The sequence below is a fragment of the Hoplias malabaricus genome, chromosome 2 (genome assembly GCF_029633855.1).
Source record: "Hoplias malabaricus isolate fHopMal1 chromosome 2, fHopMal1.hap1, whole genome shotgun sequence".
In the NCBI taxonomy this organism is placed as follows: domain Eukaryota; kingdom Metazoa; phylum Chordata; class Actinopteri; order Characiformes; family Erythrinidae; genus Hoplias; species Hoplias malabaricus.
Window position 1 is genome coordinate 46,321,660 of NC_089801.1, and position 72,089 is coordinate 46,393,748.

Consider the following 72,089-nt stretch of genomic DNA (forward strand, 5'->3'; position numbering starts at 1 on the left):
TGTTTCATCACATGTTTCATGCAATAACACCACCACTTCCACCACAACCAATACCTCCAAAATAATCTTCACCACCACCTCCTACAACACTACCAGCATCACCTCCAACATTCATTCATAAGCAGGTGGTGGCGGTGTTGGAGGTGATGCTGGTGGTGTTATTGAGCAATTAAGCAGGCGTTATTGAGCAATTAAGCAGTAATAGATTTATTCATAAGCAGTCGATTGGTCAGCAAGAAATAATTCAGCAAATAAGTACCTCCTCCACCACAATGACCTCTTCCTCCTAAATCTTCCTCCTCCTACTCCAACACCACCTCCACCTCCAACAAAACCTCCTCAATCACCACCACATCCAACAACTCCAACTCCTTCACCACCACCACCAATACCTCCAAAACCATCTCCACCACCACCTCCTCCAACACCACCACCTGCTCAATCAATCACCACCAGTCAATCAATATATCTACAATCAAATCATCAGAAAAAAATAAATCCACGAGCAATTAGTGAGCAATCATTCACAAAGCAATTAAACCACCAGCAATCAATTAAGCAGCAATCATTTTACAATAAGGCAGCAATCAATCCAGCCATCAATAAATAATTAATCAGCAATCAATACATTAATATAAGCAATCGAATAAATCATCTGAAAAAATAACCAGCAATAAATTAATCAATCACAAATCAATTTCATCTGCAATTATTCAAACATTCAGCAAATTATTCATCAGTAAGTAGTCATTAGTTAATTAGTAAGCAATAAATCAGTCAGTTCAGTGATCAAGCAAACAATGAATCAGAAATCAATTGCTAGAAATGAATCTGTTCATTAGAAGTCAGTCAATATATGAACAATCACCACATCCTCCTCCTCCAACCCCAACGCCTTCTCTTCCACCTCCACCTCCACCTCTATTGATTACTGCTTAATTGCTCAATAATGCCTTCAGTAAGTAATTCATCAGTAAGTAATTATTAGTCAATTAAGCAGGCGTTATTTAGCAATTAAGCAGTAATGGATTTATTCATAAGCAGTCGATTGGTCAGCAAGAAATATATCAGCAAATAAGCACCTCCTCCACCCCAACCACCTCCTCCACCACAACCACCTCCTCCTCCACCTCCAACACCACAACCACCACCATCTCGTCCTCCTCCACCTCCACCTCCACCGCCACCTCCTCCTCATCCACCTCCACCTCCACCGCCACCTCCTCCTCATCCACCTCCACTGCCACCGCCACCTCCTCCTCCGACTCCTCCACCTCCACCTCCAACACCTCCTCCTCCACCTCCACCACCACCTCCTCTTCCACCACCTCCATCGATTACTGCTTAATCGCTTAATAGCGCCTGCTTAACTGCTCAAAAACACCACCACCTCCACCACCACCAATACCTCCAACACCATCTCCACCACCACCTCCTCCAACACTACCAGCATCTCCTCCACCACCACAACCACCATTGATTCATAAGCAGAAGGTGGTGGTGGTGGAGGTGGTAGTGTTATTGAGTAAATAAGCAGGCATAATTGAGCAATTAAACAGTAATCGATTTATACATAAGCAGTCCATTGGTCAGCAAGAAATAATTTAGCAAATAAGCACCTCCTCCACCACCACCGCCACCTCCTCCTCCTCCACCGCCAACTCCTCCTCCTCCACCATCACCAGCGCCACCTCCTCCTCCTCCTCCATCAGCACCTCCTCCTCGACCTTATCCACCTCCACCACCACCACCTCCTCCTCCAACACCACCACCTCCTCCTCCTCCTCCACTTCCACCACCACCACCTCCACCTACTCCTCCTCCTCCACCTCCACCACCACCTCCACCTCCTCCTCCTCCTCCACCTAGACTACCACCTCCTCCAACTTCACCACCTCCTCCACCACCTTTATCTCCACTACCTTCTCCTCCACCTCCACCACCACCACCTCCTCACCATCTCCTCCACCACAACCACCATTCAATCATAAGCAGGTGGTGGTGTTGGAAGTGGTGGTGGTGGAGTAGGTGATGTTATTGAGCAATTAAGCAGGTGTTATTGATCAATTAAACAGTAATCGATTCATTCAAAAGCAGTCAATTAGTCAGCAAGAAATAATTCAGCAAATAAGGAAACTATCAGCTATATAGTAATCAGAAAAGAATAATTCTTCAGTTTTTACCATAAGCAATTAATTAATATAACCAGCAATCAATCCAAAACCATCAAAAAACAATATAAAGTATCTGCAATCAATTCAATCCTCACCAATAAATCAATCATCAGCTCAAAATTAATCAGTGAATAATCATTAGTCAATCAATAAGCCATAAATTAGCTATTAATCTGTACGTCAGCAGTCAATCAATATATCACCAATCAATCCATAAGTGTAAGCCATCAAATTATCAGCCATAAATCAAACCATCAGCATTCAGTAAATCAATAAGCAAACAATTCATAAATATATCAGTAATCAATCCACTCATCAACAATAACACAGATGCACAGAAATAAATCACTCCATCAGGAATCAATCAATTAATTAGCAATCAGTGAGAAAACTAATGTCAGCTAAAAATTACATTAGCAAACAATAATTCATGTATTAAACAATAAGCAAGAAATTCATCTGTTCATTAGCAGTCAATCAATATATCTTCAATCAAATCATCAGAAAAAAATAAATCCATGAGCAATTAGTGAGCAATAATTCACAAAGCAATTAAACCACCAGCAATCAATTAAGCAGCAATCAATTTACAATAAGGCAGCAATCAATCCAGCCATCAATAAACAATTAATCAGCAATCAATACATTAATATAAGCAATCGAATAAATCATCTAAAAAATAACCAGCAATAAATTAATCAATCAGCAATCAATTCCATCTGCAATTATTCAAACATTCAGCAAATTGTTCATCAGTAAGTAGTCATTAGTTAATTAGTAAGCAATAAATCAGTCAGTTCAGTGATCAAGCAATCAATAAATCAGAAATCAATTGCTAGAAATTAATCTGTTCATTAGGAGTCAGTCAATATATCAACAATCACCACATCCTCCTCTTCCAACCACAACACCTCCTCTTCCACCTCCACCTCCATCGATTACTGCTTAATCTCTCAATAATGCCTGCTTAATTTCTCAATAACACCACCACCTCCACCACCACTAATACCTATAACATCATTTGCACCACCACCTCATCCCCATTCTCCTCCTACACCTCCACCACCACCACCACCACCTCCTCCTCCTCCTCCACCTCCACCTCCACCACCACCACCTCCATCGATTACTGCTTAGTCGCTGAATAACGCCTGCTTAATTGCTCAGTAACACCACCACCTCCACAAATACCTCCAACACCACCTCCACAAATACCTCCAACACCATCTCCACCACCACCTCCTCCTCCACCTCCACCACTAGCACCGCCACCTCTTCCTCCTGAACCACCACCTCCTCCACCCCCACCCCCACCTCCACCACCACCTCCTCCTCCACCTTTTCAAGGACACCATCTCCACCACCACCTCCTCCAACTCTACCAACATCTCCTCCACCACCATTCATTCATAAGCAGGTGCTGGTGGTGGTGGTGGTGGAGGTGGTGTTATTGAGCAATTAAGCAGTAATCGATTTATTCATAAGCAGTCAATTGGTCAGCAAGAAATAATTCAGCAAATAAGCACCTCCTTCACCACCACCACCTCCTCCTCCTCCACCTGCACTACCACCGTCACCACCTCCTCCTCCTGCACCTCCACCTCCACCTCCACCTCCACCACAACCACCATTCATTCATTAGCAGGTGGTGGTGTTGGAAGTGGTGGTGGTGTAGGTGGTAATGTTACTGAACAATTAAGCAGGCGTTATTGAGCAATTAAGCAGGTGTTACTGAACAATAAAACAGTTATCGATTCATTCATTAGCAGTCAATTAGTCAGCAAGAAATTACTCAGAAAATAAGGAATCTACCAGCGATATAGTAATCGGAAAAGAATAATTCTTTAGTTTTTACCATCAGCAATTAATTAATATAAAAAGAAATCAATCCAAAACCATCAAAAAAAACAATATAAAATATATGCAATCAATTCAATCCTCAGCAATAAATCATCAGCATTAATCAGTGAATAATCATTAGTCAATCAATAAGCCATGAATTAGCTATTAATCTGTACATCAGCAGTCAATCAATATATCACCAATCAATCCATAACTGTAAGCCATCAAATTATCAACAATAAAGCAATCCACCAGCAATCGATGAAACTATCATCTACAGTAATCAGTAAACAATAACTCAATCCACAGTCAATTAATATGAGTAATCAATCCGAAAAGAAAAGCAATTACACAGAAATAAATCACTCCATCAGCAATCAATCAATTAGCAATCAGTGAGAAAACTAATGTCAGCTAAAAATTACATTAGCAAACAATAATTCATGTATTAACCAATGAGCAAGTAATTCATCTGTTCATTAGCAGTCAATCAATATATCAACAATCAAATCATCAGAAAAAAATAAATCCACCAGCAATTAGTGAGCAATCATTCACAAAGCAATTAAACCACCAGCAATCAATTAAGCAGCAATCAATTTACAATAAGGCAGCAATCAATCCAGCCATCAATAAACAATTAATCAGCAATCAATACATTAATATAAGCAATCGAATAAATCATCTGAGAAAAAATTACCGGCAATGAATTAATGAATCAGCAATCAATTTCATCTGCAATTATTCAAACATTCAGCATATTATTCATCAGTAAGTAATCATTAGTCAATTAAGCAGGCGATATTTAGCAATTAAGCAGTAATGGATTTATTCATAAGCAGTCGATTGGTCAGCAAGAAATAATTCAGCAAATAAGCACCTCCTCCACCTCCAACACAACCACCACCGCCACCTCCTCCTCCTCCACCTCCACCTCCAACACCTCCTCCTCCACCTCCACCACCACCTCCATCGATTACTGCTTAATCGCTCAATAACGCCTGCTTAACTGCTCAAAAACACCACCACCTCCACCACCACCAATACCTCCAACACCATCTCCACCACCACCTCCTCCAACACTACCAGCATCTCCTCCACCATCACAACCACCATTGATTCATAAGCAGGAGGTGGCGTTGTTATTGAGCAAATAAGCAGGCATAATTGAGCAATTAAGCAGTAATCGATTTACACATAAGCAGTCGATTGGTCAGCAAGAAATAATTCAGCAAATAAGCACCTCCTCCACCACAACCACCTCCTCCTCCTCCACCACCACCGCCACCTCCTCCTCCTCCTCCACCACCACCGCCACCTCTTCCTCCTCCTCCTCCACCACCACCGCCACCTCTTCCTCCTCCTCCTCCTCCACCACCACCGCCACCTCTTCCTCCTCCTCCTCCTCCACCACCACCGCCACCTCTTCCTCCTCCTCCTCCACCTCCACCGCCAACTCCTCCTCCTCCACCATCACCAGCGCCACATCCTCCTCCTCCTCCTCCACTTCCACTACAACCACCACCACCTCCTCCTCCACCTCCTCAACAACACCATCTCAACGACCACCATTCATTCATAAGCTAGTGGTGGTGGTGGTGTTATTGAGCAATTAAGCAGTAATCGATTAATTCATAAGCAGTCGATTGGACAGCAAGAAATACTTCAGCAAACAAGCACCTCCTCCACCACCACCACCTCCTCCTCCTCCACCACCTCCTCCTCCACCTCCACCACCACCACCTCCTCCTCCTCCTCCTCCACCTAGACTACCAATCAATTAATTAGCAATCAGTGAGAAAACTATTGTCAGCTAAAAATTACATTAGCAAACAATAATTCATGTATTAACCAATAAGCAAGTAATTCATCTGTTAATTAGCAGTCAATCAATATATCAACAATCAAATCATCAGAAAAAAATAAATCCACCAGCAATTAGTGAGCAATCATTCACAAAGCAATTAAACCACCAGCAATCAATTAAGCAGCAATCAATTTACAATAAGGCAGCAATCAATCCAGCCATCAATAAACAATTAATCAGCAATCAATACATTAATATAAGCAATCGAATAAATCATCTGAAAAAATAACCAGCAATAAATTAATCAATCAGCAATCAATTCCATCTGCAATTATTCAAACATTCAGCAAATTATTCATCAGTAAGTAGTCATTAGTTAATCAGTATGCAATAAATCAATCAGTTCAGTGATCAAGCAAACAGTAAATCAGAAATCAATTGCTAGAAATTAATCTGTTCATTAGCAGTCAATAAAATATATAAACAATCAATCAAATCATCAGAAAAAAAAACAAAAAACTAATCCACCAGCAATTAGTGAGCAAATATTCAGAAGGCAATCAAACCACCAGCAATAATTCATTATCAGTAACAGCTTATCAGGTTCAGGGTCGCGGTGGGTCCAGAGCCTACCTGGAATCATTGGGTGCAAGGCGTGGATACACCCTGGAGGGGGCGCCAGTCCTTCACAGGGCAACACACACACTCACACATTCACACCTACGATCACTTTTGAGTCGCCAATCAACCTATCAACGTGTGTTTTTGGACTGACGGAGGAAACCGGAGCACCCAGAGGAAACCCACACCGACACAGGGAGAACACACCAACTCCTCACAGACAGTCACCCAGAGCGGGAATCGAACCCACAACCTCCAGGTCCCTGGAGCTGTGTGACTGTGACACTACCTGCTGCTCCACCGTGCCACCCTCACCAGCAATCAATTAATCAGCAATCAATTTACAATAAGGCAGCAATCAATTCATCCATCCATAATCAATTAATCAGCAACCAGCACATTAATATAAGCAATCAAATAAAACATCTGAAAAAAGTAATCGGCTCCCCTTATTCCGCGTCAGTGGCACTTTGTGTCTGTTACACCATTAATAACACAACCAACACAGTGCAGTGAGCAGAGACCCATTAGCACAACAAACAACCAGGCAACAGATAATGTTACAAAGCAGCAACATTTAAAAGACGTTTAAAATAATACACTAAAGATAAACACTTTACAAAACTGCAGCAGCACACTTTAAAAAGTCTAAGCGGTAAATATTAATTAACAGCAGCAGAAGGTTTAATAATTCTTGAAACTTACCTTAAAAGTTTCTCCTGCTTTTAAACTCCCTCTGACTCCAGCTTCCACACAGTTTAAACCCCGTTCCCCGTCTATCTTTTTCCTAAAGCGGTTATGAAAGTTCAGTCCTGGTTCTGACAAAGAACTGAACGACAGAGAAGTTACTCTACGATGGCACCTCTTCTCCGCTCACCTTTCCCATGGAATGTGTGATGTCACAATTGATTGGTTCCAACTATTGTGACTCAAGTGTGACGCTGATTGGCTGTGTGCATATAAGCCCCACCCCTCATTGCTTTCATTTATATATATTTATATATTGTCAGAGAACCTTCTGGAACACCACTCAATGTTTCTGCAGCAGGAAGCCAATAAGAACACAGTATTCATAAAGATTTTAATTGCATTATTTTCTATACTTCTTACACTGTTTGTAAGAAGTATTTTTTTTAGTATTTTTTAGTATTTTTGTGATTAAAGGATAAATATGAAAGTATTATTATTTATGAAATATATTTCATATTTGTTAAAAATGTCATTTTTCTTCTCTGTTTAGAATAAGAAGCATGTTTTGACTTCACTGTTGTTGCGGTGCCATGTAAAACTGGATCAAACATGGGCTAAAAGTTAATAATAATAATACTCAAAAGTTTTTTTTTTTATTTCATGTTACAATTTCTTTTATACGTTTTAATGTATTATATTTTAACATTATTTTACAACCTATACATGAAAAACAATCAGTCAAATCAGCAAAAAATAAACCCAACAGAAGTCAATTGAATGTTGAGCAATTAAGCAGTAATCAATTCATTCATAAGTAGTCAATTAGTCAGCAAGAAATAATTCAGCAAATAAGGAATCTATCAGCTAAATAGTAATCAGAAAAGAATAATTCAGTTTTTACCATCAACATTTAATTAATATAACCATCAATCAATCCAAAACTATCAAAACACAATATAAAATATCTGCAATCAATTCAATCCTCAGCAATAAATCAATCATCAGCTCAAAATTAATCAGAGAATACTCATTAGTCAATCAATAAGCCATTAACCACCTCCTCCTCCAACACCTCCATCGATTACTGTTTCATCGCTCAATAACACCACCACCACTTCCACCACAACCAAAACCTCCAAAACCATCTTCACCACCACCTCCTCCAACACTACCAGTATCTCCCCCAACATTCATTCATAAGCAGGTGGTGGTGGTGTTGGAGTTGGTGGTGTTATTGAGCAATTAAGCAGGCGTTATTGAGCAATTAAGCAGTAATCGATTTATTCATAAGCAGTCGATTGGTCAGCAAGAAATAATTCAGCAAATAAGCACCTCCTCCACCACAATCACCTCTTCCTCCTCCATCGATTGCTGCTTAATCACTCAATAATTCCTGTTTAATTGCTCAATAACACCACCATCTCCACCACCACCTCCTCCTCTACCACCAGCGCCACCACATCCGCCATTACCACCACTGCAACCTACTCTACCTCCACCACCACACCACCAGCTCGTCCTCCTCCACCACCTCCATCGATTACTCCTTAATCGCTCAATGACGCCTGCTTAATTGCTCAATAACACCACCACCTCCACCACCACCAATACCTCCAAAACCATCTCCACCACCACCTCCTCCAACACTAACAGCATCTCCTCCACCACCATTCATTCATAAGCAGATGGTGGAGGTGTTGGAGGTGGTGGTGGTGGAGGGGGAGGTGTAATTAATCAGTAATCGATTTATTCATAAGTAGTGGATTGGTCAGCAAAAAATAAATCAGCAAATAAGCACCTCCTCCTCCTCCTCCTCCTCCACCACCACCACCTCCACCTCCTGCACCACTTCCAGCTCAACCACCTCCACCTCCATGGATTACTGCTTAATCGCTCAACAACACCTGCTTAATTGCTCAATAACACCACCACCTCCACCACCACCAATAACTCCAACACCATCTTCACCACCACGTCCTCCAACACTACCAGCACCTCCTCCACCACCACCACCACCATTCATTCATAAGCAGGTGGTGGTGGTGTTGGAGGTGGTTGTGGTGGAGGCGGTGCTGTTATTGAGCAATTAAGCAGTAATTGATTCATTCTTAAGCAGTCGATTGGTCAGCAAGAAATAATTCAGCAAGTAAGCACCTCCTCCACTACAACCACCTACTCCTCCACCACCAACACCTCCTCCACCCCCACCACCTACATCGATTACTGCTTAATTGCTCAATAATGCCTGCTTAATTGCTCAATAACACCACCACCTCCACCACCACCAATACCTCCAACACCATCTCCAACACTACCAGCATCTCCTCCACCACCACAACCATTCATTCATAAGCAGGTGGTGGTGGTGGTGGAGGTGGTAGTGTTATTGAGCAATTAAGCAGGCGTTATCGAGCGATTAAGCAGTAATCGATATATTCATAAGCAGTCGATTGGTCAGCAAGAAACAATTCAGCAAATAAGCACCTCCTCCACCACAACCACCTCCTCATCCACCTCCAGCACTACCATCATCGCAACCTCCTCCTCCTCCACCAACTTAACCACCACCACCTCCTCCACCACCGCCACCTCCACCACAACCACCTCCTCATCCATCTCCATCACTAATACCAGCTCCACCTCCTCCTCCTCCACTAACTCCACCACCACCACCTCCTCCACCACCGCCACCACCTCTACCACCAGCGCCACCACATTCGCCATTACCACCACTGCAACCTCCTCTACCTCCACCACCACACCACCAGCTCCTCATCCTCCACCACCTCCATCGATTACTCCTTAATCGCTCAATGACGCCTGCTTAATTGCTCAATAACGCCTCGTCTTCCACCTCCATCTCCACCTCTATTGATTACTGCTTAATTGCTCAATAATGCCTTCAGTAAGTAATTCATCAGTAAGTAATTATTAGTCAATTAAGCAGGCGTTATTTAGCAATTAAGCAGTAATGGATTTATTCATAAGCAGTCGATTGGTCAGCAAGAAATAATTCAGCAAATAAGCACCTCCTCCACCACAACCACCTCCTCCTCCACCTCCAACACCACAACCACCACCATCTCGTCCTCCTCCACCTCCACCTCCACCGCCACCTCCTCCTCATCCACCTCCACTGCCACCGCCACCTCCTCCTCCGCCTCCTCCACCTCCACCTCCAACACCTCCTCCTCCACCTCCACCACCACCTCCTCTTCCACCACCTCCATCGATTACTGCTTAATCGCTTAATAGCGCCTGCTTAACTGCTCAAAAACACCACCACCTCCACCACCACCAATACCTCCAACACCATCTCCACCACCACCTCCTCCAACACTACCAGCATCTCCTCCACCACCACAACCACCATTGATTCACCATTGACTCCTCCTCCTCCTCCATCAGCACCTCCTCCTCGACCTTATCCACCTCCACCACCACCACCTCCTCCAACACCACCACCACCTCCTCCTCCTCCACTTCCACCACCACCACCTCCACCTCCTCCTCCTCCTCCACTTCCACCACCACCAACTCCACCTCCTCCTCCTCCACCTCCTCCTCCTCCACCTCCACCACTACCTCCACCTCCTCCTCCTCCTCCACCTAGACTACCACCTCCTCCACCTTCACCACCTCCTCCACCACCTTTATCTCCAATAACTTCTCCTCCACCTCCACCACCACCACCTCCTCACCATCTCCTCCACCACAACCACCATTCATTCATAAGCAGGTGGTGGTGTTGGAAGTGGTGGTGGTGGAGTAGGTGATGTTATTGAGCAATTAAGCAGGTGTTATTGATCAATTAAACAGTAATCGATTCATTCAAAAGCAGTCAATTATTCAGCAAGAAATAATTCAGCAAATAAGGAAACTATCAGCTATATAGTAATCAGAAAAGAATAATTCTTCAGTTTTTACCATAAGCAATTAATTAATATAACCCGCAATCAAACCAAAACCATCCAAAAACAATATAAAGTATCTGCAATCAATTCAATCCTCACCAATAAATCAATCATCAGCTCAAAATTAATAAGTGAATAATCATTAGTCAATCAATAAGCCATAAATTAGCTATTAATCTGTACATCAGCAGTCAATCAATGTATCACCAATCAATCCATAAGTGTAAGCCACCAAATTATCAGCCATGAAACAAACCATTAGCATTCAGTAAATCAATAAGCAAACAATTCATAAACATATCAGTAATCAATCCACTCATCAACAATAAATCAATCCACCAGCAATCAATGAAACTATCATCTACAGTAATCAGTAAACAATAACTCAATCCACAGTCAATTAATATGAGTAATTATTCCAAAAAGTAAAAAGCAATTACACAGAAATAAATCACTCCATCAGCAATCAATCAATTAATTAGCAATCAGTGAGAAAACTAATGTCAGCTAAAAATTAAATTAGCAAACAATAATTCATGTATTAACCAATAAGCAAGAAATTCATCTGTTCAATAGCAGTCAATCAATATATCAACAATCAAATCATCAGAAAAAAATAAATCCACCAGCAATTAGTGAGCAAACATTCACAAAGCAATTAATTGCTCAATAACGCCTGCTTAATTTCTCAATAACACCACCAACTCCACCACCACCAATACCTCCAATACCATCTCCACCACCACCTCCTCCAACACTACCAGCATCTCCTCCACCACCACCATTCATTCATAAGCAGGTGGTGGTGGCACCTCCACCACCACAACTGCCACCTCCTCCTCCTCCACCTGCACCACCACCTCCTCCACCTCCAACTCCACTGCCACGTCCTCCTCCACTACCACCACAGGCACCTCCTCCTCCTCCTCCTCAACCACGTCCTCCAAAGCACCATCTGCACCTCCACTTCCTCCAACACTACCAACATCTCCTCCACCACAACCACCATTCATTCATAAGCAGGTGGTGGTGTTGGAAGTGGTGGTGGTGGAGGTGGTGGTGTTATTGAGCAATTCAACAGGCATTATTGAGCAATTAAGCAGGCGTTATTAAACAATTAAACAGTAATCGATTCATTCAAAAGCAGTCGATTGGTCAGCAAGAAATTATTCAGCAAATAAGGTATCTATCAGCTATATAGTAGTCAGCAAGTAATAATTCTTCAATTTGTACGATCAGCAATTACTTAATATAACCAGCAATCTATCCAAAACCATCAAAACACAAAATAAAATATCTACAATCAATCCAATCCTCAGCAATAAATCAATCATCAGCTCAAAATTAATCAGTGAATAGTCAATCAATAAGCCATAAATTAGCTATTAATCTGTACGTCAGCAGTCAATCAATATATCACCAATCAATCCATAAGTGTAAGCCATCAAATTATCAGCCATAAATCAAACCATCAGCATTCAGTAAATCATTAAGCAAACAATTCATAAATATATCAGTAATCAATCCACTCATCAACAATAACACAGATGCACAGAAATAAATCACTCCATCAGGAATCAATCAATTAATTAGCAATCAGTGAGAAAACTATTGTCAGCTAAAAATTACATTAGCAAACAATAATTCATGTATTAACCAATAAGCAAGAAATTCATCTGTTCATTAGCAGTCAATCAATATATCTACAATCAAATCATCAGAAAAAATAAATCCATGAGCAATTAGTGAGCAATAATTCACAAAGCAATTAAACCACCAGCAATCAATTAAGCAGCAATCAATTTACAATAAGGCAGCAATCAATCCAGCCATCAATAAACAATTAATCAGCAATCAATACATTAATATAAGCAATCGAATAAATCATCTAAAAAATAACCAGCAATAAATTAATCAATTAGCAATCAATTCCATCTGCAATTATTCAAACATTCAGCAAATTATTCACCAGTAAGTAGTCATTAGTTAATTAGTAAGCAATAAATCAGTCAGTTCAGTGATCAAGCAATCAATAAATCAGAAATCAATTGCTAGAAATTAATCTGTTCATTAGGAGTCTGTCAATATATCAACAATCACCACATCCTCCTCTTCCAACCACAACACCTCCTCTTCCACCTCCACCTACTCCTGCACCTCCATCGATTACTGCTTAATCTCTCAATAATGCCTGCTTAATTTCTCAATAACACCACCACCTCCACCACCACTAATACCTATAACATCATTTGCACCACCACCTCATCCCCATCCTCCTCCTACACCTCCACCACCACCACCACCACCTCCTCCTCCTCCTCCACCTCCACCTACACCACCACCTCCATCGATTACTGCTTAGTCGCTGAATAACGCGTGCTTAATTGCTCAGTAACACCACCACCTCCACCAATACCTCCAACACCATCTCCACCACCACCTCCACCACTAGCACCGCCACCTCTTCCTCCTGAACCACCACCTCCTCCTCCACCACCCCCACCTCCACCACCACCTCCTCCTCCACCTTTTCAAGGACACCATCTCCACCACCACCTCCTCCAACTCTACCAACATCTCCTCCACCACCATTCATTCATAAGCAGGTGGTGGTGGAGGTGGTGTTATTGAGCAATTAAGCAGTAATCGATTTATTCATAAGCAGTCAATTGGTCAGCAAGAAATAATTCAGCAAATAAGCACCTCCTTCACCACCACCACCTCCTCCTCCTCCACCTCCACTACCACCGTCACCACCTCCTCCTCCTGCACCTCCACCTCCACCTCCACCACAACCACCATTCATTCATTAGCAGGTGGTGGTGTTGGAAGTGGTGGTGGTGTAGGTGGTAATGTTACTGAACAATTAAGCAGGCGTTATTGAGCAATTAAGCAGGTGTTACTGAACAATAAAACAGTTATCGATTCATTCATTAGCAGTCAATTAGTCAGCAATAAATTACTCAGAAAATAAGGAATCTACCAGCGATATAGTAATCGGAAAAGAATAATTCTTTAGTTTTTACCATCAGCAATTAATTAATATAAAAAGCAATCAATCCAAAACCATCAAAAAAACAATATAAAATATATGCAATCAATTCAATCCTCAGCAATAAATCATCAGCATTAATCAGTGAATAATCATTAGTCAATCAATAAGCCATGAATTAGCTATTAATCTGTACATCAGCAGTCAATCAATATATCACCAATCAATCCATAACTGTAAGCCATCAAATTATCAACAATAAATCAATCCACCAGCAATCAATGAAACTATCATCTACAGTAATCAGTAAACAATAACTCAATCCACAGTCAATTAATATGAGTAATCAATCCGAAAAGAAAAGCAATTACACAGAAATAAATCACTCCATCAGCAATCAATCAATTAATTAGCAATCAGTGAGAAGACTAATGTCAGCTAAAAATTACATTAGCAAACAATAATTCATGTATTAACCAATAAGCAAGTAAATCATCTGTTAATTAGCAGTCAATCAATATATCAACAATCAAATCATCAGAAAAAAATAAATCCACCAGCAATTAGTGAGCAATCATTCACAAAGCAGTTAAACCACCAGCAATCAATTAAGCAGCAATCAATTTACAATAAGGCAGCAATCAATCCGGCCATCAATAAACAATTAATCAGCAAGCAATACATAAATATAAGCAGTTGAATAAATCATCTGACAAAAATAACCAGCAATAAATTAATCAATCAGCAATCAATTTCATCTGCAATTATTCAAACATTCAGCAAATTATTCATCAGTAAGTAGTCATTAGTTAATCAGTAAGCAATACATCAGACAGTTCAGTTATCAAGAAAACAATAAATCAATTGCTAGAAATTAATCTGTTCATTACGAGTCAATCAAAATATCAACAACCACCACCTCCTCCTCCTCCAACCCCAACACCTCCTCTTCCACCTCCACCTCTATTGATTACTGCTTAGATGCTCAATAACGCCTGCTTAGATGCTCAATAACACCACCATCTCCACCATCACCAATACCTCCAACACCATCTCCACCAGCACCTCCTCCACCTCCTCCTCCTACACCTCCACCACCACAACCGCCACCTCCTCATCCTCCAACCCCATCACCTCCTCTTCCACCTCAACCTCCACCACCACCACCACCTCCTCCTCCACCTCCATTGATTACTGCTTAATTGCTCAATAATGCCTGCTTAGATGCTCAATAACACCACTACCTCCACCACCACCAATACCTCCAACACCATCTCCACTACCACCTCCTCCACCTCCTCCTCCTGCACCTCCACCATCACCACCGCCACCTCCTCCTCCTCCACCTCCAACACCTCCTGTTCCACCTACACCTCCACCACCAACTCCTCCTCCACCTCCATTGATTACTGCTTAATCGCTCGATAACGCCTGCTTAATTGCTCAATAACACCACCACCTCCACCAACACTTCCAACACCATCTACTCCTCCTCCACCTTGACCACTACCACCGCCACCTCCTCCTCCTCAACCACCACCTCCTCCTCCACCTCCACCACCACCACCTCCACCTCCTCCTCCTCCTCCACCTTCACCACCACCACCTCCTCCTCCTCCTCCTCCACCTCCACCACCACCACCTCCTCCTCCTCCTCCTCCTCCACCTCCACCACCACCACCTCCTCCTCCTCCTCCTCCACCTAGATTACCACCTCCTCCACCACCACCACCTTTACCTCCACTACCTCCTCCTCCACCTCCACCTCCAACACCTCCTCCTCCACCTCCACCACCACCTCCATCGATTACTGCTTTATCGCTCAATAACGCCTGCTTAACTGCTCAAAAACACCACCACCTCCACCACCACCAATACCTCCAACACCATCTCCACAACCACCTCCTCCAACAATACCAGCATCTCCGCCACCATCACAACCACAATTGATTCATAAGCATGAGGTGGTGGTGGGGGAGGTGGTGGTGTTATTGAGCAAATAAGCAGGCATAATTGAGCAATTAAGCAGTAATCGATTTACACATAAGCAGTCGATTGGTCAGCAAGAAATAATTCAGCAAATAAGCACCTCCTCCACCACAACCACCTCCTCCTCCTCCACCACCACCGCCACCTCCTCCTCCTCCTCCACCACCACCGCCACCTCTTCCTCCTCCTCCTCCACCAACTCTTCCTCCTCCACCATCACCAGCGCCACATCCTCCTCCTCCTCCTCCTCCACTTCCACTACCACCACCGCCACCTCCTCCTCCTCCTCGACCTTATCCACCTCCACAACCACCACCACCTCCTCAACAACACCATCTCAACGACCACCATTCATTCATAAGCTGGTGGTGGTGGTGGTGTTATTGAGCAATTAAGCAGTAATCGATTAATTCATAAGCAGTCGATTGGACAGCAAGAAATACTTCAGCAAACAAGCACCTCCTCCACCACCACCACCTCCTCCTCCTCCACCACCTCCTCCTCCACCTCCACCACCACCACCTCCTCCTCCTCCACCTCCACCACCTCCACCTCCTCCTCCTCCTCCTTCACCTAGATTACCACCTCCTCCACCACCACCACCTCCTCCACCTTTACCTCCACTACCTTCTCCTCCAAGTGAATAATCATTAGTCAATCAATTAGCCATAAATTAGCTATTAATCTGTACATCAGCAGTCAATCAATGTATCACCAATCAATCCATAAGTGTAAGCCACCAAATTATCAGCCATGAAACAAACCATTAGCATTCAGTAAATCAATAAGCAAACAATTCATAAATATATCAGTAATCAATCCACTCATCAACAATAAATCAATCCACCAGCAATCAATGAAACTATCATCTACAGTAATCAGTAAACAATAACTCAATCCACAGTCAATTAATATGAGTAATCAATCCGAAAAGAAAAGCAATTACACAGAAATAAATCACTCCATCAGCAATCAATCAATTAATTAGCAATCAGTGAGAAAACTATTGTCAGCTAAAAATTACATTACCAAACAATAATTCATGTATTAACCAATAAGCAAGTAATTCATCTGTTAATTAGCAGTCAATCAATATTTCAACAATCAAATCATCTGAAAAAAATAAATCCACCAGCAATTAGTGAGCAATCATTCACAAAGCAATTAAACCACCAGCAATCAATTAAGCAGCAATCAATTTACAATAAGGCAGCAATCAATCCAGCCATCAATAAACAATTAATCAGCAATCAATACATTAATATAAGCAATCGAATAAATCATCTGAAAAAAAAACAGCAATAAATTAATCAATCAGCAATCAATTTCATCTGCAATTATTCAAACATTCAGCAAATTATTCATCAGTAAGTAGTCATTAGTTAATCAGTAAGCAATAAATCAGACAGTTCAGTGATCAAGAAAACAATAAATCAATGCTAGAAATTAATCTGTTCATTACGAATCAATCAATATATCAACAATCACCACCTCCTCCTCCTCCAATCCCAACACCTCCTCTTCCACCTCCACCTCCACCTCTATTGATTACTGCTTAATTGCTCAATAACGCCTGCTTAGATGCTCAGTAACACCACCATCTCCACCATCACCAATACCTCCAACACCATCTCCACCAGCACCTCCTCCACCTCCTCCTCCTACACCTCCACCACCACAACCGCCACCTCCTCATCCTCCAACCCCATCACCTCCTCTTCCACCTCCACCTCCTCCTCCACCTCCATTGATTACTGCTTAATTGCTCAATAATGCCTGCTTAGATGCTCAATAACACCACTACCTCCACCACCACCAATACCCCCAACACCATCTCCACTACCACCTCCTCCACCTCCAACACCTCCGGTTCCACCTACACCTCCACCACCAACTCCTCCTCCACCTCCATTGATTACTGCTTACTCGCTCGATAACGCCTGCTTAATTGCTCAATAACACCACCACCTCCACCAACACTTCCAACACCATCTACTCCTCCTCCACCTTGACCACTACCACCGCCACCTCCTCCTCCTCAACCACCACCTCCTCCTCCACCTCCACCACCACCACCACCTCCACCTCCTCCTCCACCTCCTCCTCCTCCACCTCCACCACCACCACCACCTCCACCTTTACCTCCACTACCTCCTCCTCCACCTCCACCTCCAACACCTCCTCTCCACCTCCACCACCACCTCCATCGATTACTGCTTAATCGCTCAATAACGCCTGCTTAACTGCTCAAAAACACCACCACCTCCACCACCACCAATACCTCCAACATCATCTCCACCACCACCAATACCTCCAACACCAACTCCACCACCACCTCCTCCAACAATACCAGCATCTCCTCCACCATCACAACCACAATTGATTCATAAGCAGGAGGTGGTGGTGGTGGAGGTGGTGGTGTTATTGAGCAAATAAGCAGGCATAATTGAGCAATTAAGCAGTAATCGATTTACACATAAGCAGTCGATTGGTCAGCAAGAAATAATTCAGCAAATAAGCACCTCCTCCACCACAACCACCTCCTCCTCCTCCACCATCACCGCCACCTCCTCCTCCTCCTCTACCACCACCGCCACCTATTCCTCCTCCTCCTCCACCATCACCAGCGCCACATCTTCCTCATCCACCACCAACACCTCCTCCTCCTCCTCCTCCACTTCCACTACCACCACCGCCACCTCCTCCTCGACCTTATCCACCTCCACAACCACCACCACCTCCTCCTCCACATCCTCAACAACTACATCTCAACGACCACCATTCATTCATAAGCAGGTGGTGGTGGTGGTGTTATTGAGCAATTAAGCAGTAATCGATTAATTCATAAGCGGTTGATTGGTCAGCAAGAAATACTTCAGCAAACAAGCACCTCCTCCACCACCACCACCTCCTCCTCCACCTCCACCACCACCACCTCCACCTCTTCCATTGATTACTAATTAATTGCTCAATAATGCCTGCTTAGATGCTCAATAACACCACTACCTCCACCACCACCAATACCTCCAACACCATCTCCACTACCACCTCCTCCACCTCCTCCTCCTGCACCTCCACTATCATCACCGCCACCTCCTCCTCCTCCACCTCCAACACCTCCTGTTCCACCTACACCTCCACCACCAACTCCTCCTCCACCTCTATTGATTACTGCTTAATCGCTCGATAACGCCTGCTTAATTGCTCAATAACACCACCACCTCCACCAACACTTCCAATACCATCTACTCCTCCTCCACCTTGACCACTACCACCGCCACCTCCTCCTCAACCACCACCTCCTCCTCCTCCTCCACCTTCACCACCACCACCTCCTCCTCCTCCTCCTCCACCTCCACCACCACCACCTCCTCCTCCTCCTCCACCTAGATTACCAACTCCTCCACCACCACCACCTCCTCCTCCACATCCTCAACAACTACATCTCAACGACCACCATTCATTCATAAGCAGGTGGTGGTGGTGGTGTTATTGAGCAATTAAGCAGCAATCAATTAATTCATAAGCAGTTGATTGGTCAGCAAGAAATACTTCAGCAAACAAGCACCTCCTCCACCACCACCACCTCCTCCTCCACCTCCACCACCACCACCTCCACCTCTTCCTCCTCCTCCTCCAGCTCCACCACCACCACCTCCTCCTCCTCCTCCTCCACCTAGACTACCACCTCCTCCACCACCACCACCTCCTCCACCTTTACCTCCACTACCTTCAATAAACAATTAATCAGCAATCAATACATTAATATAAGCAATCGAATAAATCATCTGAAAAAAAAAACAGCAATAAATTAATCAATCAGCAATCAATTTCATCTGCAATTATTCAAACATTCAGCAAATTATTCATCAGTAAGTAGTCATTAGTTAATCAGTAAGCAATAAATCAGACAGTTCAGTGATCAAGAAAACAATAAATCAATTGCTAGAAATTAATCTGTTCATTACGAATCAATCAATATATCAACAATCACCAATCCCAACACCTCCTCTTCCACCTCCACCTCCACCTCCATTGATTACTGCTTAATTGCTCAATAATGCCTGCTTAGATGCTCAATAACACCACTACCTCCACCACCACCAATACCTCCAACACCATCTCCACTACCACCTCCTCCACCTCCTCCTCCTGCACCTCCACCACCACAACCGCCACCTCCTCATCCTCCAACCCCATCACCTCCGGTTCAACCAACACCTCCACCACCAACTCCTCCTCCACCTCCATTGATTACTGCTTACTCGCTCGATAACGCCTGCTTAATTGCTCAATAACACCACCACCTCCACCAACACTTCCAACACCATCTACTCCTCCTCCACCTTGACCACTACCACCGCCACCTCCTCCTCCTCAACCACCACCTCCTCCTCCACCTCCACCACCACCACCACCTCTACCTCCTCCTCCACCTCCTCCTCCTCCACCTCCACCACCACCACCACCTCCACCTTTACCTCCACTACCTCCTCCTCCACCTCCACCTCCAACACCTCCTCTCCACCTCCACCACCACCTCCATCGATTACTGCTTAATCGCTCAATAACGCCTGCTTAACTGCTCAAAAACACCACCACCTCCACCACCACCAATACCTCCAACATCATCTCCACCACCACCAATACCTCCAACACCAACTCCACCACCACCTCCTCCAACAATACCAGCATCTCCTCCACCATCACAACCACAATTAACCACCAACACTTCCAACACCATCTACTCCTCCTCCACCTCCACCTCCACCACCACCTCCATCGATTACTGCTTAATCGCTCAATAACGCCTGCTTAACTGCTCAAAAACACCACCACCTCCACCACCACCAATACCTCCAACACCATCTCCACCACCACCTCCTCCAACAATACCAGCATCTCCTCCACCATCACAACCACAATTGATTCATAAAGCAGGAGGTGGTGGTGGTGGAGGTGGTGGTGTTATTGAGCAAATAAGCAGGCATAATTGAGCAATTAAGCAGTAATCGATTTACACATAAGCAGTCGATTGGTCAGCAAGAAATAATTCAGCAAATAAGCCCCTCCTCCACCACAACCACCTCCTCCTCCTCCACCATCACCGCCACCTCCTCCTCCTCCTCTACCACCACCGCCACTTATTCCTCCTCCTCCTCCACCATCACCAGCGCCACATCCTCCTCCTCCACCACCAACACCTACTCCTCCTCCTCCTCCACTTCCACTACCACCACCGCCACATCCTCCTCCTCCATTAGCACCTCCTCCTCGACGTTATCCACCTCCACAACCACCACCACCTCCTCCTCCACATCCTCAACAACTACATCTCAACAACCACCATTCATTCATAAGCAGGTGGTGGTGGTGGTGTTATTGAGCAATTAAGCAGTAATCGATTAATTCATAAGCAGTTGATTGGTCAGCAAGAAATACTTCAGCAAACAAGCACCTCCTCCACCACCACCACCTCCTCCTCCTCCACCACCTCCTCCTCCACCTCCACCACCACCACCTCCACCTCTTCCTCCTCCTCCTCCAGCTCCACCACCACCACCTCCTCCTCCTCCTCCTCCACCTAGACTACCACCTCCTCCACCACCACCACCTCCTCCACCTTTACCTCCACTACCTTCTCCTCCAAGTGAATAATCATTATTCAATCAATTAGCCATAAATTAGCTATTAATCTGTACATCAGCAGTCAATCAATGTGTCACCAATCAATCCATAAGTGTAAGCCACCAAATTATCAGCCATGAAACAAACCATTAGCATTCAGTAAATCAATAAGCAAACAATTCATAAATATATCAGTAATCAATCCACTCATCAACAATAAATCAATCCACCAGCAATCAATGAAACTATCATCTACAGTAATCAGTAAACAATAACTCAATCCACAGTCAATTAATAGTAGTAATCAATCCGAAAAGAAAAGCAATTACACAGAAATAAATCACTCCATCAGCAATCAATCAATTAATTAGCAATCAGTGAGAAAACTATTGTCAGCTAAAAATTACATTAGCAAACAATAATTCATGTATTAACCAATAAGCAAGTAATTCATCTGTTAATTAGCAGTCAATCAATATATCAACAATCAAATCATCAGAAAAAAATAAATCCACCAGCAATTAGTGAGCAATCATTCACAAAGCAATTAAACCACCAGCAATCAATTAAGCAGCAATCAATTTACAATAAGGCAGCAATCAATCCAGCCATCAATAAACAATTAATCAGCAATCAATACATTAATATAAGCAATCGAATAAATCATCTGAAAAAAAACAGCAATAAATTAATCAATCAGCAATCAATTTCATCTGCAATTATTCAAACATTCAGCAAATTATTCATCAGTAAGTAGTCATTAGTTAATCAGTAAGCAATACATCAGACAGTTCAGTGATCAAGAAAACAATAAATCAATTGCTAGAAATTAATCAGTTCATTACGAATCAATCAATATATCAACAATCACCACCTCCTCCTCCTCCAACCCCAACACCTCCTCTTCCACCTCCACCTCCACCTCTATTAATTACTGCTTAATTGCTCAATAACGCCTGCTTAGATGCTCAATAACACCACCATCTCCACCACCACCAATACCTCCAACACCATCTCCACCAGCACCTCCTCCACCTCCTCCTCCTACACCTCCACCACCACAACCGCCACCTCCTCATCCTCCAACCCCATCACCTCCTCTTCCACCTCCACCTCCACCACCACCACCTCCTCCACCTCCATTGATTACTGCTTAATTGCTCAATAATGCCTGCTTAGATGCTCAATAACACCACTACCTCCACCACCACCAATACCTCCAACACCATCTCCACTACCACCTCCTCCACCTCCTCCTCCTGCACCTCCACCATCACCACCGCCACCTCCTCCTCCTCCACCTCCAACACCTCCTGTTCCACCTACACCTCCACCACCAACTCCTCCTCCACCTCCATTGATTACTGCTTTATCGCTCGATAACGCCTGCTTAATTGCTCAATAACACCACCACCTCCACCAACACTTCCAACACCATCTACTCCTCCTCCACCTTGACCACTACCACCGCCACCTCCTCCTCCTCAACCACCACCACCTCCACCTCCTCCTCCTCCTCCACCTTCACCACCACCACCTCCTCCTCCTCCTCCTACACCTCCACCACCACCACCTCCTCCTCCTCCACCTAGATTACCACCTCCTCCACCACCACCACCTTTACCTCCACTACCTCCTCCTCCACCTCCTCCATCGATTACTGCTTTATCGCTCAATAACGCCTGCTTAACTGCTCAAAAACACCACCACCTCCACCACCACCAATACCTCCAACACCATCTCCACCACCACCTCCTCCAACAATACCAGCATCTCCGCCACCATCACAATCACAATTGATTCATAAGTATGAGGTGGTGGTGGGGGAGGTGGTGGTGTTATTGAGCAAATAAGCAGGCATAATTGAGCAATTAAGCAGTAATCGATTTACACATAAGCAGTCGATTGGTCAGCAAGAAAAAATTCAGCAAATAAGCACCTCCTCCACCACAACCACCTCCTCCTCCTCCACCACCACCGCCACCTCCTCCTCCTCCTCCACCACCACCGCCACCTCTTCCTCCTCCTCCTCCACCAACTCCTCCTCCTCCTCCTCCACTTCCACTACCACCACCGCCACCTCCTCCTCCTCCTCCATCAGCACCTCCTCCTCGACCTTATCCACCTCCACAACCACCACCACCTCCTCAACAACACCATCTCAACGACCACCATTCATTCATAAGCTGGTGGTGGTGGTGGTGTTATTGAGCAATTAAGCAGTAATCGATTAATTCATAAGCAGTCGATTGGACAGCAAGAAATACTTCAGCAAACAAGCACCTCCTCCACCACCACCACCTCCTCCTCCTCCACCACCACCACCACCTCCTCCTCCTCCTCCTTCACCTAGATTACCACCTCCTCCACCACCACCACCTCCTCCACCTTTACCTCCACTACTTTCTCCTCCAAGTGAATAATCATTAGTCAATCAATTAGCCATAAATTAGCTATTAATCTGTACATCAGCAGTCAATCAATGTATCACCAATCAATCCATAAGTGTAAGCCACCAAATTATCAGCCATGAAACAAACCATTAGCATTCAGTAAATCAATAAGCAAACAATTCATAAATATATCAGTAATCAATCCACTCATCAACAATAAATCAATCCACCAGCAATCAATGAAACTATCATCTACAGTAATCAGTAAACAATAACTCAATCCACAGTCAATTAATATGAGTAATCAATCCGAAAAGAAAAGCAATTACACAGAAATAAATCACTCCATCAGCAATCAATCAATTAATTAGCAATCAGTGAGAAAACTATTGTCAGCTAAAAATTACATTAGCAAACAATAATGCATGTATTAACCAATAAGCAAGTAATTCATCTGTTAATTAGCAGTCAATCAATATTTCAACAATCAAATCATCTGAAAAAAATAAATCCACCAGCAATTAGTGAGCAATCATTCACAAAGCAATTAAACCACCAGCAATCAATTAAGCAGCAATCAATTTACAATAAGGCAGCAATCAATCCAGCCATCAATAAACAATTAATCAGCAATCAATACATTAATATAAGCAATCGAAAAAATCATCTGAAAAAAAACAGCAATAAATTAATCAATCAGCAATCAATTTCATCTGCAATTATTCAAACATTCAGCAAATTATTCATCAGTAAGTAGTCATTAGTTAATCAGTAAACAATAAATCAGACAGTTCAGTGATCAAGAAAACAATAAATCAATTGCTAGAAATTAATCTGTTCATTACGAATCAATCAATATATCAACAATCACCACCTCCTCCTCCTCCAATCCCAACACCTCCTCTTCAACCTCCACCTCCACCTCTATTGATTACTGCTTAGTTGCTCAATAACGCCTGCTTAGATGCTCAATAACACCACCATCTCCACCATCACCAATACCTCCAACACCATCTCCACCAGCACCTCCTCCACCTCCTCCTCCTACACCTCCACCACCACAACCGCCACCTCCTCATCCTCCAACCCCATCACCTCCTCTTTCACCTCCACCTCCACCACCACCTCCTCCTCCACCTCCATTGATTACTGCTTAATTGCTCAATAATGCCTGCTTAGATGCTCAATAACACCACTACCTCCACCACCACCAATACCCCCAACACCATCTCCACTACCACCTCCTCCACCTCCTCCTCCTCCACCTCCAACACCTCCGGTTCCACCAACACCTCCACCACCAACTCCTCCTCCACCTCCATTGATTACTGCTTACTCGCTCGATAACGCCTGCTTAATTGCTCAATAACACCACCACCTCCACCAACACTTCCAACACCATCTACTCCTCCTCCACCTTGACCACTACCACCGCCACCTCCTCCTCCTCAACCACCACCTCCTCCTCCACCTCCACCACCACCACCACCTCCACCTCCTCCTCCACCTCCACCACCACCACCACCTCCACCTTTACCTCCACTACCTCCTCCTCCACCTCCACCTCCAACACCTCCTCTCCACCTCCACCACCACCTCCATCGATTACTGCTTAATCGCTCAATAACGCCTGCTTAACTGCTCAAAAACACCACCACCTCCAACACCATCTCCACCACCACCAATACCTCGAACACCATCTCCACCACCACCTCCTCCAACAATACCAGCATCTCCTCCACCATCACAACCACAATTGATTCATAAGCAGGAGGTGGTGGTGGTGGAGGTGGTGGTGTTATTGAGCAAATAAGCAGGCATAATTGAGCAATTAAGCAGTAATCGATTTACACATAAGCAGTCGATTGGTCAGCAAGAAATAATTCAGCAAATAAGCACCTCCTCCACCACAACCACCTCCTCCTCCTCTACCACCACCGCCACCTATTCCTCCTCCTCCTCCACCATCACCAGCGCCACATCCTCCTCATCCACCACCAACACCTCCTCCTCCTCCTCCTCCACTTCCACTACCACCACCGCCACCTCCTCCTCGACCTTATCCACCTCCACAACCACCACCACCTCCTCCTCCACATCCTCAACAACTACATCTCAACGACCACCATTCATTCATAAGCAGGTGGTGGTGGTGGTGTTATTGAGCAATTAAGCAGCAATCAATTAATTCATAAGCAGTTGATTGGTCAGCAAGAAATACTTCAGCAAACAAGCACCTCCTCCACCACCACCACCTCCTCCTCCACCTCCACCACCACCACCTCCACCTCTTCCTCCTCCTCCTCCAGCTCCACCACCACCACCTCCTCCTCCTCCTCCTCCACCTAGACTACCACCTCCTCCACCACCACCACCTCCTCCACCTTTACCTCCACTACCTTCTCCTCCAAGTGATTAATCATTAGTCAATCAATTAGCCATAAATTAGCTATTAATCTGTACATCAGCAGTCAATCAATGTGTCACCAATCAATCCATAAGTGTAAGCCACCAAATTATCAGCCATGAAACAAACCATTAGCATTCAGTAAATCAATAAGCAAACAATTCATAAATATATCAGTAATCAATCCACTCATCAACAATAAATCAATCCACCAGCAATCAATGAAACTATCATCTACAGTAATCAGTAAACAATAACTCAATCCACAGTCAATTAATAGTAGTAATCAATCCGAAAAGAAAAGCAATTACACAGAAATAAATCACTCCATCAGCAATCAATCAATTAATTAGCAATCAGTGAGAAAACTATTGTCAGCTAAAAATTACATTAGCAAACAATAATTCATGTATTAACCAATAAGCAAGTAATTCATCTGTTAATTAGCAGTCAATCAATATATCAACAATCAAATCATCAGAAAAAAATAAATCCACCACCAATTAGTGAGCAATCATTCAAAAAGCAATTAAACCACCAGCAATCAATTAAGCAGCAATCAATTTACAATAAGGCAGCAATCAATCCAGCCATCAATAAACAATTAATCAGCAATCAATACATTAATATAAGCAATCGAATAAATCATTTGAAAAAAAACAGCAATAAATTAATCAATCAGCAATCAATTTCATCTGCAATTATTCAAACATTGGGCAAATTATTCATCAGTAAGTAGTCATTAGTTAATCAGTAAGCAATAAATCAGACAGTTCAGTGATCAACAATAAATCAATTGCTAGAAATTAATCAGTTCATTACGAATCAATCAATATATCAACAATCACCACCTCCTCCTCCTCCAACCCCAACACCTCCTCTTCCACCTCCACCTCTATTGATTACTGCTTAATTGCTCAATAACGCCTGCTTAGATGCTCAATAACACCACCATCTCCACCACCACCAATACCTCCAACACCATCTCCACCAGCACCTCCTCCTCCTACACCTCCACCACCACAACCGCCACCTCCTCATCCTCCAACCCCATCACCTCCTCTTCCACCTCCACCTCCACCACCACCTCCTCCTCCACCTCCATTGATTACTGCTTAATTGCTCAATAATGCCTGCTTAGATGCTCAATAACACCACTACCTCCACCACCACCAATACCTCCAACACCATCTCCACTACCACCTCCTCCACCTCCTCCTCCTGCACCTCCACCATCATCACCGCCACCTCCTCCTCCTCCACCTCCAACACCTCCTGTTCCACCTACACCTCCACCACCAACTCCTCCTCCACCTCTATTGATTACTGCTTAATCGCTCGATAACGCCTGCTTAATTGCTCAATAACACCACCACCTCCACCAACACTTCCAACACCATCTACTCCTCCTCCACCTTGACCACTACCACCGCCACCTCCTCCTCAACCACCACCTCCTCCTCCTCCTCCACCTTCACCACCACCACCTCCTCCTCCTCCTCCTCCACCTCCACCACCACCTCCTCCTCCTCCTCCACCTAGATTACCAACTCCTCCACCACCACCACCTCCTCCACCTTTACCTCCACTACCTCCTCCTCCACCACCACCGCCACCTCCTCCTCCTCCTCGACCTTATCCACCTCCACAACCACCACCACCTCCTCCTCCACATCCTCAACAACTACATCTCAACGACCACCATTCATTCATAAGCAGGTGGTGGTGGTGGTGTTATTGAGCAATTAAGCAGTAATCGATTAATTCATAAGCAGTTGATTGGTCAGCAAGAAATACTTCAGCAAACAAGCACCTCCTCCACCACCACCACCTCCTCCTCCACCTCCACCACCACCTCCACCTCTTCCTCCTCCTCCTCCACCTAGACTACCACCTCCTCCATCACCACCACCTCCTCCACCTTTACCTCCACTACCTTCTCCTCCAAGTGAATAATCATTAGTCAATCAATTAGCCATAAATTAGCTATTAATCTGTACATCAGCAGTCAATCAATGTATCACCAATCAATCCATAAGTGTAAGCCACCAAATTATCAGCCATGAAACAAACCATTAGCATTCAGTAAATCAATAAGCAAACAATTCATGAATATATCAGTAATCAATCCACTCATCAACAATGAATCAATCCACCAGCAATCAATGAAACTATCATCTACAGTAATCAGTAAACAATAACTCAATCCACAGTCAATTAATATGAGTAATCAATCCGAAAAGAAAAGCAATTACACAGAAATAAATCACTCCATCAGCAATCAATCAATTAATTAGCAATCAGTGAGAAAACTATTGTCAGCTAAAAATTACATTAGCAAACAATAATTCATGTATTAACCAATAAGCAAGTAATTCATCTGTTAATTAGCAGTCAATCAATATATCAACAATCAAATCATCAGAAAAAAATAAATCCACCAGCAATTAGTGAGCAATCATTCACAAACCAATTAAACCACCAGCAATCAATTAAGCAGCAATCAATTTACAATAAGGCAGCAATCAATCCAGCCATCAATAAACAATTAATCAGCAATCAATACATTAATATAAACAATCGAATAAATCATCTGAAAAAAAACAGCAATAAATTAATCAATCAGCAATCAATTTCATCTGCAATTATTCAAACATTCAGCAAATTATTCATCAATAAGTAGTCATTAGTTAATCAGTAAGCAATAAATCAGACAGTTCAGTGATCAACAATAAATCAATTGCTAGGAATTAATCTGTTCATTACGAAGCAATCAATATATCAACAATCACCACCTCCTCCTCTTCCAACCCCAACACCTCCTCCTCCACCTCCACCTCCACCTCTATTGATTACTGCTTAATTGCTCAATAACGCCGGCTTAGATGCTCAATAACACCACCATCTCCACCACCACCAATACCTCCAACTCCATCTCCACCAGCACCTCCTCCGACTACACCTCCACCACCACAACCGCCACCTCCTCATCCTCCAACCCCATCACCTCCTCTTCCACCTCCACCTCCACCAGCACCTCCTCCTCCACCTCCATTGATTACTGCTTAATTGCTCAATAATGCCTGCTTAGATGCTCAATAACACCACTACCTCCACCACCACCAATACCTCCAACACCATCTCCACTACCACCTCCTCCACCTCCTCCTCCTGCACCTCCACCATCACCACCGCCACCTCCTCCTCCTCCACCTCCAACACCTCCTGTTCCACCTACACCTCCACCACCAACTCCTCCTCCACCTCCATTGATTACTGCTTAATTGCTCAATAACACCACCACCTCCACCAACACTTCCAACACCATCTACTCCTCCTCCATCTTGACCACTACCACCGCCTTCTCCTCCTCCTCAACCACCACCTTCTCCTCCTCCTCCACCTACACCACCACCACCTCCTCCTCCTCCTCCTCCACCTCCACCACCACCACCTCCTCCTCCTCCTCCACCTAGATTACCAACTCCTCCACCACCACCACCTCCTCCATTTTTACCTCCACTACCTCCTCCTCCACCACCACCGCCACCTCCTCCACCTTCACCTCCAACACCTCCTCCTCCACCTCCACCACCTCCTCCATCGATTACTGCTTATTCGCTCAATAACGCCTGCTTAACTGCTCAAAAACACCACCACCTCCACCACCACCAATACCTCCAACACCATCTCCACCACCACCTCCTCCAACAATACCAGCATCTCCTCCACTATCACAACCACAATTGATTCATAAGCAGGAGGTGGTGGTGGTGGAGGTGGTGGTGTTATTGAGCAAATAAGCAGGCATAATTGAGCAATTAAGCAGTAATCGATTTACACATAAGCAGTCGATTGGTCAGCAAGAAATAATTCAGCAAATAAGCACCTCCTCCACCACAACCACCTCCTCCTCCTCCACCACCACCGCCACCTCCTCCTCCTCCTCCACCACCACCGCCACCTCTTCCTCCTCCTCCTCCACCAACTCCTCCTCCTTCACCATCACCAGCGCCACATCCTCCTCCTCCTCCTCCTCCACTTCCACTACCACCACCGCCACCTCCTCCTCCTCCTCCATCAGCACCTCCTTCTCGACCTTATCCACCTCCACAACCACCACCACCTCCTCCTCCACCTCCTCAACAACACCATCTCAACGACCACCATTCATTCATAAGATGGTGGTGGTGGTGGTGTTATTGAGCAATTAAGCAGTAATCGATTAATTTATAAGCATTCGATTGGACAGCAAGAAATACTTCAGCAAACAAGCACCTCCTCCACCACCACCACCTCCTCCTCCTCCACCACCTCCTCCTCCACCTCCACCACCTAGATTACCACCTCCTCCACCACCACCACCTCCTCCACCTTTACCTCCACTACCTTCTCCTCCAAGTGAATAATCATTAGTCAATCAATTAGCCATAAATTAGCTATTAATCTGTACAACAGCAATCAATCAATGTGTCACCAATCAATCCATAAGTGTAAGCCACCAAATTATCAGCCATGAAACAAACCATTAGCATTCAGTAAATCAATAAGCAAACAATTCATAAATATATCAGTAATCAATCCACTCATCAACAATAAATCAATCCACCAGCAATCAATGAAACTATCATCTACAGTAATCAGTAAACAATAACTCAATCCACAGTCAATTAATAGTAGTAATCAATCCGAAAAGAAAAGCAATTACACAGAAATAAATCACTCCATCAGCAATCAATCAATTAATTAGCAATCAGTGAGAAAACTATTGTCAGCTAAAAATTACATTAGCAAACAATAATTCATGTATTAACCAATAAGCAAGTAAATCATCTGTTAATTAGCAGTCAATCAATATATCAACAATCAAATCATCAGAAAAAAATAAATCCACCAGCAATTAGTGAGCAATCATTCACAAAGCAATTAAACTACCAGCAATCAATTAAGCAGCAATCAATTTACAATAAGGCAGCAATCAATCCAGCCATCAATAAACAATTAATCAGCAATCAATACATTAATATAAACAATCGAATAAATCATCTGAAAAAAAACAGCAATAAATTAATCAATCAGCAATCAATTTCATCTGCAATTATTCAAACATTCAGCAAATTATTCATCAGTAAGTAGTCATTAGTTAATCAGTAAGCAATAAATCAGACAGTTCAGTGATCAACAATAAATCAATTGCTAGAAATTAATCTGTTCATTACGAATCAATCAATATATCAACAATCACCACCTCCTCCTCCTCCAACCCCAACACCTCCTCTTCCACCTCCACCTCCACCTCTATTGATTACTGCTTAATTGCACAATAACGCCTGCTTAGATGCTCAATAACACCACCATCTCCACCACCACCAATACCTCCAACTCCATCTCCACCAGCACCTCCTCCACCTCCTCCTCCTACACCTCCACCACCACAACCGCCACCTCCTCATCCTCCAACCCCATCACCTCCTCTTCCACCTCCACCTCCACCACCACCTCCTCCTCCACCTCCATTGATTACTGCTTAATTGCTCAATAATGCCTGCTTAGATGCTCAATAACACCACTACCTCCACCACCACCAATACCTCCAACACCATCTCCACTACCACCTCCTCCACCTCCTCCTCCTGCACCTCCACCATCACCACCGCCACCTCCTCCTCCTCCACCTCCAACACCTCCTGTTCCACCTACACCTCCACCACCAACTCCTCCTTCACCTCCATTGATTACTGCTTAATCGCTCGATAACGCCTGCTTAATTGCTCAATAACACCACCACCTCCACCAACACTTCCAACACCATCTACTCCTCCACCTTGACCACAACCACCGCCACCTCCTCCTCCTCAACCACCACCTCCTCCTCCACCTCCACCACCACCACCTCCTCCTCCTCCTCCACCTTCACCACCACCACCTCCTCCTCCTCCTCCTCCTCCACCTCCACCACCACCACCTCCTCCTCCTCCTCCTCCACCTAGATTACCACCTCCTCCACCACCACCACCTCCTCCACCTTTACCACCACCTCCTCCTCCTCCTCCTCCTACTCCACCTTCACCACTACCACCTCCTCCACCTTTACCTCCACTACCTCCTCCTCCACCTCCACCTCCAACACCTCCTCCTCCACCTCCACCACCACCTCCATCGATTACTGCTTAATCGCTCAATAACGCCTGCTTAACTGCTCAAAAACACCACCACCTCCACCACCACCAATACCTCCAACACCATCTCCACCACCACCTCCATCGATTACTGCTTAATCGCTCAATAACGCCTGCTTAACTGCTCAAAAACACCACCACCTCCACCACCACCAATACCTCCAACACCATCTCCACCACCACCTCCTCCAACAATACCAGCATCTCCTCCACCATCACAACCACAATTGATTCATAAGCAGGAGGTGGTGGTGGTGGAGGTGGTGGTGTTATTGAGCAAATAAGCAGGCATAATTGAGCAATTAAGCAGTAATCGATTTACACATAAGCAGTCGATTGGTCAGCAAGAAATAATTCAGCAAATAAGCACCTCCTCCACCACAACCACCTCCTCCTCCTCCTCTACCACCACCGTCACCTCTTCCTCCTCCTCCTCCACCATCACCAGCGCCACATCCTCCTCCTCCACCACCAACACCTCCTCCTCCTCCTCCTCCATCAGCACCTCCTCCTCGAACTTATCCACCTCCACAACCACCACCACCTCCTCCTCCACATCCTCAACAACTACATCTCAACGACCACCATTCATTCATAAGCAGGTGGTGGTGGTGGTGTTATTGAGCATTTAAGCAGTAATCGATTAATTCATAAGCAGTTGATTGGTCAGCAAGAAATACTTCAGCAAACAAGCACCTCCTCCACCACCTCCACCTCCTCCTCCTCCACCACCTACACCTCTTCCTCCTCCTCCTCCAGCTCCACCACCACCACCTCCTCCTCCTCCTCCTCCACCTAGACTACCACCTCCTCCACCACCACCACCTCCTCCACCTTTACCTCCACTACCTTCTCCTCCAAGTGAATAATCATTATTCAATCAATTAGCCATAAATTAGCTATTAATCTGTACATCAGCAGTCAATCAATGTGTCACCAATCAATCCATAAGTGTAAGCCACCAAATTATCAGCCATGAAACAAACCATTAGCATTCAGTAAATCAATAAGCAAACAATTCATAAATATATCAGTAATCAATCCACTCATCAACAATAAATCAATCCACCAGCAATCAATGAAACTATCATCTACAGTAATCAGTAAACAATAACTCAATCCACAGTCAATTAATAGTAGTAATCAATCCGAAAAGAAAAGCAATTACACAGAAATAAATCACTCCATCAGCAATCAATCAATTAATTAGCAATCAGTGAGAAAACTATTGTCAGCTAAAAATTACATTAGCAAACAATAATTCATGTATTAACCAATAAGCAAGTAATTCATCTGTTAATTAGCAGTCAATCAATATATCAACAATCAAATCATCAGAAAAAAATAAATCCACCAGCAATTAGTGAGCAATCATTCACAAAGCAATTAAACCACCAGCAATCAATTAAGCAGCAATCAATTTACAATAAGGCAGCAATCAATCCAGCCATCAATAAACAATTAATCAGCAATCAATACATTAATATAAGCAATCGAATAAATCATCTGAAAAAAAACAGCAATAAATTAATCAATCAGCAATCAATTTCATCTGCAATTATTCAAACATTCAGCAAATTATTCATCAGTAAGTAGTCATTAGTTAATCAGTAAGCAATACATCAGACAGTTCAGTGATCAAGAAAACAATAAATCAATTGCTAGAAATTAATCAGTTCATTACGAATCAATCAATATATCAACAATCACCACCTCCTCCTCCTCCAACCCCAACACCTCCTCTTCCACCTCCACCTCCACCTCTATTAATTACTGCTTAATTGCTCAATAACGCCTGCTTAGATGCTCAATAACACCACCATCTCCACCACCACCAATACCTCCAACACCATCTCCACCAGCACCTCCTCCACCTCCTCCTCCTACACCTCCACCACCACAACCGCCACCTCCTCATCCTCCAACCCCATCACCTCCTCTTCCACCTCCACCTCCACCACCACCACCTCCTCCACCTCCATTGATTACTGCTTAATTGCTCAATAATGCCTGCTTAGATGCTCAATAACACCACTACCTCCACCACCACCAATACCTCCAACACCATCTCCACTACCACCTCCTCCACCTCCTCCTCCTGCACCTCCACCATCACCACCGCCACCTCCTCCTCCTCCACCTCCAACACCTCCTGTTCCACCTACACCTCCACCACCAACTCCTCCTCCACCTCCATTGATTACTGCTTTATCGCTCGATAACGCCTGCTTAATTGCTCAATAACACCACCACCTCCACCAACACTTCCAACACCATCTACTCCTCCTCCACCTTGACCACTACCACCGCCACCTCCTCCTCCTCAACCACCACCACCTCCACCTCCTCCTCCTCCTCCACCTTCACCACCACCACCTCCTCCTCCTCCTCCTACACCTCCACCACCACCACCTCCTCCTCCTCCACCTAGATTACCACCTCCTCCACCACCACCACCTTTACCTCCACTACCTCCTCCTCCACCTCCACCACCTCCATCGATTACTGCTTTATCGCTCAATAACGCCTGCTTAACTGCTCAAAAACACCACCACCTCCACCACCACCAATACCTCCAACACCATCTCCACCACCACCTCCTCCAACAATACCAGCATCTCCGCCACCATCACAATCACAATTGATTCATAAGCATGAGGTGGTGGTGGGGGAGGTGGTGGTGTTATTGAGCAAATAAGCAGGCATAATTGAGCAATTAAGCAGTAATCGATTTACACATAAGCAGTCGATTGGTCAGCAAGAAAAAATTCAGCAAATAAGCACCTCCTCCACCACAACCACCTCCTCCTCCTCCACCACCACCGCCACCTCCTCCTCCTCCTCCACCACCACCGCCACCTCTTCCTCCTCCTCCTCCACCAACTCCTCCTCCTCCTCCTCCACTTCCACTACCACCACCGCCACCTCCTCCTCCTCCTCCATCAGCACCTCCTCCTCGACCCTATCCACCTCCACAACCACCACCACCTCCTCAACAACACCATCTCAACGACCACCATTCATTCATAAGCTGGTGGTGGTGGTGGTGTTATTGAGCAATTAAGCAGTAATCGATTAATTCATAAGCAGTCGATTGGACAGCAAGAAATACTTCAGCAAACAAGCACCTCCTCCACCACCACCACCTCCTCCTCCTCCACCACCACCACCACCTCCTCCTCCTCCTCCTTCACCTAGATTACCACCTCCTCCACCACCACCACCTCCTCCACCTTTACCTCCACTACTTTCTCCTCCAAGTGAATAATCATTAGTCAATCAATTAGCCATAAATTAGCTATTAATCTGTACATCAGCAGTCAATCAATGTATCACCAATCAATCCATAAGTGTAAGCCACCAAATTATCAGCCATGAAACAAACCATTAGCATTCAGTAAATCAATAAGCAAACAATTCATAAATATATCAGTAATCAATCCACTCATCAACAATAAATCAATCCACCAGCAATCAATGAAACTATCATCTACAGTAATCAGTAAACAATAACTCAATCCACAGTCAATTAATATGAGTAATCAATCCGAAAAGAAAAGCAATTACACAGAAATAAATCACTCCATCAGCAATCAATCAATTAATTAGCAATCAGTGAGAAAACTATTGTCAGCTAAAAATTACATTAGCAAACAATAATGCATGTATTAACCAATAAGCAAGTAATTCATCTGTTAATTAGCAGTCAATCAATATTTCAACAATCAAATCATCTGAAAAAAATAAATCCACCAGCAATTAGTGAGCAATCATTCACAAAGCAATTAAACCACCAGCAATCAATTAAGCAGCAATCAATTTACAATAAGGCAGCAATCAATCCAGCCATCAATAAACAATTAATCAGCAATCAATACATTAATATAAGCAATCGAAAAAATCATCTGAAAAAAAACAGCAATAAATTAATCAATCAGCAATCAATTTCATCTGCAATTATTCAAACATTCAGCAAATTATTCATCAGTAAGTAGTCATTAGTTAATCAGTAAACAATAAATCAGACAGTTCAGTGATCAAGAAAACAATAAATCAATTGCTAGAAATTAATCTGTTCATTACGAATCAATCAATATATCAACAATCACCACCTCCTCCTCCTCCAATCCCAACACCTCCTCTTCAACCTCCACCTCTATTGATTACTGCTTAGTTGCTCAATAACGCCTGCTTAGATGCTCAATAACACCACCATCTCCACCATCACCAATACCTCCAACACCATCTCCACCAGCACCTCCTCCACCTCCTCCTCCTACACCTCCACCACCACAACCGCCACCTCCTCATCCTCCAACCCCATCACCTCCTCTTCCACCTCCACCTCCACCACCACCTCCTCCTCCACCTCCATTGATTACTGCTTAATTGCTCAATAATGCCTGCTTAGATGCTCAATAACACCACTACCTCCACCACCACCAATACCCCCAACACCATCTCCACTACCACCTCCTCCACCTCCTCCTCCTCCACCTCCAACACCTCCGGTTCCACCAACACCTCCACCACCAACTCCTCCTCCACCTCCATTGATTACTGCTTACTCGCTCGATAACGCCTGCTTAATTGCTCAATAACACCACCACCTCCACCAACACTTCCAACACCATCTACTCCTCCTCCACCTTGACCACTACCACCGCCACCTCCTCCTCCTCAACCACCACCTCCTCCTCCACCTCCACCACCACCACCACCTCCACCTCCTCCTCCACCTCCACCACCACCACCACCTCCACCTTTACCTCCACTACCTCCTCCTCCACCTCCACCTCCAACACCTCCTCTCCACCTCCACCACCACCTCCATCGATTACTGCTTAATCGCTCAATAACGCCTGCTTAACTGCTCAAAAACACCACCACCTCCAACACCATATCCACCACCACCAATACCTCCAACACCATCTCCACCACCACCTCCTCCAACAATACCAGCATCTCCTCCACCATCACAACCACAATTGATTCATAAGCAGGAGGTGGTGGTGGTGGAGGTGGTGGTGTTATTGAGCAAATAAGCAGGCATAATTGAGCAATTAAGCAGTAATCGATTTACACATAAGCAGTCGATTGGTCAGCAAGAAATAATTCAGCAAATAAGCACCTCCTCCACCACAACCACCTCCTCCTCCTCTACCACCACCGCCACCTATTCCTCCTCCTCCTCCACCATCACCAGCGCCACATCCTCCTCATCCACCACCAACACCTCCTCCTCCTCCTCCTCCACTTCCACTACCACCACCGCCACCTCCTCCTCGACCTTATCCACCTCCACAACCACCACCACCTCCTCCTCCACATCCTCAACAACTACATCTCAACGACCACCATTCATTCATAAGCAGGTGGTGGTGGTGGTGTTATTGAGCAATTAAGCAGTAATCGATTAATTCATAAGCGGTTGATTGTTCAGCAAGAAATACTTCAGCAAACAAGCACCTCCTCCACCACCACCACCTCCTCCTCCACCTCCACCACCACCACCTCCACCTCTTCCTCCTCCTCCTCCAGCTCCACCACCACCACCTCCTCCTCCTCCTCCTCCACCTAGACTACCACCTCCTCCACCACCACCACCTCCTCCACCTTTACCTCCACTACCTTCTCCTCCAAGTGATTAATCATTAGTCAATCAATTAGCCATAAATTAGCTATTAATCTGTACATCAGCAGTCAATCAATTTGTCACCAATCAATCCATAAGTGTAAGCCACCAAATTATCAGCCATGAAACAAACCATTAGCATTCAGTAAATCAATAAGCAAACAATTCATAAATATATCAGTAATCAATCCACTCATCAACAATAAATCAATCCACCAGCAATCAATGAAACTATCATCTACAGTAATCAGTAAACAATAACTCAATCCACAGTCAATTAATATGAGTAATCAATCCGAAAAGAAAAGCAATTACACAGAAATAAATCACTCCATCAGCAATCAATCAATTAATTAGCAATCAGTGAGAAAACTATTGTCAGCTAAAAATTACATTAGCAAACAATAATTCATGTATTAACCAATAAGCAAGTAATTCATCTGTTAATTAGCAGTCAATCAATATATCAACAATCAAATCATCAGAAAAAAATAAATCCACCACCAATTAGTGAGCAATCATTCAAAAAGCAATTAAACCACCAGCAATCAATTAAGCAGCAATCAATTTACAATAAGGCAGCAATCAATCCAGCCATCAATAAACAATTAATCAGCAATCAATACATTAATATAAGCAATCGAATAAATCATTTGAAAAAAAACAGCAATAAATTAATCAATCAGCAATCAATTTCATCTGCAATTATTCAAACATTCAGCAAATTATTCATCAGTAAGTAGTCATTAGTTAATCAGTAAGCAATAAATCAGACAGTTCAGTGATCAACAATAAATCAATTGCTAGAAATTAATCAGTTCATTACGAATCAATCAATATATCAACAATCACCACCTCCTCCTCCTCCAACCCCAACACCTCCTCTTCCACCTCCACCTCTATTGATTACTGCTTAATTGCTCAATAACGCCTGCTTAGATGCTCAATAACACCACCATCTCCACCACCACCAATACCTCCAACACCATCTCCACCAGCACCTCCTCCTCCTACACCTCCACCACCACAACCGCCACCTCCTCATCCTCCAACCCCATCACCTCCTCTTCCACCTCCACCTCCACCACCACCTCCTCCTCCACCTCCATTGATTACTGCTTAATTGCTCAATAATGCCTGCTTAGATGCTCAATAACACCACTACCTCCACCACCACCAATACCTCCAACACCATCTCCACTACCACCTCCTCCACCTCCTCCTCCTGCACCTCCACCATCATCACCGCCACCTCCTCCTCCTCCACCTCCAACACCTCCTGTTCCACCTACACCTCCACCACCAACTCCTCCTCCACCTCTATTGATTACTGCTTAATCGCTCGATAACGCCTGCTTAATTGCTCAATAACACCACCACCTCCACCAACACTTCCAACACCATCTACTCCTCCTCCACCTTGACCACTACCACCGCCACCTCCTCCTCAACCACCACCTCCTCCTCCTCCTCCACCTTCACCACCACCACCTCCTCCTCCTCCTCCTCCACCTCCACCACCACCTCCTCCTCCTCCTCCACCTAGATTACCAACTCCTCCACCACCACCACCTCCTCCACCTTTACCTCCACTACCTCCTCCTCCACCACCACCGCCACCTCCTCCTCCTCCTCGACCTTATCCACCTCCACAACCACCACCACCTCCTCCTCCACATCCTCAACAACTACATCTCAACGACCACCATTCATTCATAAGCAGGTGGTGGTGGTGGTGTTATTGAGCAATTAAGCAGTAATTGATTAATTCATAAGCAGTTGATTGGTCAGCAAGAAATACTTCAGCAAACAAGCACCTCCTCCACCACCACCACCTCCTCCTCCACCTCCACCACCACCTCCACCTCTTCCTCCTCCTCCTCCACCTAGACTACCACCTCCTCCATCACCACCACCTCCTCCACCTTTACCTCCACTACCTTCTCCTCCAAGTGAATAATCATTAGTCAATCAATTAGCCATAAATTAGCTATTAATCTGTACATCAGCAGTCAATCAATGTGTCACCAATCAATCCATAAGTGTAAGCCACCAAATTATCAGCCATGAAACAAACCATTAGCATTCAGTAAATCAATAAGCAAACAATTCATAAATATATCAGTAATCAATCCACTCATCAACAATGAATCAATCCACCAGCAATCAATGAAACTATCATCTACAGTAATCAGTAAACAATAACTCAATCCACAGTCAATTAATATGAGTAATCAATCCGAAAAGAAAAGCAATTACACAGAAATAAATCACTCCATCAGCAATCAATCAATTAATTAGCAATCAGTGAGAAAACTATTGTCAGCTAAAAATTACATTAGCAAACAATAATTCATGTATTAACCAATAAGCAAGTAATTCATCTGTTAATTAGCAGTCAATCAATATATCAACAATCAAATCATCAGAAAAAAATAAATCCACCAGCAATTAGTGAGCAATCATTCACAAACCAATTAAACCACCAGCAATCAATTAAGCAGCAATCAATTTACAATAAGGCAGCAATCAATCCAGCCATCAATAAACAATTAATCAGCAATCAATACATTAATATAAACAATCGAATAAATCATCTGAAAAAAAACAGCAATAAATTAATCAATCAGCAATCAATTTCATCTGCAATTATTCAAACATTCAGCAAATTATTCATCAATAAGTAGTCATTAGTTAATCAGTAAGCAATAAATCAGACAGTTCAGTGATCAACAATAAATCAATTGCTAGAAATTAATCTGTTCATTACGAAGCAATCAATATATCAACAATCACCACCTCCTCCTCTTCCAACCCCAACACCTCCTCCTCCACCTCCACCTCCACCTCTATTGATTACTGCTTAATTGCTCAATAACGCCGGCTTAGATGCTCAATAACACCACCATCTCCACCACCACCAATACCTCCAACACCATCTCCACCAGCACCTCCTCCGACTACACCTCCACCACCACAACCGCCACCTCCTCATCCTCCAACCCCATCACCTCCTCTTCCACCTCCACCTCCACCAGCACCTCCTCCTCCACCTCCATTGATTACTGCTTAATTGCTCAATAATACCTGCTTAGATGCTCAATAACACCACTACCTCCACCACCACCAATACCTCCAACACCATCTCCACTACCACCTCCTCCACCTCCTCCTCCTGCACCTCCACCATCACCACCGCCACCTCCTCCTCCTCCACCTCCAACACCTCCTGTTCCACCTACACCTCCACCACCAACTCCTCCTCCACCTCCATTGATTACTGCTTAATTGCTCAATAACACCACCACCTCCACCAACACTTCCAACACCATCTACTCCTCCTCCATCTTGACCACTACCACCGCCTTCTCCTCCTCCTCAACCACCACCTTCTCCTCCTCCTCCACCTACACCACCACCACCTCCTCCTCCTCCTCCTCCACCTCCACCACCACCACCTCCTCCTCCTCCTCCACCTAGATTACCAACTCCTCCACCACCACCACCTCCTCCATTTTTACCTCCACTACCTCCTCCTCCACCACCACCGCCACCTCCTCCACCTTCACCTCCAACACCTCCTCCTCCACCTCCACCACCACCTCCATCGATTACTGCTTAATCGCTCAATAACGCCTGCTTAACTGCTCAAAAACACCACCACCTCCACCACCACCAATACCTCCAACACCATCTCCACCACCACCTCCTCCAACAATACCAGCATCTCCTCCACTATCACAACCACAATTGATTCATAAGCAGGAGGTGGTGGTGGTGGAGGTGGTGGTGTTATTGAGCAAATAAGCAGGCATAATTGAGCAATTAAGCAGTAATCGATTTACACATAAGCAGTCGAGTGGTCAGCAAGAAATAATTCAGCAAATAAGCACCTCCTCCACCACAACCACCTCCTCCTCCTCCACCACCACCGCCACCTCCTCCTCCTCCTCCACCACCACCGCCACCTCTTCCTCCTCCTCCTCCACCAACTCCTCCTCCTTCACCATCACCAGCGCCACATCCTCCTCCTCCTCCTCCTCCACTTCCACTACCACCACCGCCACCTCCTCCTCCTCCTCCATCAGCACCTCCTTCTCGACCTTATCCACCTCCACAACCACCACCACCTCCTCCTCCACCTCCTCAACAACACCATCTCAACGACCACCATTCATTCATAAGATGGTGGTGGTGGTGGTGTTATTGAGCAATTAAGCAGTAATCGATTAATTTATAAGCAGTCGATTGGACAGCAAGAAATACTTCAGCAAACAAGCACCTCCTCCACCACCACCACCTCCTCCTCCTCCACCACCTCCTCCTCCACCTCCACCACCTAGATTACCACCTCCTCCACCACCACCACCTCCTCCACCTTTACCTCCACTACCTTCTCCTCCAAGTGAATAATCATTAGTCAATCAATTAGCCATAAATTAGCTATTAATCTGTACAACAGCAATCAATCAATGTGTCACCAATCAATCCATAAGTGTAAGCCACCAAATTATCAGCCATGAAACAAACCATTAGCATTCAGTAAATCAATAAGCAAACAATTCATAAATATATCAGTAATCAATCCACTCATCAACAATAAATCAATCCACCAGCAATCAATGAAACTATCATCTACAGTAATCAGTAAACAATAACTCAATCCACAGTCAATTAATAGTAGTAATCAATCCGAAAAGAAAAGCAATTACACAGAAATAAATCACTCCATCAGCAATCAATCAATTAATTAGCAATCAGTGAGAAAACTATTGTCAGCTAAAAATTACATTAGCAAACAATAATTCATGTATTAACCAATAAGCAAGTAAATCATCTGTTAATTAGCAGTCAATCAATATATCAACAATCAAATCATCAGAAAAAAATAAATCCACCAGCAATTAGTGAGCAATCATTCACAAAGCAATTAAACTACCAGCAATCAATTAAGCAGCAATCAATTTACAATAAGGCAGCAATCAATCCAGCCATCAATAAACAATTAATCAGCAATCAATACATTAATATAAACAATCGAATAAATCATCTGAAAAAAAACAGCAATAAATTAATCAATCAGCAATCAATTTCATCTGCAATTATTCAAACATTCAGCAAATTATTCATCAGTAAGTAGTCATTAGTTAATCAGTAAGCAATAAATCAGACAGTTCAGTGATCAACAATAAATCAATTGCTAGAAATTAATCTGTTCATTACGAATCAATCAATATATCAACAATCACCACCTCCTCCTCCTCCAACCCCAACACCTCCTCTTCCACCTCCACCTCCACCTCTATTGATTACTGCTTAATTGCACAATAACGCCTGCTTAGATGCTCAATAACACCACCATCTCCACCACCACCAATACCTCCAACTCCATCTCCACCAGCACCTCCTCCACCTCCTCCTCCTACACCTCCACCAACACAACCGCCACCTCCTCATCCTCCAACCCCATCACCTCCTCTTCCACCTCCACCTCCACCACCACCTCCTCCTCCACCTCCATTGATTACTGCTTAATTGCTCAATAATGCCTGCTTAGATGCTCAATAACACCACTACCTCCACCACCACCAATACCTCCAACACCATCTCCACTACCACCTCCTCCACCTCCTCCTCCTGCACCTCCACCATCACCACCGCCACCTCCTCCTCCTCCACCTCCAACACCTCCTGTTCCACCTACACCTCCACCACCAACTCCTCCTTCACCTCCATTGATTACTGCTTAATCGCTCGATAACGCCTGCTTAATTGCTCAATAACACCACCACCTCCACCAACACTTCCAACACCATCTACTCCTCCACCTTGACCACTACCACCGCCACCTCCTCCTCCTCAACCACCACCTCCTCCTCCACCTCCACCACCACCACCTCCTCCTCCTCCTCCACCTTCACCACCACCACCTCCTCCTCCTCCTCCTCCTCCACCTCCACCACCACCACCTCCTCCTCCTCCTCCTCCACCTAGATTACCACCTCCTCCACCACCACCACCTCCTCCACCTTTACCACCACCTCCTCCTCCTCCTCCTCCTACTCCACCTTCACCACTACCTCCATCGATTACTGCTTAATCGCTCAATAACGCCTGCTTAACTGCTCAAAACACCACCACCTCCACCACCACCAATACCTCCAACACCATCTCCACCACCACCTCCATCGATTACTGCTTAATCGCTCAATAACGCCTGCTTAACTGCTCAAAAACACCACCACCTCCACCACCACCAATACCTCCAACACCATCTCCACCACCACCTCCTCCAACAATACCAGCATCTCCTCCACCATCACAACCACAATTGATTCATAAGCAGGAGGTGGTGGTGGTGGAGGTGGTGGTGTTATTGAGCAAATAAGCAGGCATAATTGAGCAATTAAGCAGTAATCGATTTACACATAAGCAGTCGATTGGTCAGCAAGAAATAATTCAGCAAATAAGCACCTCCTCCACCACAACCACCTCCTCCTCCTCCTCTACCACCACCGTCACCTCTTCCTCCTCCTCCTCCACCATCACCAGCGCCACATCCTCCTCCTCCACCACCAACATCCTCCTCCTCCTCCTCCATCAGCACCTCCTCCTCGAACTTATCCACCTCCACAACCACCACCACCTCCTCCTCCACATCCTCAACAACTACATCTCAACGACCACCATTCATTCATAAGCAGGTGGTGGTGGTGGTGTTATTGAGCATTTAAGCAGTAATCGATTAATTCATAAGCAGTTGATTGGTCAGCAAGAAATACTTCAGCAAACAAGCACCTCCTCCACCACCTCCACCTCCTCCTCCTCCACCACCTACACCTCTTCCTCCTCCTCCTCCAGCTCCACCACCACCACCTCCTCCTCCTCCTCCTCCACCTAGACTACCACCTCCTCCACCACCACCACCTCCTCCACCTTTACCTCCACTACCTTCTCCTCCAAGTGAATAATCATTAGTCAATCAATTAGCCATAAATTAGCTATTAATCTGTACATCAGCAGTCAATCAATGTATCACCAATCAATCCATAAGTGTAAGCAACCAAATTATCAGCCATGAAACAAACCATTAGCATTCAGTAAATCAATAAGCAAACAATTCATAAATATATCAGTAATCAATCCACTCATCAACAATAAATCAATCCACCAGCAATCAATGAAACTATCATCTACAGTAATCAGTAAACAATAACTCAATCCACAGTCAATTAATATGAGTAATCAATCCGAAAAGAAAAGCAATTACACAGAAATAAATCACTCCATCAGCAATCAATCAATTAATTAGCAATCAGTGAGAAAACTATTGTCAGCTAAAAATTACATTAGCAAACAATAATTCATGTATTAACCAATAAGCAAGTAATTCATCTGTTAATTAGCAGTCAATCAATATATCAACAATCAAATCATCAGAAAAAAATAAATCCACCAGCAATTAGTGAGCAATCATTCACAAAGCAATTAAACCACCAGCAATCAATTAAGCAGCAATCAATTTACAATAAGGCAGCAATCAATCCAGCCATCAATAAACAATTAATGAGCAATCAATACATTAATATAAGCAATCGAATAAATCATCTGAAAAAAAACAGCAATAAATTAATCAATCAGCAATCAATTTCATCTGCAATTATTCAAACATTCAGCAAATTATTCATCAGTAAGTAGTCATTAGTTAATCAGTAAGCAATAAATCAGACAGTTCAGTGATCAAGAAAACAATAAATCAATTTCTAGAAATTAATCTGTTCATTACGAATCAATCAATATATCAACAATCACCACCTCCTCCTCCTCCAACCCCAACACCTCCTCTTCCACCTCCACCTCCACCTCTATTGATTACTGCTTAATTGCTCAATAACGCCTGCTTAGATGCTCAATAACACCACCATCTCCACCACCACCAATACCTCCAACACCATCTCCACCAGCACCTCCTACACCTCCACCACCACAACCGCCACCTCCTCATCCTCCAACCCCATCACCTCCTCTTCCACCTCCACCACCACCTCCTCCTCCACCTCCATTGATTACTGCTTAATTGCTCAATAATGCCTGCTTAGATGCTCAATAATACCACTACCTCCACCACCACCAATACCTCCACCTTTACCTCCACTACCTCCTCCTCCACCTCCACCTCCAACACCTCCTCCTCCACCTCCACCACCACCACCACCTCCTCCTCCTCCACCTCCACCACCACCACCACCACCTCCTCCTCCTCCTCCACCACCACCACCACCACCTCCTCCTCCTCCTCCACCTCCACCACCACCACCACCTCCTCTTCCTCCTCCTCCTCCACCTAGATTACCACCTCCTCCACCACCACCACCTCCTCCACCTTTACCTCCACTACCTTCTCCTCCAAGTGAATAATCATTAGTCAATCAATTAGCCATAAATTAGCTATTAATCTGTACATCAGCAGTCAATCAATGTATCACCAATCAATCCATAAGTGTAAGAAACCAAATTATCAGCCATGAAACAAACCATTAGCATTCAGTAAATCAATAAGCAAACAATTCATAAATATATCAGTAATCAATCCACTCATCAACAATAAATCAATCCACCAGCAATCAATGAAACTATCATCTACAGTAATCAGTAAACAATAACTCAATCCACAGTCAATTAATATGAGTAATCAATCCGAAAAGAAAAGCAATTGCACAGAAATAATCACTCCATCAGCAATCAATCAATTAATTAGCAATCAGTGAGAAAACTATTGTCAGCTAAAAATTACATTAGCAAACAATAATTCATGTATTAACCAATAAGCAAGTAATTCATCTGTTAATTAGCAGTCAATCAATATATCAACAATCAAATCATCAGAAAAAAATAAATCCACCAGCAATTAGTGAGCAATCATTCACAAAGCAATTAAACCACCAGCAATCAATTAAGCAGCAATCAATTTACAATAAGGCAGCAATCCTCCTCCTCCTCCTCCACCTCCAACACCTCCTGTTCCACCTACACCTCCACCACCAACTCCTCCTCCACCTCCATTGATTACTGCTTAATTGCTCGATAACGCCTGCTTAATTGCTCAATAACACCACCACCTCCACCAACACTTCCAACACCATCTACTCCTCCTCCACCTTGACCACTACCACCGCCACCTCCTCCTCCTCAACCACCATCTCCTCCTCCACCTCCACCACCACCACCTCCACCTCCTCCTCCTCCTCCACCTCCACCACCACCTCCTCCTCCTCCACCTCCTACTCCACCTTCACCACTACCACCTCCTCCACCTTTACCTCCACTACCTCCTCCTCCACCTCCACCTCCAACACCTCCAACACCATCTCCACCACCACCTCCTCCAACAATACCAGCATCTCCTCCACCATCACAACCACAATTGATTCATAAGCAGGAGGTGGTGGTGGTGGAGGTGGTGGTGTTATTGAGCAAATAAGCAGGCATAATTGAGCAATTAAGCAGTAATCGATTTACACATAAGCAGTCGATTGGTCAGCAGGAAATAATTCAGCAAATAAGCACCTCCTCCACCACAACCACCTCCTCCTCCTCCACCACCACCGCCACCTCCTCCTCCTCCTCCACCACCACTGCCACCTCTTCCTCCTCCTCCTCCACCTCCACCGCCAACTCCTCCTCCTCCACCATCACCAGCGCCACATCCTCCTCCTCCTCCTCCTCCACTTCCACTACCACCACCGCCACCTCCTCCTCCTCCTCCATCAGCACCTCCTCCTCGACCTTATCCACCTCCACAACCACCACCACCTCCTCCTCCACCTCCTCAACAACACCATCTCAACGACCACCATTCATTCATAAGCTGGTGGTGGTGGTGGTGTTATTGAGCAATTAAGCAGTAATCGATTAATTTATAAGCAGTCGATTGGACAGCAAGAAATACTTCAGAAAACAAGCACCTCCTCCACCACCATCACCACCTCCTCCTGCTCCACCACCTCCTCCTCCACCTCCACCACCAACACATCCTTTTCCTCCTCCTCCACCTAGATTAGCCCCTTCTCCTCCACATCCTCAACAACTACATCTCAACGACCACCATTCATTCATAAGCAGGTGGTGGTGGTGGTGTTATTGAGCAATTAAGCAGTAATTGATTAATTCATAAGCAGTTGATTGGTCAGCAAGAAATACTTCAGCAAACAAGCACCTCCTCAACAACACCACCTCCTCCTCCTCCACCACCTCCTCCTCCACCTCCACCACCTCCACCTCTTCCTCCTCCTCCTCCAGCTCCACCACCACCACCTCCTCCTCCTCCTCCACCTAGATTACCACCTCCTCCACCACCACCACCTCCTCCACCTTTACCTCCACTACCGCCTCCTCCACCTCCACCTCCAACACCTCCTCCTCCACCTCCACCACCACCTCCATCGATTACTGCTTAATCGCTCAATAACGCCTGCTTAACTGCTCAAAAACACCACCACCTCCACCACCACCTATACCTCCAACACCATCTCCACCACCACCTCCTCCAACAATACCAGCATCTCCTCCACCATCACAACCACAATTGATTCATAAGCAGGAGGTGGTGGTGGTGGAGGTGGTGGTGTTATTGAGCAAATAAGCAGGCATAATTGAGCAATTAAGCAGTAATCGATTTAAACATAAGCAGTCGATTGGTCAGCAAGAAATAATTTAGCAAATAAGCACCTCCTCCACCACAACCACCTCCTCCTCCTCCACCATCACCGCCACCTCCTCCTCCTCCTCTACCACCACCGCCACCTCTTCCTCCTCCTCCTCCACCATCACCAGCGCCACATCTTCCTCCTCCACCACCAACACCTCCTCCTCCTCCTCCTCCACTTCCACTACCACCACCGCCACCATCTCCTCCTCCTCTTCCATCAGCACCTCCTCCTCGACCTTATCCACCTCCACAACCACCACCACCTCCTCCTCCACATGCTCAACAACTACATCTCAACGACCACCATTCATTCATAAGCAGGTGGTGGTGGTGGTGTTATTGAGCAATTAAGCAGTAATCGATTAATTCATAAGCAGTTGATTGGTCAGCAAGAAATACTTCAGCAAACAAGCACCTCCTCCACCACCTCAACCTCCTCCTCCTCCACCACCTCCTCCTCCACCTCCACCACCACCACCTCCTCCTCTTCCTCCTCCTCCTCCAGCTACACCACCACCACCTCCTCCTCCTCCTCCTCCACCTAGACTACCACCTCCTCCTCCTCCTCCTCCACCTAGACTACCACCTCCTCCACCACCACCACCTCCTCCACCTTAACCTCCACTACCTTCTCCTCCAAGTGAATAATCATTAGTCAATCAATTAGCCATAAATTAGCTATTAATCTGTACATCAGCAGTCAATCAATGTATCACCAATCAATCCATAAGTGTAAGCCACCAAATTATCAGCCATGAAACAAACCATTAGCATTCAGTAAATCAATAAGCAAACAATTCATAAATATATCAGTAATCAATCCACTCATCAACAATAAATCAATCCACCAGCAATCAATGAAACTATCATCTACAGTAATCAGTAAACAATAACTCAATCCACAGTCAATTAATAGTAGTAATCAATCCGAAAAGAAAAGCAATTACACAGAAATAAATCACTCCATCAGCAATCAATCAATTAATTAGCAATCAGTGAGAAAACTATTGTCAGCTAAAAATTACATTAGCAAACAATAATTCATGTATTAACCAATAAGCAAGTAATTCATCTGTTAATTAGCAGTCAATCAATATATCAACAATCAAATCATCAGAAAAAAATAAATCCACCAGCAATTAGTGAGCAATCATTCACAAACCAATTAAACCACCAGCAATCAATTAAGCAGCAATCAATTTACAATAAGGCAGCAATCAATCCAGCCATCAATAAACAATTAATCAGCAATCAATACATTAATATAAACAATCGAATAAATCATCTGAAAAAAAAAACAGCAATAAATTAATCAATCAGCAATCAATTTCATCTGCAATTATTCAAACATTCAGCAAATTATTCATCAGTAAGTAGTCATTAGTTAATCAGTAAGCAATAAATCAGACAGTTCAGTGATCAACAATAAATCAATTGCTAGAAATTAATCTGTTCATTACGAATCAATCAATATATCAACAATCACCACCTCCTCCTCCTCCAACCCCAACACCTCCTCTTCCACCTCCACTTCCACCTCTATTGATTACTGCTTAATTGCTCAATAACGCCTGCTTAGATGCTCAATAACACCACCATCTCCACCACCACCAATACCTCCAACACCATCTCCACCAGCACCTCCTCCTCCTACACCTCCACCACCACAACCGCCACCTCCTCATCCTCCAACCCCATCACCTCCTCTTCCACCTCCACCTCCACCACCACCTCCATTGATTACTGCTTAATTGCTCAATAATGCCTGCTTAGATGCTCAATAACACCACTACCTCCACCACCACCACTACCTCCAACACCATCTCCACTACCACCTCCTCCACCTCCTCCTCCTGCACCTCCACCATCACCACCGCCACCTCCTCCTCCTCTACCTCCAACACCTCCTGTTCCACCTACACCTCCACCACCAATTCCTCCTCCACCTCCATTGATTACTGCTTAATTGCTCGATAACGCCTGCTTAATTGCTCAATAACACCACCACCTCCACCAACATTTCCAACACCATCTACTCCTCCTCCAACTTGACCACTACCACCGCCACCTCCTCCTCCTCAACCACCACCTCCTCCTCCACCTCCACTACCTCCACCTCCTCCTCCTTCACCTTCACCACCACCACCTCCTCCTCCTCCACCTCCACCACCACCACCTCCTCCTCCTCCACCTCCACCACCAATACCTCCAACACCATCTCCACCACCACCTCCTCCAACAAAGCAGCATCTCCTCCACCATCACAACCACAATTGATGATCAATCAGCAATCAATTTCATCTGCAATTATTCAAACATTCAGCAAATTATTCATCAGTAAGTAGTCATTAGTTGATCAGTAAGCAATAAATCAGACAGTTCAGTGATCAAGAAAACAATAAATCAATTGCTAGAAATTAATCTGTTCATTACGAATCAATCAATATATCAACAATCACCATCTCCTCCTCCTCCAACCCCAACACCTCCTCTTCCACCTCCACCTCTATTGATTACTGCTTAATTGCTCAATAACGCCTGCTTAGATACTCAATAACACCACCATCTCCACCACCACCAGTACCTCCAACACCATCTCCACCACCAACTCCTACACCTCCTCCTCCTACACCTCCACCACCACCACCACCTCCTCCTCCTCCACCTCCAACACCTCCTGTTCCACCTCCACCACCAACTCCTCCTCCACCTCCATCGATTATTGTTTAATTGCTCAATAACGCCTGCTTAATTGCTCAATAACACCACCACCTCCACCAACACCTCCAACACCATCTCCACCACCACCTCCTCCACCTTCACCACTACCACCACCACCTCCTCCTCCAGCTCCTCAACAACACCATCTCCACCACCACCTCCTCCAACAATGCCAACAACTCCTCCACCACCATTCATTCATAAGCAGGTGGTGGTGGTGGTGTTGTTAAGCAATTAAGCAGTAATCGATTTATTCATAAGCAGTCAATAGGTCACCAAGAAATAGTTCAGCAAATAAGCACCTCCTCCACCACCACCTCCTCCTCCTCCTCTACCTCCACTACCACCTTTACTTCCTCCTCCTCTACCTCCACTACCACTTCCTCCACCAGAACCTTGTCCTCCTCCACCTCCACCACTAGCACAACTGCCACCTCCTCCTCCTTCAACCCCAACACCTCCTCTTCCACCTCCACCTCCACCACCACCTCCTCCTCCACCTCCATTGATTACTGCTTAATTGCTCAATAATGCCTGCTTAGATGCTCAATAACACCACCACCTCCACCACCACCAATACCTCCAACACCATCTCCACCAGCACCTCCTCCACCTCCACCTCCTACACCTCCACCACCACAACCGCCACCTCCTCCTCCTCCAACCCCAACACCTCCTCTTCCACCTCCACCTCCACCACCACCTCCTCCTCCACCTCCATTGATTACTGCTTAATTGCTCAATAATGCCTGCTTAGATGCTCAATAACACCACCACCTCCACCACCACCAATACCTCCAACACCATCTCCACTACCACCTCCTCCACCTCCTCCTCCACCATCACCACCTCCTCCTCCTCCACCTCCAACACCTCCTGTTCCACCTACACCTCCACCACCAACTCCACCTCAATCAATTACTGCTTAATCGATCGATAACGCCTGCTTAATTGCTCAATAACACCACCACCTCCACCAACACTTCCAACACCATCTACTACTCCTCCACCTTGACCACTACCACCACCACCTCCTCCTCCTCAACCACCACCTCCGCCTCCACCTCCACCACCACCACCACCTCATCCTCCAGCTCATCAACAACACCATCTCCACCACCACCTCCTCCAATACTACCAACATCTCCTCCATCACCATTCATTCATAAGTACGTGGTGGTGGTGGTGTTATTGAGCAAATAAGCAGTAATCGATTTATTCATAAGCAGTGAATTGATCAGCAAGAAATAATTCAGCAAATAAGCACCTCCTCCACCACCACATCCTCCTCTTCCACCTCCACCACCACCTCCTCCACCTCCTCTACCTCCACTACCACCTCCTCCACCTCCTCTACCTCCACTACCACATTCACCTCCTCCTCCTCTACCTCCACTACCACCTCCTCCATTTCCTCCACCAGCACCTCGTCCTCCTCCACCTCCACCACTACCATCTGCTCCTCCTCCTCCACCACCACCTCCAACACCTCCTCTTCCACCACCTTCATCAATTACTGTTTAATTGCTCAATAATGCCTGCTTAATTGCTCAATAACACCACCACCTCCACCACCACCAATACCTCCAATACCATCTCCACCACCACCTCCTCCAACACTACTAGCATATCCTCCACCACTACCATTCATTCATAAGCAGGTGGTGGTGGCACAACTGCCACCTTCTACTCCTCCACCTGCACCACCACCTCCTACTCCTCCAACTCCACCCCCACGTCCTCCTCCACTACCACCACAGACACCTCCTCCTCCTCCTCCTCAACCACCTCCTCAAAAACACCATCTGCACCTCCACTTCCTCCAACACTACCATCATTCACTCATATGCAGGTGGTGGTGGGGATGGAGGTGGTGTAAATAAGCAAATCCTCCACCACCATGGCCTCGTCCTCCTCCACCACCACCTCCTCCTCCTCCACTACCACCTCCACCACGCCCTCCACCTGCACCTCCTCCTCCACCACAACCATCATTCATTCATAAGCAGGTGGTGGTGTTGGAAGTGGTGGTGGTGGAGGTGGTGGTGTTATTGAGCAATTCAGCAGGCATTATTGAGCAATTAAGCAGGCATTATTAAACAATTTAACAGTAATCGATTCATTGAAAAGCAGTCGATTGGTCAGCAAGAGATTATTCAGCAAATAAGGTATCTATCAGCTATATAGTAGTCAGCAAGTTATAAAACTTGCTTAAATTTTCTATCAGCAATTAATTAATATAACCAGCAATCTATCCAAAACCATCAAAACACACAAAAAAAATATATACTATCAATCCAATCCTCAGCAATAAATCAATCATCAGCTCAAAATTAATCACTGAATAGTCAATCAATAAGCCATAAATTAGCTATTAATCTGTACATCAGCAGTCAATCAATATATCACCAATCAATCCATAAGTGTAAGCCATCAAATTATCAGCCATAAATCAAACCATCAGCATTCAGTAAATCAATAAGCAAACAATTCATAAATATATCAGTAATCAATCCACTCATCAACAATAACACAGATGCACAGAAATAAATCACTCCATCAGAAATCAATCAATTAATTAGCAATCAGTGAGAAAACTAATGTCAGCTAAAATTACATTAGCAAACAATAATTCATGTATTAAACAATAAGCAAGAAATTCATCTGTTCATTAGCAGTCAATCAATATATCAACAATCAAATCATCAGAAAAAAATAAATCCACCAGCAATTAGTGAGCAATCATTCACAAAGCAATTAAACCACCAGCAATCAATTAAGCAGCAATCAATTTACAATAAGGCAGCAATCAATCCAGCCATCAATAAACAATTAATCAGCAATCAATACATTAATATAAGCAATCGAATAAATCATCTGAAAAAAAAGCAATAAATTAATCAATCAGCAATCAATTTCATCTGCAATTATTCAAACATTCAGCAAATTATTCATCAGTAAGTAGTCATTAGTTAATCAGTAAGCAATAAATCAGACAGTTCAGTGATCAACAATAAATCAATTGCTAGAAATTAATCAGTTCATTACGAATCAATCAATATATCAACAATCACCACCTCCTCCTCCTCCAACCCCAACACCTCCTCTTCCACCTCCACCTCCACCTCTATTAATTACTGCTTAATTGCTCAATAACGCCTGCTTAGATGCTCAATAACACCACCATCTCCACCACCACCAATACCTCCAACACCATCTCCACTACCACCTCCTCCACCTCCTCCTCCTGCACCTCCACCATCACCACCGCCACCTCCTCCTCCTCCACCTCCAACACCTCCTGTTCCACCTACACCTCCACCACCAATTCCTCCTCCACCTCCATTGATTACTGCTTAATTGCTCGATAACGCCTGCTTAATTGCTCAATAACACCACCACCTCCACCAACATTTCCAACACCATCTACTCCTCCTCCAACTTGACCACTACCACCGCCACCTCCTCCTCCTCAACCACCACCTCCTCCTCCACCTCCACCTCCAACACCTCCTGTTCCACCTACACCTCCACCACCAACTCCTCCTCCACCTCCATTGATTACTGCTTAATCGCTCGATAACGCCTGCTTAATTGCTCAATAACACCACCACCTCCACCAACACTTCCAACACCATCTACTCCTCCTCCACCTTGACCACTACCACCGCCACCTCCTCCTCCTCAACCACCACCTCCTCCTCCACCTCCACCTCCAACACCTCCTGTTCCACCTACACCTCCACCACCAATTCCTCCTCCACCTCCATTGATTACTGCTTAATTGCTCAATAATGCCTGCTTAGATGCTCAATAACACCACCACCTCCACCACCACCAATACCTCCAACACCATCTCCACTACCACCTCCTCCACCTCCTCCTCCTGCACCTCCACCATCACCACCTCCTCCTCCTCCACCTCCAACACCTCCTGTTCCACCTACACCTCCACCACCAACTCCTCCTCCACCTCCATTGATTACTGCTTAATCGCTCGATAACGCCTGCTTAATTGCTCAATAACACCACCACCTCCACCAACACTTCCAACACCATCTACTCCTCCTCCACCTTGACCACTACCACCGCCACCTCCTCCTCCTCAACCACCACCACCTCCACCTCCTCCTCCTCCTTCACCTTCACCACCACCACCTCCTCCGCCTCCACCTCCACCACCACCACCTCCTCCTCCTCCACCTAGATTACCACCTCCTCCACCACCACCACCTTTACCTCCACTACCTCCTCCTCCACCTCCACCTCCAACACCTCCTCCTCCACCTCCACCACCACCTCCATCGATTACTGCTTTATCGCTCAATAACGCCTGCTTAACTGCTCAAAAACACCACCATCTCCACCACCACCTCCTCCAACAATACCAGCATCTCCGCCACCATCACAACCACAATTGATTCATGAGCATGAGGTGGTGGTGGGGGAGGTGGTGGTGTTATTGAGCAAATAAGCAGGCATAATTGAGCAATTAAGCAGTAATCGATTTACACATAAGCAGTCGATTGGTCAGCAAGAAAAAATTCAGCAAATAAGCACCTCCTCCACCACAACCACCTCCTCCTCCTCCACCACCACCGCCACCTCCTCCTCCTCCTCCACCACCACCGCCACCTCTTCCTCCTCCTCCTCCACCAACTCCTCCTCCTCCACCATCACCAGCACCACATCCTCCTCCTCCTCCTCCTCCACTTCCACTACCACCACCGCCACCTCCTCCTCCTCCTCCATCAGCACCTCCTCCTCGACCTTATCCACCTCCACAACCACCACCACCTCCTCAACAACACCATCTCAACGACCACCATTCATTCATAAGCTGGTGGTGGTGGTGGTGTTATTGAGCAATTAAGCAGTAATCGATTAATTCATAAGCAGTCGATTGGACAGCAAGAAATACTTCAGCAAACAAGCACCTCCTCCACCACCACCACCTCCTCCTCCTCCTCCACCACCACCTCCTCCTCCTCCTCCACCACCACCGCCACCTCTTCCTCCTCCTCCTCCACCAACTCCTCCTCCTCCACCATCACCAGCACCACATCCTCCTCCTCCTCCTCCTCCACTTCCACTACCACCACCGCCACCTCCTCCTCCTCCTCCATCAGCACCTCCTCCTCGACCTTATCCACCTCCACAACCACCACCACCTCCTCAACAACACCATCTCAACGACCACCATTCATTCATAAGCTGGTGGTGGTGGTGGTGTTATTGAGCAATTAAGCAGTAATCGATTAATTCATAAGCAGTCGATTGGACAGCAAGAAATACTTCAGCAAACAAGCACCTCCTCCACCACCACCACCTCCTCCTCCTCCTCCACCTAGATTACCAACTCCTCCACCACCACCACCTCCTCCACCTTTACCTCCACTACCTCCTCCTCCACCACCACCGCCACCTCCTCCACCTTTACCTCCACTACCTCCTCCTCCACCACCACCGCCACCTCCTCCTCCTCCACCTCCACCTCAACACCTCCTCCTCCACCTCCACCACCACCTCTATCGATTACTACTTAATCGCTCAATAACGCCTGCTTAACTGCTCAAAAACACCACCACCTCCACCACCACCAATACCTCCAACACCATCTCCACCACCACCTCCTCCAAAAATACCAGCATCTCCTCCACCATCACAACCACAATTGATTCATAAGCAGGAGGTGGTGGTGGTGGAGGTGGTGGTGTTATTGAGCAAATAAGCAGGCATAATTGAGCAATTAAGCAGTAATCGATTTACACATAAGCAGTCGATTGGTCAGCAAGAAATAATTCAGCAAATAAGCACCTCCTCCACCACAACCACCTCCTCCTCCTCCACCACCACCGCCACCTCCTCCTCCTCCTCCACCACCACCGCCACCTCTTCCTCCTCCTCCTCCACCAACTCCTCCTCCTTCACCATCACCAGCTCCACATCCTCCTCCTCCTCCTCCTCCACTTCCACTACCACCACCGCCACCTCCTCCTCCTCCTCCATCAGCACCTCCTCCTCGAACTTATCCACCTCCACAACCACCACCACCTCCTCCTCCACCTCCTCAACAACACCATCTCAACGACCACCATTCATTCATAAGATGGTGGTGGTGGTGGTGTTATTGAGCAATTAAGCAGTAATCGATTAATTTATAAGCAGTCGATTGGACAGCAAGAAATACTTCAGCAAACAAGCACCTCCTCCACCACCACCACCTCCTCCTCCTCCACCACCTCCTCCTCCACCTCCACCACCTAGATTACCACCTCCTCCACCACCACCACCTCCTCCACCTTTACCTCCACTACCTTCTCCTCCAAGTGAATAATCATTAGTCAATCAATTAGCCATAAATTAGCTATTAATCTGTACAACAGCAATCAATCAATGTGTCACCAATCAATCCATAAGTGTAAGCCACCAAATTATCAGCCATGAAACAAACCATTAGCATTCAGTAAATCAATAAGCAAACAATTCATAAATATATCAGTAATCAATCCACTCATCAACAATAAATCAATCCACCAGCAATCAATGAAACTATCATCTACAGTAATCAGTAAACAATAACTCAATCCACAGTCAATTAATAGTAGTAATCAATCCGAAAAGAAAAGCAATTACACAGAAATAAATCACTCCATCAGCAATCAATCAATTAATTAGCAATCAGTGAGAAAACTATTGTCAGCTAAAAATTACATTAGCAAACAATAATTCATGTATTAACCAATAAGCAAGTAAATCATCTGTTAATTAGCAGTCAATCAATATATCAACAATCAAATCATCAGAAAAAAATAAATCCACCAGCAATTAGTGAGCAATCATTCACAAAGCAATTAAACTACCAGCAATCAATTAAGCAGCAATCAATTTACAATAAGGCAGCAATCAATCCAGCCATCAATAAACAATTAATCAGCAATCAATACATTAATATAAACAATCGAATAAATCATCTGAAAAAAACAGCAATAAATTAATCAATCAGCAATCAATTTCATCTGCAATTATTCAAACATTCAGCAAATTATTCATCAGTAAGTAGTCATTAGTTAATCAGTAAGCAATAAATCAGACAGTTCAGTGATCAACAATAAATCAATTGCTAGAAATTAATCTGTTCATTACGAATCAATCAATATATCAACAATCACCACCTCCTCCTCCTCCAACCCCAACACCTCCTCTTCCACCTCCACCTCCACCTCTATTGATTACTGCTTAATTGCTCAATAACGCCTGCTTAGATGCTCAATAACACCACCATCTCCACCACCACCAATACCTCCAACTCCATCTCCACCAGCGCCTCCTCCACCTCCTCCTCCTCCACCATCACCAGCGCCACATCTTCCTCCTCCACCACCAACACCTCCTCCTCCTCCTCCTCCACTTCCACTACCACCACCGCCACCATCTCCTCCTCCTCCTCCATCAGCACCTCCTCCTCGACCTTATCCACCTCCACAACCACCACCACCTCCTCCTCCACATCCTCAACAACTACATCTCAACGACCACCATTCATTCATAAGCAGGTGGTGGTGGTGGTGTTATTGAGCAATTAGTAGTAGCAGTAATTAGCAGTAATCGATTAATTCATAAGCAGTTGATTGGTCAGCAAGAAATACTTCAGCAAACAAGCACCTCCTCCACCACCTCAACCTCCTCCTCCTCCACCACCTCCTCCTCCACCTCCACCACCACCACCTCCTCCTCTTCCTCCTCCTCCTCCAGCTCCACCACCACCACCTCCTCCTCCTCCTCCTCCACCTAGACTACCACCTCCTCCTCCTCAATTAGTGAGCAATCATTCACAAAGCAATTAAACCACCAGCAATCAATTAAGCAGCAATCAATTTACAATAAGGCAGCAATCAATCCAGCCATCAATAAACAATTAATCAGCAATCAATACATTAATATAAACAATCGAATAAATCATCTGAAAAAAACAGCAATAAATTAATCAATCAGCAATCAATTTCATCTGCAATTATTCAAACATTCAGCAAATTATTCATCAGTAAGTAGTCATTAGTTAATCAGTAAGCAATAAATCAGACAGTTCAGTGATCAACAATAAATCAATTGCTAGAAATTAATCTGTTCATTACGAATCAATCAATATATCAACAATCACCACCTCCTCCTCCTCCAACCCCAACACCTCCTCCTCCACCTCCACCTCCACCTCTATTGATTACTGCTTAATTGCTCAATAACGCCTGCTTAGATGCTCAATAACACCACCATCTCCACCACCACCAATACCTCCAACACAATCTCCACCAGCACCTCCTACACCTCCACCACCACAACCGCCACCTCCTCATCCTCCAACCCCATCACCTCCTCTTCCACCTCCACCTCCACCACCACCTCCATTGATTACTGCTTAATTGCTCAATAATGCCTGCTTAGATGCTCAATAACACCACTACCTCCACCACCACCAATACCTCCAACACCATCTCCACTACCACCTCCTCCACCTCCTCCTCCTGCACCTCCACCATCACCACCGCCACCTCCTCCTCCTCCACCTCCAACACCTCCTGTTCCACCTACACCTCCACCACCAATTCCTCCTCCACCTCCATTGATTACTGCTTAATTCCTCCTCCACCTCCATTGATTACTGCTTAATTGCTCGATAACGCCTGCTTAATTGCTCAATAACACCACCACCTCCACCAACATTTCCAACACCATCTACTCCTCCTCCAACTTGACCACTACCACCGCCACCTCCTCCTCCTCAACCACCACCTCCTCCTTCACCTCCACCACCTCCACCTCCTCCTCCTTCACCTTCACCACCACCACCTCCTCCTCCTCCTCCTCCACCTCCACCACCAATACCTCCAACACCATCTCCACCACCACCTCCTCCAACAAAGCAGCATCTCCTCCACCATCACAACCACAATTGATGATCAATCAGCAATCAATTTCATCTGCAATTATTCAAACATTCAGCAAATTATTCATCAGTAAGTAGTCATTAGTTGATCAGTAAGCAATAAATCAGACAGTTCAGTGATCAAGAAAACAATAAATCAATTGCTAGAAATTAATCTGTTCATTACGAATCAATCAATATATCAACAATCACCATCTCCTCCTCCTCCAACCCCAACACCTCCTCTTCCACCTCCACCTCTATTGATTACTGCTTAATTGCTCAATAACGCCTGCTTAGATACTCAATAACACCACCATCTCCACCACCACCAGTACCTCCAACACCATCTCCACCACCAACTCCTACACCTCCTCCTCCTACACCTCCACCACCACCACCACCTCCTCCTCCTCCACCTCCACCTCCTCCTCCTCCACCTCCAACACCTCCTGTTCCACCTCCACCACCAACTCCTCCTCCACCTCCATCGATTACTGCTTAATTGCTCAATAACGCCTGCTTAATTGCTCAATAACACCACCACCTCCACCAACACCTCCAACACCATCTCCACCACCACCTCCTCCACCTTCACCACTACCACCACCACCTCCTCCTCCAGCTCCTCAACAACACCATCTCCACCACCACCTCCTCCAACAATGCCAACAACTCCTCCACCACCATTCATTCATAAGCAGGTGGTGGTGGTGGTGTTGTTAAGCAATTAAGCAGTAATCGATTTATTCATAAGCAGTCAATAGGTCACCAAGAAATAGTTCAGCAAATAAGCACCTCCTCCACCACCACCTCCTCCTCCTCCTCTACCTCCACTACCACCTTCACTTCCTCCTCCTCTACCTCCACTACCACTTCCTCCACCAGAACCTTGTCCTCCTCCACCTCCACCACTAGCACAACAGCCACCTCCTCCTCCTTCAACCCCAACACCTCCTCTTCCACCTCCACCTCCACCACCACCTCCTCCTCCACCTCCATTGATTACTGCTTAATTGCTCAATAATGCCTGCTTAGATGCTCAATAACACCACCACCTCCACCACCACCAATACCTCCAACACCATCTCCACCAGCACCTCCTCCACCTCCACCTCCTACACCTCCACCACCACAACCGCCACCTCCTCCTCCTCCAACCCCAACACCTCCTCTTCCACCTCCACCTCCACCACCACCTCCTCCTCCACCTCCATTGATTACTGCTTAATTGCTCAATAATGCCTGCTTAGATGCTCAATAACACCACTACCTCCACCACCACCAATATCTCCACCTCCACCTCCACTACCACCTCCTCCACCTCCTCCTCCACCATCACCACCTCCTCCTCCTCCACCTCCAACACCTCCTGTTCAACCTACACCTCCACCACCAACTCCACCTCAATCAATTACTGCTTAATCGATCGATAACGCCTGCTTAATTGCTCAATAACACCACCACCTCCACCAACACTTCCAACACCATCTACTACTCCTCCACCTTGACCACTACCACCACCACCTCCTCCTCCTCCTCAACCACCACCTCCGCCTCCACCTCCACCACCACCTCATCCTCCAGCTCATCAACAACACCATCTCCACCACCACCTCCTCCAATACTACCAACATCTCCTCCATCACCATTCATTCATAAGTACGTGGTGGTGGTGGTGTTATTGAGCAATTAAGCAGTAATCGATTTATTCATAAGCAGTGAATTGATCAGCAAGAAATAATTCAGCAAATAAGCACCTCCTCCACCACCACATCCTCCTCTTCCACCTCCACCACCACCTCCTCCACCTCCTCTAGCTCCACTACCACCTCCTCCACCTCCTCTACCTCCACTACCACATTCACCTCCTCCTCCTCTACCTCCACTACCACCTCCTCCATTTCCTCCACCAGCACCTCGTCCTCCTCCACCTCCACCACTACCATCTGCTCCTCCTCCTCCACCACCACCTCCAACACCTCCTCTTCCACCACCTTCATCAATTACTGCTTAATTGCTCAATAATGCCTGCTTAATTGCTCAATAACACCACCACCTCCACCACCACCAATACCTCCAATACCATCTCCACCACCACCTCCTCCAACACTACTAGCATATCCTCCACCACTACCATTCATTCATAAGCAGGTGGTGGTGGCACAACTGCCACCTTCTACTCCTCCACCTGCACCACCACCTCCTACTCCTCCAACTCCACCCCCACGTCCTCCTCCACTACCACCACAGACACCTCCTCCTCCTCCTCCTCAACCACCTCCTCAAAAACACCATCTGCACCTCCACTTCCTCCAACACTACCATCATTCACTCATTTGCAGGTGGTGGTGGGGATGGAGGTGGTGTAAATAAGCAAATCCTCCACCACCATGGCCTCGTCCTCCTCCACCACCACCTCCTCCTCCTCCACTACCACCTCCACCACGCCCTCCACCTGCACCTCCTCCTCCACCACAACCATCATTCATTCATAAGCAGGTGGTGGTGTTGGAAGTGGTGGTGGTGGAGGTGGTGGTGTTATTGAGCAATTCAGCAGGCATTATTGAGCAATTAAGCAGGCATTATTAAACAATTTAACAGTAATCGATTCATTGAAAAGCAGTCGATTGGTCAGCAAGAGATTATTCAGCAAATAAGGTATCTATCAGCTATATAGTAGTCAGCAAGTTATAAAACTTGCTTAAATTTACTATCAGCAATTAATTAATATAACCAGCAATCTATCCAAAACCATCAAAACACACAAAAAAATATATACTATCAATCCAATCCTCAGCAATAAATCAATCATCAGCTCAAAATTAATCACTGAATAGTCAATCAATAAGCCATAAATTAGCTATTAATCTGTACATCAGCAGTCAATCAATATATCACCAATCAATCCATAAGTGTAAGCCATCAAATTATCAGCCATAAATCAAACCATCAGCATTCAGTAAATCAATAAGCAAACAATTCATAAATATATCAGTAATCAATCCACTCATCAACAATAACACAGATGCACAGAAATAAATCACTCCATCAGAAATCAATCAATTAATTAGCAATCAGTGAGAAAACTAATGTCAGCTAAAATTACATTAGCAAACAATAATTCATGTATTAAACAATAAGCAAGAAATTCATCTGTTCATTAGCAGTCAATCAATATATCAACAATCAAATCATCAGAAAAAAATAAATCCACCAGCAATTAGTGAGCAATCATTCACAAAGCAATTAAACCACCAGCAATCAACTAAGCAGCAATCAATTTACAATAAGGCAGCAATCAATCCAGCCATCAATAAACAATTAATCAGCAATCAAGACATTAATATAAGTAATTGAATAAATCATCTGAAAAAGATTACCTGCAATAAATTAATCAATCAGCAATCAATTCCATCTGCAATTATTCAAACATTCAGCAAATTATTCATCAGTAAGTAGTCATTAGTTAATCAGTATGCAATAAATCAATCAGTGCAGTGATCAAGCAAACAGTAAATCAGAAATCAATTGCTAGAAATTAATCTGTTCATTAGCAGTCAATAAAATATATAAACAATCAATCAAATCATCAGAAAAAAAAAACAAAAACTAATCCACCAGCAATTAGTGAGCAAACATTCAGAAGGCAATCAAACCAGCAGCAATAATTCATTATCAGTAACAGCTTATCAGGTTCAGGGCCTACCTGGAATCATTGGGTGCAAGGCGTGGATACACCCTGGAGGGGGCGCCAGTCCTTCATAGGGCAACACACACACTCACACATTCACACCTACGATCACTTTTGAGTCGCCAATCAACCTATCAACGTGTGTTTTTGGACTGACGGAGGAAACCGGAGCACCCGGAGGAAACCCACACCGACACAGGGAGAACACACCAACTCCTCACAGACAGTCACCCAGAGCGGGAATCAAACCCACAACCTCCAGGTCCCTGGAGCTGTGTGACTGTGACACTACCTGCTGCTCCACCGTGCCACCCTCACCAGCAATCAATTAATCAGCAATCAATTTAAAACATAATTAAGCAGGCGTTATTGAGCAGTTAAGCAGTGATCGATTTATTCACAAGCAGTCGATTGGTCAGTAAGAAATAATTCAGCAAATAAGCACCTCCTCCACCACAACCACCTCCTCCTACACCATTATTGTAGCATATTCGACCTATAGCATTATTGACCTATTAAGCAACACCTCCTCCAAAACTACCAGCATCTCCTCCTCCACCACCACCATTCATTCATAAGCAGGTGGTGTTGTTGTTGGAGGTGGTAGTGTTATTGAGCAATTAAGCAGGCGTTATTGGGCGATTAAGCAGTAATCGATATATTCATAAGCAGTCGATTGGTCAGCAAGAAACAATTCAGCAAATAAGCACCTCCTCCACCACAACCACCTCCTCATCCACCTCCAGCACTACCATCATCGCAACCTCCTCCTCCTCCACCAACTTAACCACCACCACCTCCTCCACTGCCACCGCCACCTCCACCACAACCACCTCCTCATCCATCTCCATCACTAATACCACCTCCTCCTCCTTATCAGGTTCAGGGCCTACCTGGAATCATTGGGTGCAAGGCGTGGATACACCCTGGAGGGGGCGCCAGTCCTTCATAGGGCAACACACACACTCACACATTCACACCTACGATCACTTTTGAGTCGCCAATCAACCTATCAACGTGTGTTTTTGGACTGACGGAGGAAACCGGAGCACCCGGAGGAAACCCACACCGACACAGGGAGAACACACCAACTCCTCACAGACAGTCACCCAGAGCGGGAATCGAACCCACAACCTCCAGGTCCCTGGAGCTGTGTGACTGTGACACTACCTGCTGCTCCACCGTGCCACCCTCACCAGCAATCAATTAATCAGCAATCAATTTACAATAAGGCAGCAATCAATTCATCCATCCATAATCAATTAATCAGCAACCAGCACATTAATATAAGCAATCAAATAAAACATCTGAAAAAAGTAATCGGCTCCCCTTATTCCGCGTCAGTGGCACTTTGTGTCTGTTACACCATTAATAACACAACCAACACAGTGCAGTGAGCAGAGACCCATTAGCACAACAAACAACCAGGCAACAGATAATGTTACAAAGCAGCAACATTTAAAAGACGTTTAAAATAATACACTAAAGATAAACACTTTACAAAACTGCAGCAGCACACTTTAAAAAGTCTAAGCGGTAAATATTAATTAACAGCAGCAGAAGGTTTAATAATCCTTGAAACTTACCTTAAAAGTTTCTCCTGCTTTTAAACTCCCTCTGACTCCAGCTTCCACACAGTTTAAACCCCGTTCCCCGTCTATCTTTTTCCTAAAGCGGTTATGAAAGTTCAGTCCTGGTTCTGACAAAGAACTGAACGACAGAGAAGTTACTCTGCGATGGCACCTCTTCTCCGCTCACCTTTCCCATGGAATGTGTGATGTCACAATTGATTGGTTCCAACTATTGTGACTCAAGTGTGACGCTGATTGGCTGTGTGCATATAAGCCCCACCCCTCATTGCTTTCATTTATATATATTTATATATTGTCAGAGAACCTTCTGGAACACCACTCAATGTTTCTGCAGCAGGAAGCCAATAAGAACACAGTATTCATAAAGATTTTAATTGCATTATTTTCTATACTTCTTACACTGTTTGTAAGAAGTATTTTTTTAGTATTTTTTAGTATTTTTGTGATTAAAGGATAAATATAAAAGTATTATTATTTATGAAATATATTTCATATTTGTTAAAAATGTCATTTTTCTTCTCTGTTTAGAATAAGAAGCATGTTTTGACTTCACTGTTGTTGCGGTGCCATGTAAAACTGGATCAAACATGGGCTAAAAGTTAATAATAATAATACTCAAAAGTTTTTTTTTTTATTACATGGTACAATTACATTATACATTTTAATGTATTATATTTTAACATTATTTTACAACCTATACATGAAAAACAATCAGTCAAATCAGCAAAAAATAAACCCAACAGAAGTCAATTGAATGTTGAGCAATTAAGCAGTAATCAATTCATTCATAAGTAGTCAATTAGTCAGCAAGAAACAATTCAGCAAATAAGGAATCTATCAGCTAAATAGTAATCAGAAAAGAATAATTCAGTTTTTACCATCAATATTTAATTAATATAACCATCAATCAATCCAAAACTATCAAAACACAATATAAAATATCTGCAATCAATTCAATCCTCAGCAATAAATCAATCATCAGCTCAAAATTAATCAGAGAATACTCATTAGTCAATCAATAAGCCATTAACCACCTCCTCCTCCAACACCTCCATCGATTACTGTTTCATCGCTCAATAACACCACCACCACTTCCACCACAACCAAAACCTCCAAAACCATCTTCACCACCACCTCCTCCAACACTACCAGTATCTCCCCCAACATTCATTCATAAGCAGGTGGTGGTGGTGTTGGAGTTGGTGGTGTTATTGAGCAATTAAGCAGGCGTTATTGAGCAATTAAGCAGTAATCGATTTATTCATAAGCAGTCGATTGGTCAGCAAGAAATAATTCAGCAAATAAGCACCTCCTCCACCACAATCACCTCTTCCTCCTCCATCGATTGCTGCTTAATCACTCAATAATTCCTGTTTAATTGCTCAATAACACCACCACCTCCACCACCACCAATACCTCAAACACCATCTCCACCACCACCTTCCCTCTACCACCAGCGCCACCACATCCGCCATTACCACCACTGCAACCTACTCTACCTCCACCACCACACCACCAGCTCGTCCTCCTCCACCACCTCCATCGATTACTCCTTAATCGCTCAATGACGCCTGCTTAATTGCTCAATAACACCACCACCTCCTCCACCACCAATACCTCCAAAACCATCTCCACCACCACCTCCTCCTACACTAACAGCATCTCCTCCACCACCATTCATTCATAAGCAGATGGTGGTGGTGTTGGAGGTGGTGGTGGTGGAGGGGGTGGTGTTATTGAGCAATTAATCAGTAATCGATTTATTCATAAGCAGTGGATTGGTCAGCAAGAAATAATTCAGCAAATAAGCACCTCCTCCTCCTCCTCCTCCTCCACCACCACCACCTCCACCTCCTGCACCACTTCCAGCTCAACCACCTCCACCTCCATGGATTACTGCTTAATCGCTCAATAACACCTGCTTAATTGCTCAATAACACCACCACCTCCACCACCACCAATAACTCCAACACCATCTCCACCACCACGTCCTCCAACACTACCAGCACCTCCTCCACCACCACCACCATTCATTCATAAGCATCGTGGTGGTGGTGTTGGAGGTGGTTGTGGTGGAGGAGGTGTTGTTATTGAGCAATTAAGCAGTAATTGATTCATTCTTAAGCAGTCGATTGGTCAGTAAGAAATAATTCAGCAAGTAAGCACCTCCTCCACTACAACCACCTACTCCTCCACCACCAACACCTCCTCCACCCCCACCACCTACATCGATTACTGCTTAATTGCTCAATAATGCCTGCTTAATTGCTCAATAATGCCTGCTTAATTGCTCAATAACACCACCACCTCCACCACCACCAATACCTCCAACACCATCTCCAACACTACCAGCATCTCCTCCACCACCACAACCATTCATTCATAAGCAGGTGGTGGTGGTGGTGGAGGTGGTAGTGTTATTGAGCAATTAAGCAGGCGTTATCGAGCAATTAAGCAGTAATCGATTTATTCATCAGCAGTCGATTGGTCAGTAAGAAATAATTCAGGAACTAAGCACCTCCTCCATCACAACCACCTCCTCCTCCTCCACCTCCACCACCTCCTCCACCACCACCACAACCTACATTGATTACTGCTTAATCACTCAATAATGCCTGCTTAATTGCTCAATAACACCACCACCTCCACCACCACAAATACCTCCAACACCATCTTCACCACCACCTCCTCCAATACTACCAGCATCTCCTCCTCAACAACCACCATTCATTCATAAGCAGGTGGTGGTGGTGGGGGTGGTGGTGTTATTGAGTAATTAAGCAGGCGTTATTGAGCAGTTAAGCACTGATCGATTTATTCACAAGCAGTCGATTGGTCAGTAAGAAATAATTCAGCAAATAAGCACCTCCTCCACCACAACCACCTCCTCCTACACCATTATTGTAGCATATTCGACCTATAGCATTATTGACCTATTAAGCAACACCTCCTCCAAAACTACCAGCATCTCCTCCTCCACCACCACCATTCATTCATAAGCAGGTGGTGTTGTTGTTGGAGGTGGTAGTGTTATTGAGCAATTAAGCAGGCGTTATTGAGCGATTAAGCAGTAATCGATATATTCATAAGCAGTCGATTGGTCAGCAAGAAACAATTCAGCAAATAAGCACCTCCTCCACCACAACCACCTCCTCATCCACCTCCAGCACTACCATCATCGCAACCTCCTCCTCCTCCACCAACTTAACCACCACCACCTCCTCCACTGCCACCGCCACCTCCACCACAACCACCTCCTCATCCATCTCCATCACTAATACCACCTCCACCTCCTCCACCACCACCTCCTCCAACAAAGCAGCATCTCCTCCACCATCACAACCACAATTGATGATCAATCAGCAATCAATTTCATCTGCAATTATTCAAACATTCAGCAAATTATTCATCAGTAAGTAGTCATTAGTTAATCAGTAAGCAATAAATCAGACAGTTCATCCATCCATCCATTATCTGTAACCGCTTATCCAATTTAGGGTCGCGGGGGGTCCAGAGCCTACCTGGAATTATCGGGCGCAAGGCGGGAATACACCCTGGAGGGGACGCCAGTCCTTCACAGGGCTCAGACAGTTCAGTGATCAACAATAAATCAATTGCTAGAAATTAATCTGTTCATTACGAATCAATCAATATATCAACAATCACCACCTCCTCCTCCTCCAACCCCAACACCTCCTCTTCCACCTCCACCTCCACCTCTATTGATTACTGCTTAATTGCTCAATAACGCCTGCTTAGATGCTCAATAACACCACCATCTCCACCACCACCAATACCTCCAACACCATCTCCACCAGCACCTCCTCCACCTCCTCCTCCTACACCTCCACCACCACAACCGCCACCTCCTCATCCTCCAACCCCATCACCTCCTCTTCCACCTCCACCTCCACCACCACCTCCTCCTCCACCTCCATTGATTACTGCTTAATTGCTCAATAATGCCTGCTTAGATGCTCAATAACACCACTACCTCCACCACCACCAATACCTCCAACACCATCTCCACTACCACCTCCTCCTCCTGCACCTCCACCATCACCACCGCCACCTCCTCCTCCTCCACCTCCAACACCTCCTGTTCCACCTACACCTCCACCACCAACTCCTCCTCCTCCTCCACTTTCACCACCACCACCTCCTCCTCCTCCACCTCCACCACCACCACCTCCTCCTCCTCCACCTAGATTACCACCTCCTCCACCACCACCACCTCCTCCACCTTTACCTCCACTACCTCCTCCTCCACCTCCATCTCCACCACCACCTCCTCCAACATTACCAGCATCTCCTCCACCATCACAACCACAATTGATTCATAAGCAGGAGGTGGTGGTGGTGTTATTGAGCAAATAAGCAGGCATAATTGAGCAATTAAGCAGTAATCGATTTAAACATAAGCAGTCGATTGGTCAGCAAGAAATAATTCAGCAAAGAAGCACCTCCTCCACCACAAACACCTACTCCTCCTCCACCACCACCGCCACTTCCTCCTCCTCCTCCACCACCACCGCCACCTCTTCCTCCTCCTCCACCACCACCACCGCCACCTCTTCCTCCTCCTCCTCCACCATCACCAGCGCCACATCCTCCTCCTCCTCCTCCTCCACTTCCACTACCACCACCGCCACCTCCTCCTCCTCCTCCATCAGCACCTCCTCCTCGACCTTATCCACCTCCACAACCACCACCACCTCCTCCTCCACCTCCTCAACAACACCATCTCAATGACCACCATTCATTCATAAGCTGGTGGTGGTGGTGGTGTTATTGAGCAATTAAGCAGTAATCGATTAATTCATAAGCAGTCGATTGGACAGCAATGAATACTTCAGCAAACAAGCACCTCCTCCACCACCACCACCTCCTCCTCCTCCACCACCTCCTCCTCCACCTCCACCACCTAGATTACCACCTCCTCCACCACCACCACCTCCTCCACCTTTACCTCCACTACCTTCTCCTCCAAGTGAATAATCATTAGTCAATCAATTAGCCATAAATTAGCTATTAATCTGTACATCAGCAGTCAATCAATGTATCACCAATCAATCCATAAGTGTAAGCCACCAAATTATCAGCCATGAAACAAACCATTAGCATTCAGTAAATCAATAAGCAAACAATTCATAAATATATCAGTAATCAATCCACTCATCAACAATAAATCAATCCACCAGCAATCAATGAAACTATCATCTACAGTAATCAGTAAACAATAACTCAATCCACAGTCAATTAATATGAGTAATCAATCCGAAAAGAAAAGCAATTACACAGAAATAAATCACTCCATCAGCAATCAATCAATTAATTAGCAAACAGTGAGAAAACTATTGTCAGCTAAAAATTACATTAGCAAACAATAATTCATGTATTAACCAATAAGCAAGTAATTCATCTGTTAATTAGCAGTCAATCAATATATCAACAATCAAATCATCAGAAAAAAATAAATCCACCAGCAATTAGTGAGCAATCATTCACAAAGCAATTAAACCACCAGCAATCAATTAAGCAGCAATCAATTTACAATAAGGCAGCAATCAATCCAGCCATCAATAAACAATTAATCAGCAATCAATACATTAATATAAGCAATCGAATAAATCATCTGAAAAAAAAACAGCAATAAAATAATCAATCAGCAATCAATTTTATCTGCAATTATTCAAACATTCAGCAAATTATTCATCAGTAAGTACACTGTAAAAAATGTTTGTAGAATTTACGGTAATAAACTATAAAATAGCAACGGTAAAAGATCATAACTTTGAAAATAGTATATCACCGTAACATATAAAGAAGTTTTCCTCAAATAAATAAATAGAATATTACATTCATTTTTACTGACATAATATTTATAATATACACATTTTTACTGTTAATTTTATTACTTTATGTAAAATATATTGGAAAATACCATAATATCATAAGCAAAGTATAACCCTAAAAATAACAGAAATATTCAGTCTAAATTAAAGATTTTGCTGATTTGCACATTTAAATTTACAATATTAAACCGTTCATTATTCAACAAAATAATACCTTGATTTCTACAGAAAGAAAATGTTAAAAAATACGGCATGTGTTGTAAGGTGAAGTAGCTATATATCTTTAAGTATACTAGAATGTCATTTTAGGAATTGTCTTTGCAAA

General features: G+C 44.8%; 2 protein-coding genes across 2 annotated transcripts; both read right to left on the bottom strand.

Annotated features, from left to right (window-relative positions):
* Positions 1–9,603: 9,603 nt before the first annotated feature.
* Positions 9,604–10,364, bottom strand: LOC136676902 (uncharacterized). The gene is made up of 2 exons (XM_066654188.1): positions 10,194–10,364; positions 9,604–9,882 (listed from the first exon to the last, which is right to left on the bottom strand). The coding sequence occupies exons 1-2, from the start codon at positions 10,362–10,364 to the stop codon at positions 9,604–9,606; spliced, it is 450 nt and encodes a 149-aa protein (XP_066510285.1).
* Positions 10,365–32,512: 22,148 nt separating this feature from the next.
* On the bottom strand, positions 32,513–37,190 carry LOC136676910 (probable serine/threonine-protein kinase kinX). Its single transcript, XM_066654201.1, has 5 exons — positions 37,086–37,190; positions 35,517–35,624; positions 35,173–35,254; positions 33,007–33,203; positions 32,513–32,599 (listed from the first exon to the last, which is right to left on the bottom strand). Exons 1-5 carry the CDS (start codon positions 37,188–37,190, stop codon positions 32,513–32,515), a joined length of 579 nt encoding a protein of 192 aa, XP_066510298.1.
* Between the last annotated feature and the right edge of the window lie 34,899 nt (positions 37,191–72,089).

Excerpts from the sequence above, each read along its gene's own strand:
- LOC136676902 (XM_066654188.1), bottom strand. The coding sequence starts at position 10,364 with ATGGAGGTGGTGGAAGAGGAGGTGGTGGTGGAGGTGGAGGAGGAGGTG. Across the intron at positions 9,883-10,193 it reads TGGTGGTTGTGGTGTTGGAG|GTAGAGGAGGTTGCAGTGGT; the intron begins GTGGAGGAGGAG and ends GTGGTGGTGGAG.
- LOC136676910 (XM_066654201.1), bottom strand. The coding sequence starts at position 37,190 with ATGGAGGTGGAGGAGGAGTTGGTGGTGGAGGTGTTGGTGGAACCGGAG. Across the intron at positions 35,255-35,516 it reads AGGAGGAGGAGGAGGAGTTG|ATGCTGGTATTGTTGGAGGA; the intron begins GTGGAGGAGGAG and ends ATGGTGGCGGAG. Across the intron at positions 33,204-35,172 it reads GGTGGTGGTGTTTTTGAGCA|TTGTTGAGGATGTGGAGGAG; the intron begins GTTAAGCAGGCG and ends GTTGAGATGTAG.